Below are 72,089 nucleotides of genomic sequence, written 5' to 3' on the forward strand. Positions count from 1 at the left end.
TTGCTGAGGCACATAAAAGATACTCACTAATTGTTGGATTGTCGTTTCTCTCTGTGCTTTGGCTCTTGTAGCTCTTCCTTCCAATTCAACCGTTTGGCAAAATCAAATTCATCCCATCCTGACCTCATACCTGGATTATTCTACTCCCCTCCAATTTTTCACTCCTGCCAGACCATTCTTTCTAAAATACCACTTTTTTCACATTGTTTCCTTGCTGAAGAATTGATAGGTGTCCCCTATTGCCCATGAAGTCTATACTTCATTACTTAGTTTTGAAGGCATTCTCATTATTTCCCTCTGTCTCATCCATCTCTCTATATCCATCATTATCCTCAAAAGAAGCCCAGGGCTTCATTAAGGTCAATTTTCTTGGTTCCTGTCTACTATGATGTTCAATGTAGTCTCTGAGCATGTGGGCTTCCTACTCTGCTTACTGTGAGTAAGCCCTACTTTGCCTTTCTATGGTCTACCTATAGTCTACTCTGTGTCTTCCAACAAGCCTTCTTTCATTCATGAGTCAGTTAATCAACAAACTGGAAATAAAGATCAAGAAGATGTGATTCCAGCCCTGATCTCACATTAATCCAGCATACTCAGCCCTGTGCTCAGGGCAGTGTTCTGTAGATCTCAATTGAATTGAGTAATGATGCAGCCCCTCCACTGCATAGTCTTGAGTGAATTACCTGACCTTTCTCTGCTTCAAGTTCTTTATATATAAAACAAAAATAACAACAGTACCATACACACATATATGTAAAGTTTCTAGAATAGTGCCTTGTATGCTGTAAGCACTCGTTAAACTTTAGCTATTATTATTGGTATGTGGATTCTGCAACGCACAACACATAGTAAAAATAATATACAGTCTCACATTGTCTTATGATATGTATGTCTTTCATATGCTTAGCCTGTTCTCTCAACTGATCTGGAGGCTCTGTATGGAACAGGTCCTTGTCTTTACTCTGGTGGAGCCCTCATAGTACCTGTGCAAGGCTCGGGGTCTGTTCTTACAAGACTGTTATTGACCAAGTGTGAGTTTGCATAAGGTCTTTCACATCTATTGCCATGGCCAGCATGAAAGAACCCTGGGAAAGGATTGGTTCTCCCCAGAGACTGGCCAAATAGTGCAAGGAGGAGAGTGAGTGATTACGGAAAAGAGAAAAATAGGCACTTTTTGGGGGTATTCAAGTTCACATTAAAAGGGCTTTAGATAAAAAATTAATCCGGAGGCTGGGGGCCAAGATGAATGAAGAGCATTTGTTGAGCTCCTCCTGTGTGCCAGGAGGAGCTTGCTGCTTTTCCAGGACAATCTCATTTAATCTTCCCAACAGCCCTGGATGGTGGATATTGTTATTCCTAGTTTATGTACCTGGAGCCTGGGGTTCAGACTTGATGTTTGCCCAGCTGAACTCACCCAGATAGTCATTGGCTGGTTTTCCTGCTATACCAGGAAATGGTATATCATGTGTACTATTTTGCTGTGTGACAATTTGTAAGAAAGTCTGGCAAAGTCATGTCACTTAATTGAACTTAATGGGGCGCATACAGGCCATGTAATGTTAGCTCCCAACAGCCAGTTTTGTTGTGTTTCTGATTAGCTCATACTCTGCCTTACTTTAGGTCCTTAGCCCCATAGAATCTCAAAGGTGGGTTAGTAAATGAGTTTGGCCTTGGTGCATATGAAATGGGCAGGGATGTCCTATTGCTTGGGCATCCCTTATACAGTACAAGTGTATAAGGGATGATTTGAGAGACATTCTGGTTATGATTTGAGAGACATGAATAGACACTCTTCCCTCTCTCCTGTCAAACATATCATGCTGGGTTATAAGGAGTTTTCACATTACTTATTTCTTTAGGTAAAGATATTGGCAGTGACTTTTAAAAATAGACAGGTATCTTAGGAAGGGGAAACGAGACGAAGCAATTATCAGCCATCAGTGTCCTGGCTCAGTGAGTGGACCTGTCATCTAGGGCCTGGATGGAATAGGAAGAAGGATAATTTTTTATTGCAAAGAGGGGAATGGAAAGACATGGGCATCTGAATAAGGCTCCTCCTAGATAGCCAGGAAGAGTAGGTGGCTGTCACACACAAAGAGATGGGGATGGCATTGAGGATGGACAGGTAGCAGAGATAAACTTTACTTATGTTCTTTAACTGAGCAGGGAGCCTGACCATCAAAGACAGAACAGGTATCATGAGTGGGCTTCCCTGATTATTGGTTGTGGGTTGTGGCATCACCTGACTTTATTTTGTTAGAGGATTCTTTTCCTTGGGGTGATTTTTCATAAAGCTGCACTGTTCTGCATTTGCATCGGGTAAGAACATCATCGTTAGTCTAGAACAGCCTGCTGTGTTTGTCCTCTGGAAATGAGGCTCATTAACTGTCACAGTAAAGTGATTCTGGAGTGCTACTCTGGTAGGTCAGAAGGTCCTCTCAGGCTCAAGAGCTGATAATGGAGGGGAGGAAAGGTGAGAACAGTAAGTACATGATAATATTCTCTTAGTAGTATCTTATTCCTTTTCCTTCCACACTGGAAATTTACCTTCCATCACACTTTGGGATCACAATGATAATTAAACAAACTGTGCAATCATTAGGTTAAATCAAGCCAGGTAATTTTTATTTCCAATCTCTTAAAACCTGCATTGAAGTTCTCAGACAACATAAAATAAATCCACTGGAACCTACCAGCTGCAAGTCTGTTTACCTGGACATGATAACATGTACAATTATCAGCCTTGTTTCTACTCCCAATTATTCTTGTGACATAAACCCAGATTATGGGGCAGGAGCACAGGGAATAGAGCTGAACATGTTAGGTCTTACATAATCTTAAAGCCAATTATTTGAGAATCTGACTTTGTCAAGACCTGGAACTGAAAGAAACTGTAAATTATTATATAAAAAAATCTTTGCAACAGAGTTGAACACTGCATAAATCTTGCCCATCCTTCCTTCTAGAAGTGGAGGCAGAATGAGTATAATACTGGACTGCCTTTTTCAAATCTTGGCCATCAATTCGAATGTGCATTTTAGATGTGGGTCCAAGCGTTTTCTATGAAAGCGTGCCATGTAGTTCCTAGAGAGGATGAAGTTAGCCTTGTTGAGCTAGGTGAAGATAAAGGTTGAACCATGTGATTATTCCATAAGTCTAAGTAGATTAAAAATGGTAGGAAATTATTGTCAAAGGATGAGTCGGTCTTCATTATGGAAAAGACTTTTTAGCATGTGTATACTTACTATGCTTTTCATTTCATTTCACTGGATATGTAATTTATGGCAATGGGAGGTACTTTGTTTTATGCATTGCTTCATTCACATAAATTATCTCATTGCTTCATGAGGGTGAAATGTGATCCAATACGGCATCTTTGGAAATTTCCAGAGAGGAAATTTTGGGAAAGCTGATGAAGGCAACAGGTGTGGGGCAAAGCATAGATCATCCTTACCAAGAAAAGGGTCAGAAAGCAAGGAAAACCTTTGGCATCACTGATTTTTTTTTTACATTTTGAAGTCGTAGGATCATTTTATAGTTGCCAGTATAAAACGCCTTTTTTTAGTCTCTCAAAATTTTGTTATAGTTCCTTTATATAATATCAACCAGGTTTCTTTTTGTTTATATTTACAATTACTATAAGTTCTTTGGAGGCATATAAATAAGGCTTCCCAAGGTGAAAATATTAGGTTGTGGATTAGGTTTTCTAAATAAAAATTTCAGCCCAAATATAGTTCAATAACTTAAATGAATGGTAATCTGGCCTCCTGTTTTAGTCATGTAAACACACACACACACACACACACACACACACACACACACACACCCCTCTAGAAAACAGCCTATCCAACAGAATCTTCTTTGGTAATGAAAATGCTTTCCATCTGTCGTGTCCAATACTGCAGCCCCTGGGTCCTCAACCTCCAGGCCACAAACCAGCACCAGTCTTTGGCCTGTTAGGAACTGGGCTGCACAGCAGGAGGTGAGCAACGGACCATTGAGCATTACTGCCTGAGCTCTGCCTCCTGCCAGGTGAGTGGCAGCATTAGATTCTCATAGGAGTGCAAACCCTATAGTGAACTGTGCATGTGAGGGATCTATGTTGTGTGCTCCTTATGAGAATCTAATGCCTGATGATCTGAGGTGGAGCAGTTTCATCCAAAAACTATCCCCCACTCCAACCCTGTGGAAAAGTGTTCTTCCATGAAACTGGTCCTTGGTGCCAAAAAGGTTGGAGACCGCTGCTGTATCAGTAGTTATATATAGCCATTGAGTACTTGAAATATGTTTCTGGCAAATAAAGAATTGAATTTTAAGTTAAATTAAAATCAAAATTTAATAGCCACCTGTGGCTAATAGCTACTGTATTAGACATGCAGCACTGGAATCAGAGGTATGCATTGAATCTTAACTTCACTACCTTCTAGCTTTGCAACCTGAGGCCAGTTACTTTCCTCTCTTGGCTTCAGTTTAGCAGGCTTTCATTAAACCCCAAATTCCTAACCTAACTTTTAAAGAATTCTATGCTTCAAACCTAACCTGACTTTTCAGTCTTATCACTTATTATTCTCCTCCATGTTTCCTAATTCCACACAAATTAGACTGCTTTTTTTTTAAAAAAAAAAGGCTCATATTTTTCACCTATATTAATAAGGGCTCTTAATTGCACGTTAAAAAAATCCAACTTGAGTTTAAGAAAAAGGGGAATTTAATGTCCTTGGTATCAGGCATTCCTGGATCAAGAAAGCCATTTTATTCTATCTCTTTTTTTCTGATTTCCTTTGTATGACTATTATTTCTAGGTAGGCTCTTCCATGAAAGGTAATATGTAGGCACCAGGAGTTGCAAACATATCCCACCAGCTTAGCAACTGTTGGAACAAAGAAAAAAAAAACTCTCATATGTCTTCTTGATAACTTCTGTAAAAATCTTGGATGTGAATCTCATTGGCCTACATTCCTACCCACCCTTGAATCAAGCAAAGTGGTTGGAGGTGGAATGTACTGATTGGTCAAGCCTGGTTACCATACCTGTGCCTGGTATCAGTCCTATCAAATCACATGGACTGGGAAGAGTAAAGGTTATTTCCATAAAGGAAAATGAAAATCAAATACAGGCAAAACTTTAAATAGCAATGATGCCTCTCATTGCTCCCCAATCCTTGATCATCTAAAGTCTACTAGTTATTTAAAGCTGTGGCAGAAATTTTAGCTGTCCACATAATTTGGGCTCCTCTCTTAAAGGAAAGAATTCTTGCTAGGAAGGAGTTGTCTTACCAGGGACTAAATGTAGCAACAAGGCCTCTTTCTTCATCCCCCCACCCTCTAGGAGGATCTAAATGACTCATTTTTTTAATGATAGGATGTGAGTAAAAGTCTGTTCTATAAATCTCTCCCTTAAACATTCCTCTCTTTCCCCACCTATTAGCTAGATATTGATTCCCAGAGAAATATTGGAAGCCATATACTGAAGTTGCTGAAGGCTCCATCGGCTTGGATCCTTGAATGTTAATGATTGTGTGAAGCAAAGTCCACCCTGATCTCTCTTTCTTCCACCTGATTGGTTTTTCACACGAGTGAGATTTATGCTTCTGTTGTGTTAGCCCACCAAGACATCATCTACATTTGTTAGAGTATCTAGTTTTACCTTAATACAAAGACTCATTTCTAATTTGAACACCATTAAATTTTTTTCTGTCCATAAGCTCCATTATACCCTCTTCTCAACTCTCATCTCCACCTCAAAAAGCAATCTCTTCTTCCTTTGACTGTCTTAGTTCATGATACATTTTTGACTGAGTACATTGGCTTATATTTATGTATGCATTTATCTTATCTATTATGCTTGATTTCTTTGAAAAAAAAGGTAGAATCTAAAGGAAGCCAGGAAGGGAAAGATTTTTTTTTTTTTTTATGACTGCCACTTTGTACTAGTATTTTCTTTCTTTACCTTTGGTTTACTACTACTACTCACCTACTCTTACCCACTTTGGCTATTCAGTCGAGCCAACAAATGGCTGTTCCTTGCATAAAAGGACTAGAGGACATGAACTAACCTCTATATTTTGTCTACTTTGGCTGAGATGATTTAGCTTTGTTAGCAACTAAGCTGGAAACTAGAATCCAGTTCACTTGACCCATTTTTTTTCTAGTACTTTTACCATCTGTATGATGGTTGTATGTAAAATCATCAATAGATTTGGATCAGAATAAATAGCCAGGTGTGTACAGTGGGAGAAAATTGGGCAGGTGGAAACTGGCTAACTGCTAAATTACAGAGGAAATAACAAGGAAAAATACCTCATAGCCAAAATAATAATAAAAAACTAAAATATTTCTAATGATAATCAGAGCCTGTACTTTTATTTTCTTTTTTCCCCCAAATGAAGACATCTTAGTTTATTAACCTGTTCACCTGTAAAGCCTGACCTTGTGTTTCAGTCACATGTGAATTTAATATTAACTGTCATGTTTACAAGAAAAAAAATTATAAGGTTCTCATTCTCTCCATCCAAGCTTGATTAGCAAGAACAGTAGTTTTACCAGTATAGGGCTGGAACAATACTCATCATTTTTTTCTAACAGAGGGTTAGACTTGATTTGGACTAAGGGCAAAAACTTGAAGCTTTGTCAGTTAAAGGTGGCCAACTTAGTTGTAAGCAAATGGGGAAAACCTGTAGCTTTGCTAGCTTGAAGTTGTGGTCCTGATTGGGTGAGCAACAGGCTATCCATGTGTTTAACTGGAGAAACTTGGAAATGACACAGCATAGAAAAGTTAGGATAAGCTCTCCACAGATCCTAGCTAACTGGGAAACTACGCACATGCACAGGGAAGACCCAAGAAAGGCCAGAGGAAAATGAAGCCAATGAAGAATTGAAAACTTGTTGAACTTTGAATGCATTCCTCAACATACACACAGATTGGTGGAGTGTAGAAGTTTTACACACTTGAGGTGTTTGACCACAACCTCCAGCCAAATCATTGGCCCACCACTAAAGTATGCAGGTAAAAGGGTGGACGATCAGAAGTCAGGCTAACAAATAAAAATAAATGCTTAAAAACTGAGTTAAGAATTAACTTCTTCATACTACAGGGGAGAGAGAGAGTCCACAGTTTAAAAACAGGCAAGTTACTTTAAAAAGAAAGGCCTTTAGAAAAATATATCACAATCCAGAGTTGCCACAATATATAATCTGAAATTTCAGTTAAAACAAAATAATTATGAGTCAAGGAAAGCATATTGTGATGCATGCATACACCAGAGGAAAAAATTATTAATAGAAACGGACTCTGAATGGGTCCAGATGTTGGACTTATATAAGACTTCAAAGCTGCTATTATAAATATATTCAAAGCATTAAAAGAAAATATGAGAAAAATGATTCAACATATAGGGAATCTGAACAGAGAAACAGAAACTGTATTTTTAAAAGATGAACATTTTAGAGTTAAGTAAAATAACCAAAGTGTAAGATTCACTAAATAGTCCTAACAAACAGATTTGAGACGGCAGAAGAAAGAATCAGTGAACTTGAAGATAGAGCAATAGAAATTATTCAATCCAAAGAGCAGAGTTAAAAAATTTTGAGAAAAAAAGTGAAGAGGATCTGAGATCTGCGGGACATCAAAAATAATAATATAGACCAGGCATGGTGGCTCACACCTGTAATCCCAGCACTTTGGGAGGCTGAGGCAGGAGGATCACTTGAGGTTAGGAGTTCGAGACCAGCCTGACCAACATGGTGAAACCCCGTCTTTACTAAAAATACAAAAATTAGTCACATGTGGTGGTGTGCGCCTGTAATCCCAGCTACTTTGGAGGCTGAGGCAGGAGAATTGCTTGAACCCAGGAGGCGGAGGTTGCAGTGAGCTGAGATCTCACCACTGCACTCTAGCCTGGGTGACAGAGTCTCTGTCTCAAAAAACCAACCAACCAACCAACCAACCAACCAACCAACCAATCAACAAACAAACAATATACAGGTAGTGGAAGTCCCATAAAGGGAGTAATGAGGGAAAGTCTCAGAAAAAAATATTTGAAGAAATGATGGCCAAAAACTTCCTAACTTTGAAAAAAAAATTATAGATATGAGAAACACAACAAACTCCAAGAAGGAAAAATACAATGTGATTCACAGGTATATATGCCATAATTAAGCTACTGAAGGACAAAAAGGTAAAGGGAAAGTGTTAAAAACAGTAAAAAAGAAAAACAACAATGACTTATGTACAGGGAAACCATTATATGGTTAATGTGGTTGAGTTCTCATGAGAAACATGAGAGGTAAGAAAGCCATGGCGTGACATAGTCAAAATGCTAAAAGAAGAAAAACCTGTAAACAAAGAATTCTATAGTCAGTGAAACTAGTCTCTTCTGAATACTAGTCTCTTCTGAAATAAAGATAAAATAAAAAACATTTTTAGATAAACCAAAACTGAGAAAATTCATTGCTAGCAGACCTGTCCTACAACAAATACTAAAGGAAGACCTTCATGGAAAGAAATGACATAAGATGGTGACATAAATATACAGTAAGGAGTAAGAACATCAGAAATGGGAAATATGTGGGTAAATATAGGATGGATATATATATAATTGTTTTCTCTCTTATTCTTTTAACTTTAAGAAAATATTGTTTAAACCAATAACTATTACATTGTAGTTTTGGCTTTATAGCATATATGAAGTGTGATATGTCTGAGAATAATAGCACAAAGTAGGGAGGAGAAAATAAAACTCTACTGAAGCTAAGTTGATATATGTTACCAAAATTAAGTCGTATTAATCTGAAGTAGATTGGGGTAAGTCAAAGATGTATATGATAAACCATAGAATGACCACTAAGAAAATAACTCAAAATTATGCATGAAAATCTAACAGAAGAATTGTAACTATATACTAAAAAATCTTTCCACAGAAGAAAGCAGTACATGAAGAAACAGGAACAAAAATGATGAACCATGTTAAAAACAAATTAAACTATATCAATAATTACACTATAATTTAAAAAATCCATCTAAAAGCAAATCCATCCACCATATTAAATGGAAAAACAAATATATCCACCCATAACAATAATCCCATTAAATGTAAATTGAACAGACACTGAAATCAGAAGGCAAACATGATTAGATTATATAAAAATAGCAAGACCTGACTATATCCTGTCTTTAAGAGACATACTTTAGATTCGAAGACATAAATACGTTAAAAATAGAAGTATGAAGAAAGATATACCTTGCAAACAGTAACCATAAGAGAGTTTTAGAGGCTATATTTATATTGAAAGTTACCTAAATGACTCTGATGTGCAGTCAGAAATGAGAACACCTTGCTTTACCCACAATGGGACTGTAGAGCATCAGGGAAGGCTTCCAGGAAGTAATTGTTGAAAGATAAGTTGATATCAGTCAGGTCAAGAAGGTGATGAGTTGAAGGTCATTTTGCCAAAAGGGAAGGATGCAGTGTGAGTGAGCATTAGGTCGTCAGGGAACTACAGTCTGGCATTGTTGCAAGGTTGAAGTGATAGGTTAGCAAAGGTGGAAGGTGATGCAGGAATGGAGTTGACAGGCGCCTGAAATGAGTGGTTTTACAAGTCATATACATAAGGCAAAAATTCTTTTATGTTGGCATATGAGGTTTTGAGTATAATCACTATGAAACAGGAAAAAGTGGGGGGAGAAAAGCAGACATAATCACAGTGATAGAGGGATAAGAGTACTTCAGAGAGAACAGGAAGGAGAGGAAGACAGTGAGCCAGTTGCCTAAGGCCTAGGACCCTTCTTAGTTTTTGTACATGTGCCAGTTTGCTGATTTGTGATAAATGTGGATGAGTTAATCTTATTTACCACACTTCATGTCAACAATAACATGCACAAAACTCTTATTTTCCCATAGAAATAGTGTGTTTGCACAGAAAAAGTCCAGTCAGTTTTGCCTACGTACATTTCAAATCTAAGACCTCTGGAACTGGAAGTGGCACTCCTTGGAACTCTCAGGGTATAAAAACTTCCAAGGTTTGGGTCTTTACAATATAACTTATTTCACAGTGCATTGTTTATAGTGGTGATTCCTAAACTTTTGTGTTGAAAACGTAGGTAATAGGGTCCCATGTCCAGATCTGTATCTCTAGGGTGGGGTTCAAGATTCTGCATTGTAACCAGCTCCCAACATGATTTGGCAAAGGCGTTTGTTGGATTCCTCTCTGAGAAGTATATAGTTTCAGAACTTTCATCTTTGGCCTTTTTTTCTGTGTATAACATCATAGTCTTTTTACATATGGTGGAAACTCTTTTTTTATAATCATGACTCTGTTCTGAAATTCAATGACCTAAAATTGTCAGAAGGAAAGATGCAAAAACTAATTTAAATGTCAGCAGATCAACAAAATCTTCAATGTATTTAAATATTGGAAATGTTATCAAACAGAAATGAATGTTAGGCAACAAAATACAAAGCAGTTACTTGAGGAGCTGCCAAAACTATTTTCAGAGGTAAGAATTTGGATGACGCTATTCAATGCCAAATTCAATCTCCTCAGCTTGTGAGGAAATCTACATCTCACCAGCCTCCACGATGTTGTAGAAAGAGCAGGGGCTTTGGAATCTGACCTAAATTTGAATGCCAGACCAGTTTTTCACAAGTGTGTTCCTTTGCATAAGTGTGCTACTTGGCCTTTTTGAGTTTTGTTTCTCTCACATACAATAGATGGGTAAGAATACAACTACACGCAGGTGTAGAGGAGATTCAATAAGGAAATGAAAATAAAGCATCAGGTACAAGAATGTACTTAAACACTGATTCCCTTTTATACATATTCGTAAGTACCCACATATGAAACTAAACTTGTAGCTGATAATGGAAAAGACACATTCTACAGCCCAGAGAATTAATTAGTAGATGATAAAATAGTACTGGTAGTCTAAGGATGCAATCCAGGATACTGACCTCTTTTATCTGTTTCTCAGGGGACTAGTTCTCCTTCCTCAATAGTCAAGGAGAAGGACAACACTCAGATCCTCCAGGTGTGTTTGGCATAAGGGTGATGGGGCATTGTCCTGTCTATCTCAGGGGTTCTCCAGTCCTGAGGGCTGGCCCAGGGACCCCTCCTTTAGTCCTAACCTGGCCTAATCACAGATCTGCATCCCTCCTACCCCTCAAACCTCTTCATTTTAGGCACCCTCACCCTCCCCGCCAGCAGATTTTGTTAAGAAAGACTTTGTTAATGGGTGGGCACTGTGGATCATGCCTGTAATCCTTGGACTTTGGGAGGCTGAGGCAGGCAGATCACTTGAGGTTAGGAGTTTGAAGCCAGCCTGGGCAACATGGTGAAACCCTGTCCCTACTGAAAATAAAAAAAAAAAAAATTAGCCAGGCGTGGTGGTGGGTTCCTGTAATCCCAGCTACTCGGGAGGCTGAGGCAGGAAAATTGCTTGAATCCAGGAGGCAGAAGTTGCAGTGAGCCAAGATCAAACCACTGCACCCCAGCCTGGGCAACAGAGTGAGACTCCATCTAAAAATAAATAAATAAATAAATAAATAAGTAAATAAATAAATAAATAAATAAATAAGAAATAAGAAAGACTGTTAATTACATAGGAGAATTGTTAAAGCACATAGGAGAATTGACAAAAGAAAATGAATCATGAGGCTGACATTTTAAATACAGGCATAGTAGACATTCTAATAAATTTTCTCTCAGTAATAAAATATTTGGCCTACACGAGTTCTGAAAAGGTTCAACAGCCTAAGAAAATGCAATAAGCTGCAAATGTAATTATGTAGGTGTCCACTCTGAGACTAGTGTTTAGATTACATTTCAACTTTTCAGGGAAAAAGAGTTGGATAACAATGTTTAAAGTAGAAAGTTCTATATCTTTTAATAAATTCAGATTTCAAGGTGAAACTGAGCATATTCTTTGCTAAACAAAGACGCTAGTTTGGCTGTGGCTCTCGAGCAGCTCCGGAGGCACAGGAAGAGGAGAAAAGGTGATTCATAAGAGGAGATAGACTAACAGCAGGTGCTGTTAATTCATTTTGAGTCTCATAAACGTGTTTTTTTTGTTTGTTTTGAAATTGATATAAAATGTGAATTTACTACTTATTTTTGCATATTGCAAATCTAAAATTTGGATTTTTTATTGTAAAGAAAACAGCATGTATAGCCCTTTTAAATAACAACAGGCTAGGCAATATTGGCTAATTTATATATCTAAAGGCTCAATTCTGAAGTGTAACACAATTGTTTTCAGTAGGAAAGATTTCAAAAGAAAAGAGGCATATAAACCATCTTTTTTCCTTTTCATTTATTACTGGATTCTGAGAAATGGAGACAAATTTAGGCAAACAAATTTAGAAAAAGTTCTTTTTGGAGTAAAGAATATTACCAATCAAGACATACTAGACAGACAATGATTTTAGAAAATTTTAGTTTTAAAAATTTTACCTAGCTTGTGTGATGTCTTTATTATATGATTATTACAAGATTCTATGAGTGTATGAATTGGGGTGTCAGTGATGTATGTGTATAAATCTATCTGTGTATTGGGTCAGCACAAATATCTGTGATAGGAAGATACAATTCCTTGCAATGAGTATCTTTCAAATGTGATTTTGGTTGAAATAATATTGTTGGGGAAATTATCTTTTCGATATAAACTGCCTAAGATTATAAGAAGATTCTGTATATAGATGTGGTGTTTGAAATGCCTAAAATAGTAAAGATAGGTTGATAATAATATATTTTTTTCATTTAACAGAAAGACCTTAGAACAAAATTAAAGCTGCATGTCTGGTAGCCTATAGTTACCTGTATTTTTCTTAAAACAATTCTGATGACTTAGTATTCAAAAGACCTTTTTGCACGACAATTCTATCAGGAAAGATCTGGGAGGAAAAAAATTACCAAACAAAAACGGTGATGGAGCAAACGTAACTGTTTGTATCTTATGGCAGCGTCTTGAAGAATAAAAGCTATTTTACCTTGCTTTTTTGTAGAGGTATGAATTCCAGATACTTATTTTACATATAAGGATAGTATCAAATATACGAATTTTAAATTTAAATAAAAGAAATGTCCGTTTTACATCAAGGAATTATGTGTTGACTCTCCATCCTACCCCTAGAATGGAGAATATTGTATTTCTTTTCTAAAATAAAGAGCAGATACAGAGAGTAGGAATAGCTTTCATAGCTTGTTCCCTACAAAATTTGAAGCTGCGAACTTTGCCATTTTTTAGTGTTCAGCTCAAGTTAAGTATACCGTAGAAAAATTTGAAGATGCCGAATCATAAATAATAGACACAGTTACAAAGCTGCTGGAAATTTCATAAAATTGCCAGTTTGAGCTTCAGTGAGCCACCAGGTCAGAAGCAAGTTCCCACTGCTCCATTCTCTGAGGCAAGCAATTGCGTGCAGCCTTGCATGAACTCCAAAGCCTGTGTAAAATGTGTCTTTTCTCTATATTCATAACTAAGACCTTAGCACCAAACACTGGGTGAAATGTTTTTTTTTTCTCTGTCCTCATAATTAAGACAGAACCCCACTGGCGTCTTTCCAGGTTTAGAAAAATGAACTTGTCCATTTTTGTGATAAAATTAATATCACAGACATATAACCTTAAAATTAAGGCTAGGAATACACACCTTGTTCCCTTGTACGAATATCTCTTCATATTCCATTTCCACTTCATATACCTTCTCTAGAGTGGGCAAATCACTTCAACAATTGCAAAGTAGGCTTCAGGAAACCAAGCCATTCTATGAAATATACAGAAGGGTCACAGAAACAGATCTCCCACCTGTTTAATGTTTCCAAAGAAAGGAGGAATCAAGTCCCCTGTTAAATACTCTTCTTCTTTTTTACTTTCTTTCTTTATTTCCCTCCTTTCCTTCTTCTCTCCCTCCCTCCATAATCTGCTAATTTGCTCCACAACATTTAATTATAATTTAAAAAAGAAAAATAATGTCACCACAAGTATCAGAGAAATTTCCTATAAACTAAGAATTTTCTAGTTGTTACTTAGAGTTCCTCATGCAAGATATTTAAATTAGGACTCTAAAGGGAAAGAGCAGAGGCATTTTCTATACTCAGAGACTGAGGAGTTATAAGCATTTTAAATATATTTTGATCATATTTATTAAGGATCAGAAGGCTTTTGAGAGCTAGTTTTAAAAAACCCTCTAAGTTTTAGAATAACCACCAAAGACATTTTAATTTGAAAGAACAAACAGGATTATGAGAATAGGTAACTTTTTCCTCAAGGAGCTATAAATGCAAGTCATTAGTAAAGTTCATTCGCTCCATCGGAATTCATTTCTTATAAGGTCTGCTGGATAATTATTCTTTCTAAACACGACAACAAAAACTGAACAGATGTTTAGGTAGATAACAAGTTTGATGGATAAGATATAATGAATCTGTTCTTTTCATTGTTTTTAATAAAAAAGAAATATCTGATGGTAAGGTTTCTTCAAGGTTCTTAATAGAAATATGTTTCCTAGATTAAAGAAGAAGAAAAAAAGCTGGTATAGAACTTGATGTGATACTAGGATAATGAAAAATGTATCACTTAACAAGGTTTGCATTATTCAGAGTTATGCCCATGCAAGTGTGTGCTCTAATCCCCAGCCAATACGTTGCTTGGTAACCAGCTACCTGCACACCTGCTCTGTAGCTATAAGAGACAGTGCATGTATGGTTATTGGCCATATTTAGTACTGAAGAAAGAGATAAAAATCTAACAAATATTAATATTTTATACAAATATGTATCTTTTACCTTATTATTGTAGTCACTGTTTAGCCAAAGGTTTTTTATTTTCTAAAAAGAATTACTGTTTCCCATCACACCATCACCTCCTGAGTAGCAAGAGAAAATACTTAAATTCCTTTCAGAGCATCTGTAATCAACTCTGTTTGCCGCAGACAACAGATGCTACCATTAGGAGGGATTTTGCACTTAAGAGAGAGAGGGAAGGCTGAATGGAGAATTTCCGTTTATAAAAGATTCCCACAGTGGAGGCAGAATCATTCTAGAATTGGTCTGACCGTAAGAGTCTGTCTACTTGAAGGCTTGATTAATGCAGCCCTAGAAATATCAGTCATTGTGATTAGCCTATGGTGTAGCCAGATTGTTCCTGATTATCTCCCTCTCAAGTTATGGTAAAGAACAATTTTTCCATTGATTGTATGGCAGTGACATGGTGGGGCAGCCAGAATAGGCAAGCTTTGGGACCAACACATGAAGCCTTGTATTGTTTTTCTCCTATTAGAAGGCTGATTGCACACTATGCACTGGAGCCTCGGGGCTGCTAGAAAAGGGTGCCCCAAGGGCCTTGAAGTCATTTTCTCTAACTCCTGGTGGTATCACAGCATTTTTTAAAAAAAGAGTTAGAAAGTATCTTTAGAGATCATTTAGTTCATTGGTTCTTAGCTCTCCCTACACATTAAAATCACCCGGGGAGCTTTTAAAACATACTGGTGCCTGGACCCCAGCTCCAGAAGATTCTGATGCTAGGTCTAGGGTGAGATTCACGCTAAAAAAGTCAAGAGGTAGAACAAAGCCAGGTATGTTATTCTAATCGATGGTCCCTCACTTAAGGGGGAACATCAACAGTGAGGAAGAGTCATTCCTTTTCCATTAGTTACCATATTTTTATTCTATTAGTTTTAATGAACGATTTTGTTCATTAAGCTAGAGCGGGGCTCTCCCAGTGCTCAGAAGCAAAGCAGCAGCCTGTTGGATCAGCCTGCTCTCACCTCCCTGCTTCCCTTGCTTCTTGGGAAATCATCCTGGAGCCACAGGTGGGCAATGAAGATTTTGCTCTGAGAAGGCTCTAACATAGATCAGACAAGTTCCTTAGAATTAACTCCTAGGCCACTTGGTTTTCAAGGCCATCTATTCGCCCTTGGTCTATTTTCTATCACAGATGATGATGGCACATAGCCCATGTCCTGCTGTGGGATTAAAGGACAGCATTACCATACTTCAAAACCAAAATACCAAATTATAAAGATGCATCCAAAGTGAGTATCAATTCCCTATGAGATGTCTAGGGAGAAATGAAAATCTAAAGCCTTAATAAATCCAGATGAATTCAAGTCCAAAATCGTATTTTCTTGCTACAGTGATTTGAAAGTCCAAGGAAATTAAAATCAATATTTCATCCTCCTCAGTTTGTTATTTTGATTAGTTTTAGTGAGAGATGTTCTGGATTCTGAATAGATTGGGAATTTTCCAGAGACTGTAGTCCAGGTAGAATCTAAGTAGAACTGGGGAGTTCTTCTGTCCCTCAGCAGTTGTCTTGATACAATTCCAAGTCTCCATGAATACCTCTTGTAAAGAATCTTGAGTGAATAGGGCATTAAAGATCATTGGTTAGAAAATAAGCCATCCCCTGGCCTTTGAACTGTTACTTCCTATCCCTGGTAAAATTGTGTTCCCAGAACACAGTATTTTACTTAAGAGTTGTCACAAGCTAGAGATACAATGGTAACTGCGTGGAGTCCCAAAAGAGGAAGAGTTCAGTTGCACCAGGAAGCCAGTCAGTTGATATCAGTTGTCCAAAACATATGACCTGTGACCTTAAATGCAATTGCAATGAGAGCAATATTCCAGCAAGAAGTCATCTAATTTGGGCACTGGGAACTTAGCATACTTGAGAGAAAACATTTCCTATATACCCGTCTCCTTCCTTTGACATGGTATTTGAGACATTGGTGACCTCGGAGAAAGAATAAAAATGTGCAATGGAGACAGCTCCTATCATTGGGTCTTAATAGAGCTGTATTTTTTCTCTTTGTTATCCCATACATTTGAAACTCTTCAAATTTATTTTCCCCTTTTGTATTTTCCCCTTTTAAATGCAATTACAGTGGGAAAAATATTCTAGCTAGCAGTTGGCTAATCTGGGCACTAGAAACTTAGCATACCTGGAAAACATAACCCTATATACACCCAGACTTCCATGGGGCTCTTCTGTATATATGGAGCTTAGCTGCTTCGCAGTTTAAAAGGCGCAGTTAAAAAAAAATCATTCCTCTTTCTGCCCCACCCCTCTATGGTCTGTTCCTCTCTTGTGATGAGGCTGGGCCGTTGCAGGGTTCTGTATATGCCATTCTGCATCTTGTTTGTGGAATAAGCCACAAGAAGAAAAGATCAGCCAAGGGGAAAACTGCATATGGCCTCTTGTCCTGCTAGGCAGTTAAAAACCAACTGCCTAACTGTCAAAACCTGCCACATGGAACATCTAAGCTTCTCTACTCACCAGACGGCCTCAAATCATGGGGAGCACCAAAGGCTTGGGACTTATGTATCCTCAATTGTCAGCATTTTGTCTCATTTCTCAATATTCCTGGTTCATACATCAGTTGTGGGGACTGAGGGGGATGGCACTGAGTTTATTTTCTAAAATTGTAAGGCTCCTTGCTGTGTTGAAATGCAGAGTAGAAAATGTGCTTTCTGAGGTCAACTTGCCACCAAGAGAGAAGAAAGAGGAATGTCTTTTTTTTTTTTCCTGCCAAATTCACCATCATATAAAATGCTATACCTGGAAGGGTGTGGAAGTAGGAGGACAGAAATAAGCCAGAAAGTTTATATTAATTGATGTCCTTTCACATTTAGGGAAACATCTGGAGTGGGAAAGAGATGTTCCCTTCTTAATAGTTGATGCTTCGCACTCACCTGTCTTATACCTGTTCTATATCCAATATCCACGTCTTCCTTTTTTTCCACTTCCTAAAAATCTGTACATCTACCCCTTTTGCTCTACCCACAATGCTACTGCCCAAGTCAGGCCTGTGCTTTCTCTTTTACTAAGAATTGCATTCTCCTCATTATGGGGATTCTGGCCTTTGTGCTCTGCCTTCCTCCTGCTGCCCCTGCCGCAACACACAAACAAGTAAAACTGAAATCTTTATCTTTTAGAGCACCACAGTCATCATTTTATTGTATATATCAGATGGTGTTATTCAGTATCCATGCTCAGTATTCATCAGTAGCTTCCCATTGCCTAAAAGATATTTTTCAGCTCCTGTGTTTGGTCTGCAAGATCCTTCATAATTTGAAAGGTGGTTAAACGTGTGGATTCCAGAGATGAAGATGTTGCTTCAAAGCCATTGAGTAGCTATGAGACTTTGAACTAGTAACTTGACTTCTTTGTGCCTCACTTTCCTCATCTGTGAAATTGGGGTGATAATAATAGTACTTATTTTAAAAGGTTTTTTGGGAGATCAAATAATCTGAGTGAAATACCTCTCATTGTACCTGGTACATTAAAAGTGCTCAATGATGAATCATTATTTTAATGTGTCCTCTGCTCACTTATCGAGCCCCATGTTCCATGGAATCCCCCATATTGTAGGGTCTACTCCCAGCTAATTGCTCTTTGACCCTGACCCATTTTTTCAGGTCGTTGTATCTTTCATCCACACTAGTCTTTCTGTTGGAATGCCTTTGCCAATTTTGACTGCCTGGCAAACTCTTATTCATCCTTCAATTCTCAGGTAAACTGCTTGGTCCTTGGTGGACTTATGTGTTGATTCTCTTGGGCTCTCATTAATAAAGCTAATACCCCTGTTCTCCTAAGACTGTGCACTTCTGAGGCCAAGGATTGGGTCTTTCTGTCTATGTTGCTATGCCTCACACAGCAATAGCCACATGGAAGCTGCTCAGAAATGTTTATTGAAAGATTGGCCATCCAAATGCAAATGAGAAGGTTCTTTTCCAGGGGAAAATTTCAGGTTGTTAAAGCTTTGCAAATCTGGTATTTTATGGAGAGCTGGCCCTTCATCCTATCATCTGATGCAATTCAGTGGAAACTTTAAATGAAAAAAGAATCTTAGGATACAGAAAGGTAATTGCTATTTTTTACTTCAAACTGCTTTTTAAAGTCTAAATTCAGAATTAATAGAGAATTTTTTACCTGTACTAATATACGGTAGGGGTGCAAGGAAGGGGAGGATAATTCACATCTAACTTTTTGGCTACCTTCTTTGCTGAAATAACTTTTTTAAAACTAGCGACACAGCTGATGCAATCTCTTTTCAATGAAGTGCAGTGCTGCCCTAAGTAAGTTGGTTAGTCTCAAGGCAAACAATTCATGTATACTGATCATCAGAGATTTTTTTTAACTTCTTAAAAGGTCAATTGGTTTATTTTCATGTATTTAGCAATAGTTTACAAAGCAATCTTTTAGAGCTGTCATTGTATTAATTTTCATGGTTTTAGTAATTGTGAATTTTATATTTCCTTGGGAAGCAATTAATACATTTAGGAAACTCTCCTGGGTTTCATAAACACTTCCAATTAAAATGCATTGATTTTGCAGTGGTTTCTTCTTGGTTTTCATTTACAAAGACTTGAAAGCAATTTGGGTGGCTTTCTGTAACCTGAATGTTAGCAAAAATGGGACAACTGAAGATAGTACCTCTTATTGCCTTCGAAGTTAATTAGTTCCATAGGTATTATTAGCCTGTAAGCACCTGGAGGGCAAGGGTAATGTCTTATTCATTATAATCTCTCACCCAGGGTCTAGCTGAGTCCCTGCATATATAAAGGACACAGACTGGTGTCCCAGCAGGAAGTTTGCATAATTAGAGAAGCTTTGCCATGGCCAGTGTGGAGCCTAGGAGGTGAATCAGCAAAGGGCTTGGGGCAGGAGCCTAGAAAGTGTGGGAAACAGGGCAAAAGCAACCTCTCAGAGGCACCTGAGCTGAGTCAAAAATGGAAATATAGTAGAGGAGCCCTTCCTAGGAAGCCCAGGAAAGGGGAGGAGGATCCCATCAAGAGACTTCTGGATGTAGTGCAATTCCCTGAATACATTTGAGGTTGAGGTTGCCTGGAGAATAGGGCTGAATAGATGTTTGCAGAAACTTGGGAAAGATGCCAAAGTCTGGAGATAGGAGTTGTGGTGAAGAGTGTTTGTGATGCTTTCTCACTTTGGTGTGTGTGAGGGTGCACAATGTGTTGTTATGTGGGGTTGTATGCATGTGGCTCTTTATCAAGAACTAGGCCACTATTGGAGCAAGGGATTGGATTTTTCCCAGAGGCTAATTCTTAAGTGTAAGGATCAATAGATGTTTTGACATTGTGATGCTGACTGCCACTTTTTTGTTAAAGAGCACAAAAGACAAAAAGTGGGTAGGAAAAAATCTAGATTTTCTTTTGTGATACCATCATAAATCTCCTATTAAGGAATCTTCTAGCCCAACCTTATTTCAGAGCTGAAGCAGCTAAGGACAGTTAGATTGTATGACTTGCTCCATTAGTGACAGAGATGAGACTAGACATTGGCATCCTTTAGTCTAAGAATCAGTCACTCAACACAGATTTATTGAGAACCTCCTAGATGCCAGGTCCTCATGGAGCTTACATTCCATGTGAAGAAGACAGACAATAAAGATGAATGAGAAAATTATGCCGTGCATCATAAATATGTTGTATCATATCATATTACATACAATGTGGAAAATGCTATGAAGAAAAAGCAAGGCATTTAAAATGGGGTGATCAGGGAAGGTCTCAGTAAGAAGATGGTATTTGCACAAAAAAAGAGGTAAGGGAATGAACCATGATGATATATGGGGGAGAACATTCTAGGCTGAGGGAATAGGAAGTATAATGAAGGCCCTGGGATTGGGAGGCAATGCTTGGTGTGTTTGAGGAATGACCGGGAGCTGGTGTGGCCGGAGTGATGAGCAGAGTAGTAGAAGGTGAGATCAGATAATATGAAGGAGGGGGTGCAGATCAGAGAGAATGGTGTAGGCCAGGTAGGGCTTTCTCTTTGAGGTGGGAACCACAGGAAAGTTTTGAGCTACTTTATCTGTTTTAGATTTTAAGAGGATTATCCTGGCCGTTGGGCTGAAAATAAACTGAAAAGGGAAAAAGGAAAAGGGTAGAAGCACTGTGGCAGATGGGGAGGTCATAACACTAATCCAGGAGCAGAATGACAGAAGCTTGTGGCCTGGGGGGTAGCAGTGAAGGTGGAGAGGTGATAAGATAATGATGATTACAACATTGACCTTGGTCTAGTTTATTTCAATTATCAAATAATTTTAAGTATTTATTACAGGCTGAGTATCCCTAATCTGAAAATTTTAAATAAGAAATGCTTCAGTGAGCATTTCCTTTGAGCATCATGTCAGGGTTCAAAAAGTTTTGATTTTGGAGCATTTTGGATTTTCAGATATGGCATGCTGAACCAGTAAGTATATAATGCAAATATTCCAAAATCCTAAAAAAAGTGAAGTCCGAAACACTTCTGGTGCTAAGCATTTTGGATAAGGGATACTCAACCTGTATTTTCTAGGCATCTCGCTAAGGGCCGGGGATACAGAATTATATAAGAGCCAATTTCTACCCCTGAGGAACTCAATCTTATGTAAGAGACAACTATAAAAAATATTAGGAACATTACAATGTGTTTTGGCAAGCACAACAATAGAAATACATTCAAGGTGCAGATGCAGAACCAAAAAAGAAGGCAGGAAGGGCTTCTGTGAGAAGCTGTATTTTGAAAAAGAAATAAGCTTTCTGGAGTTTCCCTCCCAGTAGCAGGAAAAGCAAGATTTGTAGGGCAGTATAAGCGATTGAGTTGTTCATTTCTGTTTCATTCTTAGTGCTGCAGTAGGTTCAAAGTATTGAAACGAGGATCCTCAAATTCTTGCCCTGTGCCCCAAGAACAGTCTGGCAGGGCTTGTGGTTTAAGGTTTGTCTTGGAGAATGAGTTCTATGTGGCACGAACAGCTAAGTGTAAAGATCCTAAAATATAAACTTGCTTTGTATGTGAAGAAACAACAGGAGGTTAGAGGGATGGAATGCCAAGAAAGAAGAAGAGCAAGACAGCCAGTCAAATGCCCTGGAGCCATGGGAAGAGCTTGGGGGCCATCAAAGGATTAATCTGGAATTGCAGGATGAGGGAGAGGGAGAGCGATCTCGATACTTTGAATTGAAAAGGAAAGTGACCTGAGAGGGGTGTGGTAGCTTCTTAGAGTTTGATAGGGATTCAAACTTCTAAGAGTTTGATGGAGACTTCTTTAAGTACAGGATAGGAAGGCATCATACAATGGGAATGGTACACGGATGCTTGTGTGGAGGTGGTGGACAAGTCCAGCGGTCTTGGAGCAATGGCCAAGTTCCTCTGTGGACAACCCTACAACCAATGCAGAGTGACATCACTCACAAGGGGTTGTAGAGTGCAGTGATTAGAGCAGGGACTCTGGAGTCAGGCTGATGGGTCAAATCCCAGACTTACCAGCACCCTGGTGGTTACTTAATCTCTGTGCCTTGGCTTTCCCACATTCAAAAAGGGGCTGGTGGGAATAGTAGCAGAGAAGGAAAAACAATTTTCCCCTTATCCTTCTAAGTTCTCGACTGGGGTCTCTGTAACAAAAGATAGATTAGTAAGAGAAAAACAAACATGTTTATTAACATGTTGCATTGTGCATGTGACATATGAGAATGCCCAAAAATGAGTACTTCAAAGAGGTGATTTAGAACTTTGGCTAACACAGCATCTTCTGCACAGAACAAAACCTTTTTAGAGAAGTGACAAGACAAAGAAAAGGAAGCTTGAGTCTCTAAGGTAGCCAATTGAGGGAGGGCAAATACATGGGACACTAGTGGCGAGTCAAGGCTAATAGTGAAGTTCGTGACATAGATTCTTCTGGTGCCAGCTCCAGGATGATAAGGGTCTCAAGTCATGTCTGTCTGGTGATTAACTTTTTGTCCTCCTTGGACACAATTTATGTCCTGCTTTTAGGCCCTAGAAGGGAGACAGAGAAATTTTCTTACATCTGCTTGTTCTCTATTGTCTTTGGCTCAAAATAATCCTCATGCCAAAGTGGCATATTTTGAGGCAGAATATTCTGCTACCCTTCAAGTATCTATCTCATAGAATTGCTATGAGGAATATGTAAGCTAATATATGCAAATTGCTTAGAACAGGGGCTAGCATGTAGTAAGCGCTATATAAGTATATGCCATTGTTACTACTACGCTCTGGAAAAAGCATTTGCGCATGCCCTGCAGAGAGCTTTGACATAGGCTTTATGTAAGGAGAACAGTCACAATAAAGCTGACCACGTGGACTGGGGAGAAGGCCTCTTTCCTGTGTGAGCCCTTACAGAATTGGGATTCTTATGGCACTGAGAGGTGACTGGGATTGAATTTCTGAGCAACTCTGGCTAAAAAAAAAAAAAAAGGCTGAGGCAGTTTTAATTTGATCTAGAAAAATAAATATGATGTTTCTCAAGTGTCTCATGAAGAAAATTCTTACTGGTTACATGAGCTTAGGGAACTCTAAGCTGCTATAAATTGCGGAAAGATAGTTCTGAGGTGAGGATAGGTGGCAAGTAACGGTGAAAGGTGAGCAGGGATCAAATCTAGATGGACCTTAAGTGCCCTTCTAGTGACCTTGGCCTTTATTCTGCAGATGCTGGGGAGCCAGAGAAGGAATTTTAAGCAGGAACAACAGAATTCGATTTAGATCTTTAATAACATTGTTGGCAGCAGGAGCATAGACATAAAATTGTCAAGGCTAGAGAGAAAAAGTGATCAGTTAAAGGCTGTTGTGGCAGTTCTGCGGGGAAAGAACAGTGACCCAGATAAAGATATTGATGGCAGGGATAAAGAAGGCTCCATAGAGTGGAGACATATTTAGAAAACGTGGGGCTGGGCACGGTCGCTCGTGCCTGTAATCCCAGCACTTTGGGAGGCCAAGGCAGGCAGATCACCAAAGGTCAGGAGTTTGAGACCAGCCTGGCCAACATGATGAAACCCTGTCTCTACTAAAAATACATAAATTAGCTGGGTGCGGTGACGGGCACCTGTAATCCCAGCTACTCTGGGAGGCAGAGGTTGCAGTCAGCCAAGATTGTGCCACTGCACTCCAGCCTGAGCTGTAGAGTGAGACTCAGCCTCAAAAAAAAAAAAAAAAAAAAAAGAAAAGAAAAAAGAAAAAAGAAAACATGGATCTGATATTGCAGACAAAGAAGTCGGGCTTTGGATATGAGGACTCCAGGAGGAAGAACAGGTTTGAGGATGACAGTGAGTTCTGTTTGGCTCCTGTTAAGCTTGAGGTGCCTGTGTCTAATAGGAGGTGTCAAATTCTGGCTAAGGCAGAGGTTTGGGAGTCCTAAAGATTGAGGAGGTAGAGTTGTATACGGCAGAATGGTAAAGTGGGAAGAGAAAGGGCTGAGGCCCGAAGCTTGGAAGCCCCAAAGGCTTTCGTTGGGATCACTGAGAAGAAAGGTCAGACTGACAGAAAGATAACAGGGAGAGGAATGAGGGAAGATGTTGCTGGGATGCCTCCTGGTTAAATTCGGGGGTTTCAGGAACTGAGGACTTTGTTAGCACACTGCAGTAGACTGGCAGGGGAAGAGATCAGCTTTCAGTAAGTCAAGGCTCCCTGGAAAAACAGGAATGGAGCTTGAATTTTATTTTGGAGAAATGGTTGGCGCTCTGTGAGAGATATATTTGGAATCATTGTAAATATGGTTTTTCCTTGCATGAGTGAATCTTAGATAGTTAGGAATATTCAGAAACAATACAGCATTCAGTGGGAAAACACTCAGATGCCTCATTGGACTCAGTGGTGTCTTTTATTAACTGTAACACCTGCCATTTCACAGCCTGTGCTGCCATCTCCAGATACAAAGTGAAGGGGGCCCTACAACAAGTATTGGGCTAATTGAAGCCTCCAAATAACAAAATAACAATCAAACTCTGTATTGCAGACTCAGTCATTTGTACATTCATGCATAAGCAATTTTTTTTTTGATGGAGTGAAATGTATCTGATCTGAACTGTTCATTTAACAAATATTAATGAAGTTGCCTTAACGTGCCAGGCACTGTGCTAGGCTCTAGAATTATGGTGGTGACTCAAATGGACTAGGTCTTTGCCCTGAGGTCATTAATGGTTTCATGTAGAATGACAATACTAAAACAATAATTACATGTGTAAGGAAATAAATGAGGCCGGGTACAGAGGCTCATGCCTGTAATCCAGCAGTGAGCCATGATCGTACCACTGCATACTCCAGCCTGGATGACAGAGTAAAACTCTGTCTCAAAATAAATACATAAATAAAAAATAATAAAATACTTTAAAAAAAGAAATAAATGAATAAACACAGGGAGTACAGCAATATTCAGTGGTCAGGGGTGTGGACTCTATTCACCCCTTTACTTTCATGTGGTGTAGGTGAAAACACCATTTCTGATGTTTCCTCCATGTAGAGGGATATCTATCAGACATTCTACCTGGCGTCTGCTGCTCCATCATCACTGCATCCATCATCACCAGAGGAGTCTCCTCTCCTTCTGTGGGTGAGTTCTGGAGAAGACCTGGGCACACTGAGCTCAGCCACTTCCCCTTCCTGGTATGGGTCTTCCCTCATGACTTCACCACCACCTTAATCACCTCCTAAAGGCCTCACCTTTTAATTCTGTCACATGGGAGTTTAAGTTCCAACAAATACCTTTTGGAGGGGTACAAACATTCAAACCATAGCATGGTGATGGTGGGGTCATATGCCCAAGAGATGTATAGGATTCACTGTAAAGATGGCACATAAAAGAGGACATATATTAATGGAGAAACCAGCTTGGATGTAAATAGATGACCGAATCTTGCTTAGATGTTGGTCTGATAGGAACATATTGGTTGGTATTATTCCACTAAGGAAAGCAAAGATACAAAAAATAAGCAGTTTTTGTTGAATAAACAAACCCACTGGCAGACTCAGAACTCGTGCACTTGACAGCTCTCCCTCACTATGGGGAGACCCCACAAGACTTGTTAGAAGAGCTCGTTAGGAAAACAGATGCCTTGGCCAGAAAACAAAGGGACAGTACAAGGAAAGAGACATTCAGTTTCAGCAAATAATGCTAGCTTTATTAGGGACAAAAGGGGCCAATTGAAGAGATTAAGGCTGTTACAAACTCCACTTAGCCTTCTTGAATGGAATTAAAAGTCAGTGCAGGGAAATAAAACTCTAGAAGCACACCTTCCTACTACAGAAGATGTTGCATGTGGAACTGCTACATGGTCTGGAACATTCAAAGCTTAGAAAAGACTGTCTTGGAGAGCCTGTGGCAAAGGCATTGGGCATCACCAGGCTGCCAGGGGCTCAAACCTCAGCAGGTTCAGTTCAAGAATCTGCTGAGAGCGATTCTGTGGCTGAAGCAAATGTGGCATTAAGGAGGAAGCTCCCCAAAAGGCATCCTTTACAATTTCAGGGCAGCCCTGGGACTCAGGACAGAGCTATCTGCCCTGGGGAGATAGGGGAGGAGTGGAGGCCGTGTTGCCAGACAGAGCCCATTGAGACACATGGAACTAGAAAGGAAATGGGTTTTAGGATGTTTCAAATATATTGGGTGGGAAAGAGGGACATTTCTCAACTTAATTAGAAGTCAGCATTGTTTGTTTGAGAGAGGACACAATTTGTCTAGTGGGATTTTTCCAGTAGATATGGTCAACAAACTGCTGTGACTTCTCAACCGATGGGCAGTTTTTCCTAACCAAGTTGAAGGTCCCAGGCCACATGTTCTGGACACGTGGCATGCACTGGCTGACATCCTGCCAAGGCTAAGACCCAGGTATTCTTCGTCTACTCTTCTTCCCTCGGAAACTGCCACATCTTTGGCAACACTAAGCGTTTGGTTCTGGCCCTAGGGCTTTGAGAAAGTTATAAATACATTAGGAGTTGAGGATTCCCTTCTCTGCCACACTTGGCCTGTGTAGGGTCAGGGCTGGGATTCTACTGTAAATCCCATTAACTCTTTAGGCCCTTGATTAAAGTAAGGCAAATATGAAAGACATTTGTCTTTTGAGGTCCTGAAAAGTTCTAGCCTGGGCTGTGAGAGTTAAAGGAGTAATATATGCAGTGAAACTAATAATGAGAATAATTATTATGTCAATGGAATGCCTCTTCTATGCAAGGTAAATCGTTTAAAATTTAAAATTAATTTTTTTTTTTGGCATTTTTAAGTCTGCCGAAGTAGTGAGAGGTAGGACTGGAGAGCCTGGAGAGGGAAGACAGGCCAGATTGGGCGGGGCCTCACCTTGTGTGCTTCATCTTGAAGGACGCGTGCAGCTATCAGGCAGGAGTTTTGGGAAGGAGAGTTTGGTGATCAGATTTTGACTTGAAAAATCCATCTGATTGGAGTGTGGAGGTTGCGTATGGGAGGACGGGGGCATGCAGTTAGGGAGATCAGTAGAGGGGCTGTGGACATAGCACAGGTGAGAAATGACAGCGGCCTTTATCCAATGTAGTGGGAGTGGTAGAGATATGGGAAGAGGTGGAGAACAGATGGGCCTTGTTGAGTGGATGTGGAGTTTAAATGTTGTTATCTAGAACTATTTACATGCTTTTAGCTTAGACAACTGGTCAGATGGTGATGTCCTTCATGAGATAGGGCATAAAACAAAACAAAATGAGCGCAGCAGTGGCAGTAGTAGTAAGAGGTAAGAAGGCTTTTTGCGCTTAGTAAATTCCAGGCTGTGCATCGATTACCTCATTTAACACGGGCAACAATGCAATGTGCTAGTTATTATTAATATGTGGATTTTACAGAGGAGGAAACCCAGGCTCAGAAAGGTGAAAGAACTTGCTGGTGGTTACACTTCTAAGAATCAGGGAAAGAAAATTTGGAATCAGATGGATCTGGACTCAAATTCTGGATCCCCTAGTTGTGGGAACTTAGGCATGCATAGTAACTGGTCCTATCACGGAGATGACACTTACCATGTAAGATTCAGGAAGATGGCAATTAAGGAGACTTCAGCATGGTGCCTGGTGTGCAGTAAACACAGAGAACGTAACCATCACTGACAGCATGTTGTTCAATTATTACCATAAACCTAATAAGCTAAGAGTTAGAAATATTCTCATTTCATGAACTTGTAAAGTGAAACCCAAGAAGGGCAGTTGATTTATTTATTTGTGCAACATCAGGAAGCTAAATGAGGTTTTCTTATTTCTAAGCCATCTTCTTTTTACTACACCAGGCTGTCTTTCATTTGCTTGGGAGTAAAAGGATCAATAATTAGCTTTCTGAGGTCTTGAGAAGTTATTAGCCTCCAGTAAAGCTAGAAACTATGTGGGCTCCTGAGGTGATTTTTGCATTTGTGGCTGTGGCAAATTGCAGCTCGAGGGTTCTAAGCTCTTAATTTGTTATCATTAGCAGATGTGATAGATTAGCTTTCCAAGTGGTTCTAATATTGCCTCAGTGTTGAGAGCCACTGTCTCAGAGACATTCCACCACCTGAGTAGGAACGACTGCAACATGTCCAGGGAGTACTGTTTGTAATAGCAAAAAACTGGGGGCATGGGGGTGGGAAACTCCAAATGCTCGACAGGAGACAGGATAAAGAATTGTGCAGTGCATGCTCCTCAGTGGAATTTAAGCGCTAGGAGGGGAGAGATTGTGTCTCTTTTGTTCACTGCTGGATCCTAGCACCTAGAACCACGCCTGGTAAACATTCAAATAAGCACTCCGCTATTCTTTTAGCACTGAATATAGTATATTTACATAATCCCATTATATGGTCCATCTGACAGCAGCAAATAGCAAATGGATTACAGCTATATGCACCAACAGGGATGAATGTCAGAAACATGAGTGCGAACATAGAAGGCCAAAGAATACCTGCAGTATGATGCCACTTTTTAAAGTTCAAAATCAAGCGAAACTAAATAACAGAATAATTAGGTACATAGCCAGTGAGACAACTCTATAAATAAGTACAATAGAAGGATAAAAGATGAAGGTTCAGGATTGTAGTTGTGGCGGTACAGGGGTGGGGGCGTGAATATGACTTTGGAGAGGGACACATAGAAACTTGTTTTGGAAATGTTCTGTTTCTTAAGTTGGGTGGAAGGTTCATGGGAATTTGTTTTATTAGGCTTCCTATCTTAATATTCCTTGAATATACACATGCTGTTAAAAATAGAACTGATGAGGCCAAGGCAGGTGGATCACTTGAGGCCAGGAGTTCGAGACCAGCCTGGCCAACATGACAAAACCCTGTCTCTATTAAAAATACAAAAAATTAGCTGGGCATGGTGATGCATGCATGTAATTCCAGCTACTTAGGAGGCTGAGGCACGAGAATCGCTTGAACCCAGGAGGTGGAGGTTGCAGTGAGCTGAGATCACACCACTGTACTCCAGCCTGGGCAACAGAGCAAGACTCTGTATCAAAAAAATAAAAAATAAAAAGAAAAAAAAGAAAGAAAGAAAAGAAAATAGAACTGATGGTAGGTTGATCAAATGGAAGCAGGTAACAGAAGGATGGTGCACCAGAGATGAAATATGTGAGCTTTGCTTTCTTCTTGCTTTAGTGGGGGCTCCCTCTAGGAGGCTACAGGAAACCTCCTGGAGCCATCACTGAGGTAGCCTTCATGGGAAGGTAAGGGAATACAGTCCTCTTGGACTTGTTGAAGGGCAACCATGGGGTGATAGATCAGCCTCACCTTCTGCGAGGGGAGAATGCCTGGAGCCACCAGGAGGTGAGGGGCCCCTAGTCTAGTGTTGGAAGGAGCTGACCATGGGCCTTGTGCTGATGCTGATGATGGCAGCTACACACAGTCTGGGATTTTGTTCTGGATTCTATCCTTGACCCACCCACTAAATTCTGGGTGAACTTGGCAGACACCATTTTGGGCTCCAGTCCCCTCATCAGTAAAATTAAAAGATGAGACAGGAGCATTTGTCATCAGCCTGTGTCCATGTCACCTTTATAGTTCCCTGGCGATTCTGTTGAGTCATTCAGGGAGGGAGAGGGTTCAGTTGAAAATGGAGGTCCTGGCCCTGCCACCCCCCGGTTCAATCAGGGCGGCCACTCTTATGGATTTTGTATGTTTAGGTTCTGTGTATGATTTCATTTCAGAGGAGAGTTCTGCTGCTGAAATAAAAAGTAATGCAAACTCAAACAATTAAAGGTTTGGAAAACACTGATCTAGACTAGTGTTTCCCAAACCTACTTGTACATCAAATGATCCCAAAGAATTTAAAAAGAAAAGGAAAACAACTCAGATTCCCTGGACCTCACCCTTGACTTACGGAATCAGTATCTCCAAGAATAGGGTCTCCAGGGGCCTTTATAATAGCTCCCTACATGGACCTCACAGACGCAGCCCATCTCTGGTCTACAGACTGGTTTTTGGAAACTGCTCTTGTGAAGGAACTTTGTTGGCATTCTCTTCCCAGCACTAACATACCATGAGTCTGTGTTTATATTCCTCCTGTGTATAACACCTTCTGTTCCATTTGTTTATTTTTTTCCCATTCCTATAAAAACAACAGCGTCTAAGAACCAAAATATCAAAATGAAGCTGCCATCCTATTTTTATTATTTCCCTGTGCACAAAATTTAGGGTTGTTTTTCTGGTTTTTGTTTCTCGCCCCCTCCCCACCCCAACCTCTGAACGTTGTGTATAAAAATAGGCTCTTTGTTTTTCTACACTGCCTACTGCTGAAGCTCCCACATGCTTTAGAAATCATGCCATTCAAGTTGGAACAGATACTAAAGGAGCCCGGGGAGTAATTTCTCCTTGCATCATTTAGGCGACAAAATATTTCCAAACTGTGCTCTGACATTGACTTTGAAATATTTCTCCCTTCCTGTTTGCCCCCACCCACTGCAAACATATAAGCATGCTTGATTGAATAGCCCACTGGAGAGGGTTAAAGGCAAGACTGGGAACACCTGCTCTTGAAAGAGTGTGTGTGGTTAGTACCCTTTAACAAAGGAATATGATTCTTAGAAAGGCCAGTGAAGGGCAGATGGAAGAATAGAGGGAATATGTGGGCTAAAACATGAGGTCAAACTAAGAAGATTAAGACTTTCAGCCTACAGAGATGAAGGCTGCATGGGGAGATGATCAAAGACGACAAAGCCACAAAGGGCATCAATATGTTTGTGTTCACCAAATTCCAAAGTATGAGAAGGAGCAGGGAGGACTCTTTGAAGCCTGAAAGAAGAGAAATTTAGAAAAAAATAGAAAAAAAAAAACCACATTAGTTTACACAGTGAGTCATAAATGTTTGGAACGAATCACTCCCAAGACATGGTCTGGGTTGAAAAGAATAAAGGTTCAAAGAAGGTGTAATGTATTTATGCGTCGTAGAGGCACAGTGGTTTTTAGAGGGTGCATTACACCGTCCTGTGGTACCTCTCTGGAGTTTAATGTTTGGATCGGTACCATGTCAAAGACAGAATGCTAAGCTATGCTTACTCTGCAGGTGATCTAATATGACAAAACTTACATCCTTAAGAGGAAACACTTTATTCTGCCAAATGCCTCAAAAATTTTAAATAATGGACGCCATTTCCTCAATCTGTAAGGATGTCTTGCTTTAAGAAAACTCTCTACTCCTTCTGGAATGCCTGAGGCTTGTCAGTTGCTGGGAGCTGTTTTCATGAACGCAAGAAGGCTGGGGTGGGATTGAAGCAACTGCTATGGTGGATGCATTATGTAACCTCTAACCAGCTTACCATGATGCGGGAGGGGCGTGGAGGGGGGTGTTGGGGGTGGGAAAGACAGGAAGGGACTTCCACTGGTGCTATCGTGTACCCCATGGGGCCCACACTAGTGAGAAAGCCACATAATTATCCTTGGTGCCACCCATGGGAACTCCTTTCTGGGGCAGGTGTGGCCTTTCTACCTTCACATTCCTCCTCAGTTTTGCAAAGGGCTGACCGTTGAAGTAGACAGACAGTGGAACCTTGTATCTGGGGATGTGAAGTCAGACATAGAAAGAGATGAAGATGAGAAGGGATATAAAAGCAGCAGTTGTTAGATTCTTTTAAACCCTTTCTCAGATTCCAATGAAATATATCTAGAAATAAAGTGTTCTACGAATAGTTCACCAAACATTGGGACTAAGAGTTGATTCCTTCTCAGCCTATCAAAATTGTACTCTAGAAATGGCTGAGTTATATAAGAAATTTGATTAGAAGTTTGTTCTACGAATAGTTCACCAAACAGTGGGACTAAGAGTTGATTCCTTCTCAGCCTATCAAAATTGTACTATAGAAATGGTTGAGTTATATAAGAAATTTGATTAGAAGTTTGTTCTGGTTATCTACGGCAGTGCAACAAACTACTCCAAAACTTAGTGGCTTAAGGTAACAGGCAATGAATTATGCTTATAGAGTCTATAAGCCAGTAACTTGGATGGTTAATCCCTCCTCCACAATGAATGGGACCTCCAAATGGCTGAGGGCTGCAGTCCTCTGGAGGCTTTTCACTAGCATGTCTGGCTGGGATGACTTGAAGCCTTGGCTCAATGGAAAATGTCAGCCAGGGCACCTACACATGGCCTCTATGTGGCTTGGGATTTTCACAGCACAATGTTTGGGTTCCAAGAGGAAGCATCCAGACATGAAGCAGATGGATCCACATGGCCTAGTTTCAGAAATCACAAAGTGGTCACTTTTTCTGCCTTCTTTTGGCGTCAGTGAATCACTAAGGCCAGCCCATATTCAAGGGAAGGGCATTAGATTCTCCTTGAGGGAGAAATGGTGAGGTTTTGTGGCAGAGGAGCATGTAGGAGAGTGGATTTTGTCATGGCCATGTTGGAAAATGAAATACAATCTACCACAAGGATGTATATGTATGTGTCTATGTGTATAAATAATCACCTGTTTTCCCACGTTAGGATCTGAGAGAGGAATTCTATTGGCATCCAGGTGTCAGGGAATACAGGATTTGTTTATTAGGGGGTGTAACGTGGGCAGGGGATTAAGATCAATATTTATCCATTAGAAGAGAGGGCCTGAATAAAACTCTCTTTGGTAAAGCAAGCTAACAAATAAAAATCAACATGAGGCCTTTGCAAAGTTTCTGCAACTTGAGAGTAGGGGACCATCACCTTGGAGATAGAGATGGAATATATTTGAAAAGGAAACTAAAGGAAACAGAATAATGTCTTTGAAATCTTCTCTAGAAGGATGAAAGAACATAACAGAACTTGCAGAAAGTTGCTATCAGTTCCCATGAAGAGAAAGTTGAGAGGCTCCTTTACAATGCAGAAAAAGTCATTAAAGAGATGAGCATGATAACAGCAAAGTTAATCAATAAGGAAGCCAGAGAACAGACAGTGAAATCATGAGTATCAGGGGCTTCTGAAGATGAAGTCAGCACAAATGGTATCGAAGTAATAATAAAAGATATAAAGAAGAAAACATTCCCAAATGGAAGAAAGATTGAGTCAGCATTTGATAGCACTTTATAGCTCTCAGAGAAAATAAAGAGTTAAGACCTGCTCACAGACTCATCCTGGCAGAAAATGTTTGAACCTCATAGACACACAAAGGCACTGATGCAAAACCCTAAGTCCTCAACGTTTTTTAAAAAAATAACACCCAAGCTAAATTCAGACTTCATTTCTACATTATTAAACTCCAGATAATGATGAGGCAATCTCTATAATATGAAGTAGTAGATAGTAGTAGTCTTTGAGGAAAAAAAGTTGTGGCTGGGTGCAGTGGCTCACGCCTGTAATCCCAGCACTTTGGGAGGCCAAGGTGGGCAGCTCACGAGGTCAGGAGATTGAGAACATCCTGACTAACACAGTGAAACCCCTTCTCTACTAAAAATACAAAAAATTAGCTGGGTGTGGTGGCGGGCGCCTGCAGTCCCAGCTACTCGGGAGGCTGAGGCAGGAGAACAGTGTGAACCCAGGAGGCGGAGCTTGTGTGAGCCGAGATCGCGCCACTGCACTCCAGCCTGGGCGAGAGAGCAAGACTCTGCCTCAAATAAAATAAAATAAAATAAAAAGAAAAGAAAAAGTTGTGACCTAAGAAGTCATCCAAGTTTTATTAATGTGTGAAAGCAACAGAAGAACATTTTCATATATACAAGTGTTCAGAAAGACTGTCACATATGTATCATGTCTAGAAAAAAAATTGAAAAGTCTGCTGATGACTTCTGGAATGATAAAATACACACTACAAGAAATTTAATAATAATTATTGAATTTCATATTGGATTAACAATATGAAGACTGGCAAGTAGCTAAGGGAAAGACAATGCTCAGCTTACACAGGAAGAAGTGACAAATGGACTGTTTCCACTTCTAAAAGCAGATCGAAGATTGGTGGAGCTGAGTGGAGGATGCCCTGCTATAATATTTGCATGAAAGGTTGCAGCTGAGAAAGGAGGAAGCCCGTCTAGAATATTCCAAAATGTCTCCAGACTTCAGGCTCAGAGACAGCAGCTGAGAGAGGGGCAGTGAGAGTTTGCAGAAAGCAGAAAATCGAAGGTTATATTTAAAGACCGTTTTATGTAAGGACACATAGTCCACTTCCTCCTTCAGAAAGCCCAGCAAACCAGTATTTTCCTCCAGGCAAAAACAGCAATGGCAACAAAACAAAAGCCCAGAATGTTCTTTTTTAGAGAAATTGAACAAATATTTGGGAAGAACTTGGGCTGTTAGTGTGGGTGTTATCGCCCTGGAGTGAAGCCCTTCACATTCTATCATTTAGATAGCCTTCAGTAAAGCTGGCTCTTACTTCCTCACCCTGTTACCCTAAAGTGAAGCTTGCTAGTTGATAAGTTCTGCTCCTAGTCAGCCTTATATTTAAGGATGTTTACCTCCTGGAAGATAAAGTAGAAGATAATCACAAAAACTGACCTCTGAAGAAACAAAATTCAGGGAACTGAAGATAATTTTAAAATGATGACAACTCTAGTGTTCTCTGAAATTTAAGAAGATACTGAAAGCTATTGCCTCCATAAGGGGAGAACAAAATGCTATGAAAATGAAAAATACAAAGAATAAGGAAGATCCCTTGGAAATTAGAGAGATGATGACTCAACTAAAACAATTGCTGGGTGGCTGGGCACAGTGGCTCACGCCTGTAATCCCAGCACTTTGGGAGGCCGAGGCGGGTGGATCACCTGAGGTCAGGAGTTAGAGACCAGCCTGACTAACATGGCAAAACCCCGTCTCTACTAAAAATACAAAAATTAGCCGGGCATGGTGGTGTGTGCCTATAATTTCAGCTGCTTGGGAAGCTGAGGCAGGAGAATCGCTTGAACCTGGGAGGTGGAGGTTGCGGTGTGCCGAGATTGCGCCATTGCACTCCAGCCTGGGCAACAAGAGTGAAACTGCGTCTAAAAAAAAAAAAAAAAAGAAAAGAAAAAATTTGCTGGAATGATTGGGAGAAAAAGTTGAGGAACTCTCTCAAAAACAGCACAACAGGAGAGGGTAAGAGGAGATAAAACAGAGGTCAATTAAGATAACGACTTTATATGAAAAAGACACATACACACACAGATATGTTTATCTCAGCACAATTCAGTTACAAAACTATGGAACCAACGTAAATGCCCATCAACTAAAGAATGGATACACAAAATGTGGTATATATACACTATGGAATACTACTCAGTCATAAAACGGAATGAAATAATGGCTTTTGTAGCAACTTAGATGGACATGGAGGCCATTATTCTATGTGAAGTAACTCAGGAATAGCAAACCAAATATCCTATGTTCTCATGCCTTAGAGCATGCCTTATGCCTTAGAACATATGCTTATGTTCCTATGCCTAAGAATATAGGATATGTTCTTAGGCCTCATGACTAAGCTGTGAGGATGCAAAGGCGTAAGAATGATATAATGGGCTTTGGGGACTCAGAGGGAAGGGTGGGAGTGGGGTGAGGGATAAAGACTACCTACTGCGTACATTGTACACTGCCTGGGTGGTGGGTGCACCAAAATATCAGAAATCACCACTAAAGAACTTGTCCATGTAATCCAAAACCACCCGTACCCACAAAACTATTGATATAATAATAAAAAAAGATGAGGATTTCAGTGTCCAGTGGATGGATTTAGCAAAAATGATGCCATTGGCAGTGATCTTGCCAAAAATAATTTCACAGGCGCAATAGAATGGATACAACATAAATATCCAAATGATGTGGTTCTATTTGGTTGGTTTAAGAAGATTGGCTCAATGGTTTAAAGTTAGTAGAAAGAATCCTGTATTTCATTACCAGCATATAATCCCAACTCATCTATAGTTTAATGGATAGTGACTCTACAGCCTCTACCTTTTACTCAAAAACTACCTACTATGCATTAATTGTCCCTTCTGGTTCCAGAGGAGTGGCAGTGATGACCTCAGGCCAGAAACGAGCTGGGCCAAGGTTGTTCAGAAGATCAATTTATTTTCCAGGAATGTAGCTTACATATCATTGTGGATCTAAATGGTATAGATTGTATTTAGTTGTGAGTTGGCGATCTCTACTAGGAAGACATGTGTGTTATTTGATTATTTTATCCATTACCATACCATAAAATGGCCCATAATTTCTTCTATAAGCAGTTAGAGAATTTTTCTGGGGGGGCGGGGGTGGGTGTTTTGTTTCCTTCACATAAATAAGTAAACTCAGATAAATATTAGAAGAAACAAGGCAACAGGAAAAATGATCCTTAAACCACATGTTTCAAAGATTGCCATGAAGTATTCAGTGACACTAAAGTAGTATATTACCAGCCTCAGTACCCTAAGAAAAGTAGTAGCTTGTATATTGACATTATTATTAGATTTTGAGCGGGGAGAAAGGTCGCCTTCCAGGTAAGAACTGTCTTGGAGCTCATTGTTTAACTACAAATGAAGGGTTTCCAGCTCTGCAGTGCTCTTTAACTTTGTACCATTGGCAGGAGGCAAAATGATAATGGGTAATAGCAAAAAAGTCACTTTTTATATAGCAAGTGAGCTTGAGACTTTCAGTCCTGCAAATTAAGTTAAAATGAATGGCTTCTGAACAGCACATTGGGTGACAGGAAGTTTATAAATGTTATGTCTCCTGAGATGTTCCAGTAATGGTAAGTTTGGGCAGAATAAGATTTTTCTACAACAGCCTCCTTAGAAAGACCAGCCATCTCCAGAGAGATTGGTTAATAAGTCAGTTACCTGAGTGTTGAAAATGAAATAGAAAAGGTAGGGGAATCAAAAAGACTGAGAAGGAGAAAAATGTTAATTTAGCCAATTCAGTGCTTTTCCTACCAGATTGCTATTCAAGGCTGGCTGACCCGCTGCCTGTGGCTTCCCTCTCATTTCAATTTGCATGATGGCAGCCACAAACACAGGGTTTTGTGTTTTGGTTATGCAGAGCTGATACGGAGAAAATGGTGGATGTGAAGATCTAGGCTTGGTGCAGCAGAGGCTGGAGATGGTTTAGAGGGATGACCAGGTGGGCTGTTTGATTGGGCAGCCCAGTGTGTGGAATATAGTGGTGAGCTGTGGTCTAGCCTCATCCTGTCATTGCTTTTGCAGGTTTCAGTGGGAATCAAGGTAATGGTAAGTGGTAGATCTATATGTCATGATCTGAGAGTCATCCTAGCAAAAACATTTTTATTTTCTCATCTAAAAGTGCTCTCAGAGGAAACACAATTAATTGGCTTCTGAAATACCTTGACACTTTGCGGTCATTGGACAAATATGTAAGTTCAAGAATAGAATGTGCTTGGGTATATGAAGAAAGAGCATCTCCTTGAAAAGGCAGTGTTGCTTGCTAGAAGTTTTATTTTTTTCTCACCCTTGGAATAGGGTAAGTTTCTGAGGCAGCAGAAAGAGAGAGAGATGGAAGTCTCTTCAGAATTCACAGGCCTCCAGCCCCGCAAGTCTCATGGTTTCATTTTATACACGTAATCCTACATACGTTTACACACATAGTTTTTCCGATTTTCCGGTAGCTCTAGAAGTTAATAGTGTTGTTGTTAAATAAATGAATGTATAAATTTTAATGTGAAATGATTTTTTGAAAATGCAGTAACATTTCCTCAGGAAAGCTTCATGAAGTATTCATTTTTCTATCACCACACTGTAAATCTATTTGCTAGTTATAATCATTTTAAGGTTTAGTTTGTTTGCTCTTTGGTTATTATTTTGACCGTGAGGGCAAGGAGGAGAGCATAACATCATTTTCACATCTCTTTTCCACCTTCTGCCCTCCTTTCTCTGCTCCCAATGCCATTACCCCAGTTCAAGCTTGCATCCTTCCTTGCTTGGACCATTGCAGTAGCCTCTTCCCAAGTGGACTCCTTACTCCAAATTTGACCCTCTGCAGATACTCCATGTGAACATGGTATGTGTGAGGGATACAGCTGATCACAATTCCTTCCATGATTTTCTTTTTTTCCTTCTTTTTAAAAATGTGTATAAATTTAGGAGGTACAAGTACAGTTTGTTACATGAATATATTGCCTAGTGGTGAAGTCTGAACTTTTAGTATAACCATCACCCAAATAGTTACATTGTACACATTAAGTGATATCTCAACCCTCACCCATCTCCCACCATTCCACCATTCAGACTCTCCAAAATCTATTATCCCACACCCTACCCTCTATGATTTTCTTTGCTTAGAAGATAAAATCCAGACTCCATGCAAAGCCAGTCATAAATGGATCAATTTCTACCTCTCTAATCTAATGATTCTCAAGCAGGGTCAATTTTACTGTCCAGAAGACAGTAAACATTTGACAATGTCTGAAGATATTTTTGATGATCACTTTGGAATGTGTGTGTGTGTGTGTTACTAGCATCTAGTGGGTGGAGGCCAGGGATGCTCTGAAGCTTCTACAATGCACAGGACAAAATGTCAGTAGTGGTGAAGTTGAGAAGCCCTGCTTTTATGTGAGCTGCTCCTTTCTCCAGTGCAACCTGGACTCCAATCACAGGCAACTATTTGCCCCTCCATGAGCAGGCCATACTGCATTGCTTGCCCTTATCTTCACACATTCTGTTACCTTTCACTAGAATGCTTCTCTCCATTTTTACCATTTGGAGGTAAACTAATATCATCCCTGGGCTTTCATAGCACCTTGGGGCTCTATTTAATTTGTGGTATGTTGTATGGTAATTTTTTGTTTTGTCTTTTTCCCCTTCTTCCCTACAAGGCAGAGCTATTCATGGTCAGGCATCATGTCTGGCATCTTTCTGTTTCCACCATCTGGTACAAATCCTGGCACAGAGTAAATGTTTGGCATGCCTGTCTGTTGGATACTTGGATAGATGCATGGATGAATAGAGTCTGTATTTAGAGCAGATGATAGTCAGTTGTCTGATATTGTTTATGATCCAGACTACTAATATTCCAACTTGGAAATGAATTCCTCTTTTGGTCCATACCTTTCAATGTTACCTTCTTGATTATTTTCTTTTGATTCGGACTTTGATGGCTGGCACGTTGAATGTGGTAGGTGAACAGTAACTACTTGTTAAAGGATTGCTGTCTAGGTTTAAACAGATGGTAGCATTGGATAACCTTAGAGTACTTCTCTTTAGGAAGGCAAGAAAGAGATATTTCTTTCATTCAAAATTGACCTCCTGGAGCCACCTTTTTCCTTTTATCTCTACTCCAGTGGTACTTCCCTCCCTGCCACTTCACCCACTATAGCTCAGCAAATGCTGACAGCTTGGGTGCAGAACTGAAGGCTCCTGGAGTGAAAAGGCCTGGAAGCCTCCCACAGATACAGCTGTCTTAATTCAGTTCACCCCACTCAAGTCTGGAACATTAAATCCCATCCCTGCTGTGCCAGTAATGGCATAGATTTATCTCTTTTTCAGGCTTCAACCTCTTCTTTGGGTTCTGTGCCCTTCAATTATGAATGCTGGTTAGTACACCCAGCTTCTACCCTGAAATCCCAAGTTGAGCTATTTTCTATCTTTACCCTTTCTTTTTGTCAACTGGAAGAGAATGGTCTATCCAATTTCTTCGGAATCTCCTTCCTTCCTCTGGCCTGAGACCTGGATCATTAGGGGAAGTAACTCCCTCTGGATCTGTATTAGGGCTCTTTTCCATTCACTTGCCCATTCTCCCTGTTCTCACCCCTTTCCCTCGGTTGCCGGCTGCTGAGAATCCCCAGTTTTGGACCCTTCTCCTTGTTTCCTGGCTCTTTCATTTTATTATAGATTCCGGTCCTCTTCTATCTGAACGATAATTATTTTCTTTCTTATCAAGTCTTCGGTTATTCTCCTGGACTCTTTCTTGTTCTTTGCCCTCATTTCTCTATAGGCACCTATTAGCACTTCCATCTCTGCCCTCTGAGTTTACCATGTCCTTTTTAGGCAATGGCAGTTTTTCACAGGCCTTTAACTTGAGACTTCTACTTATTGTGCTTCCTGAGTAGCAGACGCTTGGTGGGCTTAATCTTCAAGTTTTATTGTGTCTAGGAAATGGGGTTGGATGAGGGGAGAAAGGGAGTATTTAAAGAAGAAAGAGGCAAGAGATCTTCATTTCACTCTTATCGGAAAAGGGCAAGGGTCACAGAGACAGGGATTTTTTTCTATTAAACTCCATTCTGAGTTTTGTAGAATTTCCTTTTCTTTCTTAGAGCCTTGATCTCTACTTCTACCCATAAGCAAAGCTTCAGTAATTTGTCTGTGGAATTTGAAAAGGCAAAACCAACCTCAGGAAGTTTGCTATTGGAACCTATTTGGTACTGGGCCTGGCATGATAAGAAGCATACACCTCCCCTCAGAGAGAGTCAGAGGGTAGAGTGAGTGTATTTCTGATCCGAGGCCAGCGTCCTTGGATCAGAAACAAACCAAGGCAGAAAAAAGTCAGCTTTAAGCAAGGACTCCAACCAGAAAGTTAACCTTCCTACAAATATAAAATAAAAACAAACAGCAACCAACCAACCAAAACCTTCTTTTTCCTTTGTCACAGGCAGACAGAAAATACAGATCACCGAGAGCTCAGAGAATAGGCAGGCAGGAAGTCCCCAGACGTCATGAACTGAGAGATAAACAATGTATTTTGGGACTTAGCACAGAAGGTAGGCAGCCAGCCTGTTACAGAGGATATTGGAAGAAAACAAAGTGCCCTCAGCAATATGATTGATAATTAAAGTGGAGAAAGTGAACTCTGAAGTACATTAAGACAGATGTAATAAAAAGGCACTGATTAGAAATGCAGCTACTCCACTGTGGACCAGAGGGGAATAAGAATAAGGTGGTCAAGATGGAGGAAAAGGAGCAATTCGGGTACTATCAGAAGGCCAGTCCCCCACCCCAATGGCTAAGGGTTTTCAGCAAGTACTGCATAAAAAAGAACAACGTGTTTCTTTTAGAAACTTACCTCTCTTTCCTTTATATTTGTGTGTGAGTAAAGTTTAGTTCATTCTCATGAACTAAACTTCATAATGCCTCAAATAACCTCATTTGGTTTTATTGCATTCAGGCAGCTGATCCTATTTCAGCCAAGATTCTGGCAACTAGAATTGCAAGCCTTACTTCTTACAGAATGTTGCCCTAACCAAACTTCCCCATCCTCTGCTCTAGGTTCTTTTGTATAAAAGGTAAACCCTCTCTAAGCAGAACCCAATTAACCAGGACATTTTAATAGTCCCAGTTTCCACCACCACTCCTTGTAGTTTTGAAGATTTTGTAAAATTTTATCAGAAGATGGTCAAATATAAAGAACATAGATGGTGGTAGTATTGTGTACATGAAAGATCCTGAAAACTATTTATGATCAATGAATTAATATTCTGGGATTAGTGTAGAGTCAGTTCTATCTACTTTACATGGTTTAAATCAGTAGCTATGGAGACTCCTACTTGAAGTTTATTATAATAAGCTTGAAATAAAGAGCTTGGTCATCAAAGAAAGACACAGCTGTGTTCAGGATGATGAATGTATATAGGCTGGAATAGGATCTAGTAACACATCTTAGAAGGATATAAAACAAGAGTTGAAACAAAGGGTTCCAGAACATTCTGAATACATTTTTTAAAAACTGTGTTTTTTTTACATGAAAAATTTCAAACATACACAAAAATAGAGAGGATGATATAATGATCTAGAGGTTCAATTAGACTCAAGTTCAATTTTTGAGGCAAGACTCTTTTCTGAGCAGAGTTTTGCAGTTCTCGTTGCTTTACGTCATGAGGCCAAAAGGTCTGGTTGTCCCATTTTAAGTGATGCTAAGATCAGTGAGTGGGTTCAGGTATGTCAGCCTTATCCCTGCATTATCAAGTTTCCATTCCTTTGATGATTGCTGCCTAGATCCATTATTTCCTTCTTTAGGGGCTTGCAAAAGGTGATTTTTCTAGTTCTATCACTCTGCATTTATTAGTGGAAATTTTTCCATAAAGAAGAATTTCCCTCTTCAATGATTTGATTACTGTAAAACACAGGAAGTGTCACCGTAAAGTACATGAAGGGCAGGATAAATGCCTGATCTACTCTCTTCATTTATCAGCCTTAAGAGTCCTCTGTTGGGGCCCCAGCCACTGGATTGGTGGCCACCTAACATGTAATGAGGGGTGTTGTTTTTAAACGATTTGCTAAGGTCACTGGTGAAATGCCTTTGTCCCCATCTAGAATTATATTAATTCCTTGACTATATGCAGCCCTCTTACTGCTTCACATACTTCCTGCGTCCGACTAGAAACTAGTAAAAATTTTTAAGCAGAAGTGACAGTAGAGGCATTGAGTTGAAGGAAGAGTTATGGCTTTTGTGTTCATTCTTCAAGTATTCTGTGATTTGTGTTTAATACAAGGACCTCCCAGACCTGACATTGCAAGGGTAGGTTTAAATATAAATTCTAGATGTTGAGAGGTGATATATGACCTCCTCCTTCCCTTGCGGCAAGGCTATTGCAAGGATGTGCACATGCTTGTGATCTATGGACGGGAAAATGCCATGGCAGTAGTGTGTCTTTGCATTGGCCCTCATGTATCCTGGCAAGGACATATTGGTGTTACCAGCATGTCCTATAAGGGATTTTAGGAAGTAAAAATGGAATGAATCTAGGATACGCTTAACCTAAGGAATCATTGGCAGCACAGTTAGTACTTTATTTTGGGGGTACAGTGACATAGGGGGTGGGAAGACATTATTTAAAAGCAAAAATAATTTTAATAATTTCCTGTTTTCCCTCCTTTTTTATTATCTTTTGGCTCTTCACTGGATTCAGTCTCATGACCAGAAAATGGAAGAAGTTAAAAGCTTATTGGATTGACAAAAAAAAAAATAAATAATAATAATAACAAAAAAACCATGGTGAAGATTAATTCTGAGAAGCTGTTTAAACGGCAAACTTTTTGGGAAAATAAGGAAAGGCAATATCAAAAAGACCTTGGGTGATCATGTTGCCAGATAAAATACAGGAGGTTCAGCTAAAGTTGAATTTCAGATAACAATTAAGTTTTAGTAAAGTGTGTCTCAAGTATTGCATGGGACATACTTCTCCTAAAAATTATTTGTTGTTTATCTGAAATTCAAATTTAACTGGATGTCTTGTACATTTATTTGCTAAACCTGGTAGATCTACTTGGAGGACTCAGAACAATCTGAGAGTTGTTTGCAGTGCTGTGTGCTGGGCCCGAGGACTTCACATTATTTCAGAAAATCTCAGGAGCGTGCTAGTGAGGACCATGAATATTCCTCTACAATGTGCTGATATTAATCAGAGCAAAGCCTGCTGTTCTCTAATACATATACATTTTAATGGCTCTCTTTACTCTATAAAAGTGAATTTCAATAGGCATAGAGTTTTGTAGGAGTCTGAAAACCCCTGACAATCAATGTTTCTCCCTATATGAGGTCATAGCCTGGGAACAATGAAATGCTAGGAGCTGGGGCAGTTGTCTTTACATTTAACCTGGTAAAATGGATGTTAAATAAAGTTTTGTTTAACTTGTTCAGATATCCAGAGAAGAGGCCAGTGTAAAACTTGCATTTTTCATGCCCTGGTTATAGAACTGGAGCAATTTAATAAGATGTATCTCTTTGTTTTAAATGTTGTTGCGTGAAATAGATCACACCAAAGCCTATGTTTCTGGTGATTCCTGAGAAATTTGTACCTGGAATTTCTCTGTACTTCTGGTATGAAGATTATCAGGAAAGCCTAGAGGTGTCCTTCTCCAACTGGTTTATAGAACGTGTTGTTCTGTTGCTTTTTATAGTGTATATAAGCCTCAAACAGAAAGAGAGAGATGGCTGCCAAACTATATTTATGCGATATTGAATAATCTTCAGGGAAGGGTCTTTCTTGCAGTATGAAGGACTAAAATTTTATGCAATTAAATGTGCAGAACTTTATGGCTTTATTCATTCCATATTCCCTTTCTCCTTTTGCAAACTATACTTCCTTTATTTCAATGTTGTGCATTCATAGGAGCTGCCAGTTTTATAAAATATGTCCATGCTCACAGCTTTATTTGATTGGTTCAGGGATGGTTATGTGATACAAACTGGGCCAATCATAATACAGCTGTGTGTGTAACCCCTTCTGAGATGTCTCCAGATTCTTCTTCCCAAATCAATGAACTCCTTTTTTTCCCCAAGCCAAAAAGTTCAAGTGTTATTTCTAAGATCTGCAACCAAGAATTCCAACAAATAAAACCCAGAACTAAATTTTTACAAACTATAATACATAAATTTTCAGATGGCTTTTTTAAAAAAACAACAAGTTAAAACCCAACAGGCTACTCTTGAAATGTTAGTATTTATTCTTAACACTGCCTCTACAACGCTTTTTAAAGTTATTCTTTTGAAATTCTTTTTTCTTTCAATGAATAATTATATTTCATTATTGATACCACTGTTGTCACACTTAATTTATATTGTTTTGTGTCACAATTATTTTTACTCACCTCTTTCTCCTGTTCTTGAAAGCAGGGACCAAACTTTACCTCATTTTAGTGGCCCTTGCAATATCTACATGGTAAGTAAAAAATAGTATTTCTGAAATAAGTAATTAAGTATTTTCTTGGTTCTTTGTTCTTAATGGAGTACGGCATAATAAAAGTTGGGGTTGTTATACATCAAAGAGAAGCTATTTACAATAAAAAAATTTATTTGATTACTTAGAGATATACACATATTTGTGCAAATGGTATATTACACACAAAATAGAAAAGCACAGCATTGAAGATCTAATTTAAATAATAGTGGAAAATAAGCGTGTGAGATAATATATATGTTAATTAGCTTGACTTAGCCATTCCACAATGTATACATATTTCAAAACATCATGTTGTATACCATACATATATGCAATCTGTATTTGTCAGTTAAAAAAATAAACAATTAAAAATGTAAAAAACAAAGCAGTGTGGGATGATGTGGCTGGCTTGGGGAGAAAGAGAGTTTTGTTGGTGGAGGTTCTCTGTGTGCTCTGAGAAGATCAGCTTCCATCAGTGTCAAATGTGGGAGAGGACTTCTAAATTGTCATGGACAATTGGAGACATTGAAAAGGATTCTCAGTCACATCCTTGAGTTACTTCTGGGAGGAACCAGATGCAGATCCATCCATGAAGTTATGTTGTGGAAGGGACTGGGATTCCTTGAGGGAACCACACTGAGGGAGGCACATGAGGGACTCAGAGTGAAATCACATCAGGGAGACATCTGGAGGTTGGCCAAAGTGCACTGACTAGGATCATTGCTCGGAGAGAGTGGTGGTTCTGGGTACAATACCTTGTACCTAACCCAAGCCTCTGGAGAGCCGTGTGTTCTTGAATCTAGGAAAGAATCATGTCACTGAGGACCCGTGAACTCTGCTGTGGGAAAGCCCTGAAGGCAGCTTTTTATAGGAAGTGAAAGGACCTATTTTCTTGGCCAGAGATGAACACCAGGTGGTGGCCCTCCTAAGGAGAGCAGCAGAGGCGGTGGCAGTCAAGGGAGAGGTGCTGTGGGGATAAGGACAGCTAGGTGATGAGAAGAGGAGCTGGGGAACTCAGTTCTATGGCCACCTTCCTGTTCACCCTCCTCTTCCCTCCACCCAGAATCAAAGAGGGGATCACTAGGGGAGGCATTCCTGGGAAGTCTAGTCTTACTGATAATCAAGCCAGCGAGAACTTATAGCTTAGTATTATGGTACACATGTGATAGTACAGTCATGTTGCTGCATCATATTTCAGTCAATGACAGACTGCATATACCGTAGTGGTCCCATAAGATTATAATGGAGCTGTATTAGGCTGTTCTTGCATTGCTATAAAGAAATACCTGAGACTGGGCAATTGATAAAGAAAAGAGGTTTAATTGGTTCTGCAGGCTGTACAAGCATGGCACCCACATCTGCTTGGCTTCTGCGGAAGCCTCAGGGAGCTTTTAATCATGGTGGAAGGTGAAGCAGGAGCAGGCATGTCACATGGTGAAAGCAGGAGAGACTTATGAACAACCAGATCTCTTGAGAACTTGTGAACAACCAGATCTCTTGAGAACACACTCACTATCACGAGGATAGCACCAGCCCATGAGAAATCTGCCCCCATGACCCAATCACCTCCCACCTGGCACCACCTCCACCACTGGGGATTACATTTCAACATGAGGTTTGGGTGGGGACAAATATCCAAACTATATTATGAGCTAAAAAATTCCTATTGTCTAGTTGCATAATAGCCATTGAAAGGTCATAGCACAATGCATTACTCATGTGCTTATGATGCTGCTGGTGTAAACAAACATATGGCACTGCCAGTTGTGCAAAAGTAGAGCGCACACTATTGTGTATAGTGCATGATACTTGGTAATGATAATAAACAATTATGTTACTAGTTTATGTATTTACTATGCTACAGTTTCAATCATTATTTTAGAGTGTACGCCTTCTACTTATAAAAAGGAAAAGTTAATCTGTAAAGCAGTTTCAGGCAGGTCCTTCAGGAGGTATTCCAGCTGCAGGCATTGTTGTCATAGGAGATAACAGCTCCATGTGTTTTATTGCCCCTGAAGATCTTCCAGAGGGACAAGATGTGGAGGTGGAAGACAGTGATATTGATGATCCTCTGTGTAGGCTTAGGCTAATGTGTGTGTTTGTGTCTTAGTTTTTAATAAAAAAGTTGAAAAAGTTAAAAAAAATTTCAAATAGTGACAAGCTTATAGAACAAGAAAGAAAATATTTTTGTACAGCTGTACAATGTGCTTATTTTAAGCTTGGGTTATTATGAGTCAAAAAGTTAAAAATTAAAAAGTTTATAAAGTAGAAGTTACAGTAAGCTAAGATTAATGTATTACTGAAGAAAGAATTTTTAAAAATAAATTTAGTGCAGCCGAAGTGTACAGTGTTTATAAACTCACCACTTATTCACCCAGAGCAACTGCCAGTCCTGCAAGCTCAATTCATGGTAAGTGTCCTATACAGGTGTACCATTTTTTATCTTTTATATTATGTTGTGTTTTACTATACCTTTTTTATGTTTGGATATGTTTAGATACACAAATACTTACCATCATGTTACAGCTGCCTACAGTATTGCTAACAGATTTGTAGCCTAGAAGCAATAGGCTATGCCGTATAGCCTATTGTGTAAGCACACTCTGTGATGTTCACACAGTGACAAAATTGCCTAACAACACATTTGAATCTCTATCATAAAGCAATATGTGACTGTATATATAACATATATAGTCTTAAAGTATACAATATTATAGCATATAGTATTACTGTATCTAGTGTTATAGTATTACAGTAAATATACATAGCATTATAAGAACATGACACATTTATATATACTTGGATGAGGTCAAAGGATATTAGGGTGGCATGCTTATGAACCATTTGTTTCAACATGTCTGATTATGTAACAGCTCATTCTAATTTTTCACTGTCATCAATAATAGGACTGTGAATTCCTTGCATATTAATCTGTGTCTATATCTCTGATTATGTCCTTAGGATAAATTCCTGGAAGTATAATTAAATCCAAGAGTATAAATAATATTACAGGTCTTGAGGCCCATTGCCAAATTGCCTTCTAGGAAGGGTGTACTAATTTATGTTCCAACCCATAGTGTATAACAATTCCTACCTCAGTGATAACATTATGAGCTTTGAGTGTTATAATGTATTAGTTCATTCTCACACTGCTATGAAGAAATACCTTAGACTGGGTAATTTATAAAAAAAGAGGTTTAATTCGTTCATGGTTCTGCAGGCTGTACAGGAAACATGGCTGGGGAGGCCTCAGGAGACTTTCCATCATGGCGGAAGGCGAAGGGGAAGCAGGCACATCTTACATGGCTAGAGCAGGAGGAAGAGAGAGATGGGGGCGGTGCTACACATTTTAAACAACCAGATCTCATGATAACTCACTCACTGTCACGAGAACAGCACCAAAGGAGAATTCCACCCCCATGATCAAGTCACTTCCCACCAGGCCCCACCGCCAACACCGGGATAACAATTTGACATGAGATTTGGGTGGGGACACAGACCCAAACCATATCATCACTAAGATGAAAATCTTAGTACAGGTGAAAAATGGGTATATTCTGGGTTTTCCAAATGCTTTTTACTCTATTAATATGATGTATCATATTAATATTTCTTTTATTGCACTCCTTTGATAAACACCATTTGTGCTAGAAGTGTTTTTAAAAATAACAAGTTGATTTCCTTTTTATAAAAGAAATACATTTAAGGTGGAAGGTACAAGCAAGCAAAGAGGAGAAAATAAAGATTACTTGTAATCCTACCTACTGGAGATAACCACCATAGAAGCTTATGTGTACATATGTTTAATCTTTTTTTTTTTTAATGAGTACATTTCAGCAGTTTTCAAGCTTGGCTGCACATTAGAATCACCTGTGGTGCTTAAAAAAATACAGATGACCAGACCTCATCTCTGGAGATTCATATTCAGTAGGTCTTTTCTTAAAATACTTTCTTCCAAAGTGTTTAATTGGGCTGCATTACACATATCTTAGGGTTTTGTTTATCTACTTGCCCTCCCTGGGTCATCTCATCTAGTGTCAAAGCTTCAATAAGCACGTTACAATTGAGGGACTTATGATTCCTACCCTAGCCCAGGTGACTATACTAAGTGTTAGAACCCTGTATCCCAGCAAGCATTCCTCAACTCTACATGGATGTACTCCTAGACCCCCAAACTCAATATCTCCAAAACTCATTACTTTCTGGTAAAAACTAATCCCTGTTTCAGTGTTCCCAATAATATGGCCAGCCACCCTTTTATTCATCCTAACCCACATAGCCATGCAGACTCAAAGATGGCCCTCAATGATTCCCGCCTTCTGGTATTTCTGCCCTTGTGGAATCCCTTCCCCTTGAGTGTAGGCCAGCCTAGCAACTTGCTTGTCACCAATAGATGCCATGGGCATATCACTTGCATAATTAGGTTACATAAGATTAAGACTTCTGCCTGGTTACTAGACTCTATACTTAGCTGGCTTTGCTAAAGCCAGCTGCCATGTTGGAGAGGAACATACAGCAAAGAACTGAAGCCCTCAATCTAACTACTGCAGGGAACTGAATCCTATTAAAAACCACTTGAACTTTGAAGCAGATATTTCTCCAGTTGTGCCTTCAGATGAGACCCCAGCCCTGACCATCCCTTTGATTGCAGTCTTGGGTGAAACCATGAAGCAGAGGACCCAGATAAGCCATGCTCAGATAAGCCTGACCAACAGAAACTGTGAGATAGAAAAAGTATTTGTGCCAAGTTAGTGGTAATTTGCTATGCAGCAATAAATAACTAATATAAAACTAATTATCAAGTTCTGTTATTTCAGCTTTTTTGATACCTCTGAAATCTGATATATTTTCCATGCCTACCATCAGATGGGTCAGGCATGATCATGCATTCCCTGCATTGTTACAACTGCCTTTAACCCATCACTCTGCCATTTGTCTTATGGCCTCCAACCCCAATTTATTCTTTGCAGAATCATCTTTCAAAATGAAAATTGGATCATATTCCACTATTTGAAACCTTTTAGCACTCTTACGTTGTTCATGAGGTAAAGTTCAAAGTTTTAAACATGACTCACAAAATTCTCTGTGACCTAGCCCCATGCTGCCTCTGTTTCAGGTTCTCTCCTCTTGGCTCTTGACCTTAACCCTTACTGCTCTCTTTACTTGAAGTCTTCTATTATGTACTTACCCACTTGCTCTAACTGCAAACCTTTCTCTCACTACAACTTGTTTTTCACATACAAATAACAATTTCCTTTAACAAATCTTTCCCGGATGCCCAAGCCTGAGCTGGATGCCTCTATGGACAGTCTGCTATCTCCACTTACTTCACCTACGATTGGGCATATTATGGCCTTTACCTATTTATTTGTCTCATGTCTTCTATAGACAGAGCACAAAGATCATGCCTATTTCATTAACTACCTTGTTGACACTCAAGTAAATATTTATTGAATGGACAAATACATAAATGGCAGTGGAAGATTTTTTTTTCCTCTGTTTGGTGAAACCTCTGAACCACAGACTGGTTTTCTGTATGCACCATGTCTGGATCAAGCTGTGACTTGGTACTTGCATTTAGTATCTGGTCTCCTTCTGCAACACAGCCCAGCATATTCCCAACATCATGCCAGCTTTTTGCTTTAAGTGGCTGCCCAGTGGATCCTAGGGCCACCCTTTTTCTGATGTCAGTGATAATCATCAGGGGTGAAACAGAGTACAAGTGGTGTCCGGTTGCCCTAAATCTAGCCCAAGACTGCAGCTTAGAAATATCAAGGAGATGGAGCCAGGACTCCCTTCATTTCATCCTGGATTTAATGCTCCTTCTTAGGAAGGGGCCGTGTAAATGGAACACATCTAAGTCATCTCTTAATCTGGCTTTATCTTCAGTGATGAGAAAGTTTTTAGCGTTTTGCCACATGGATGCTATCCTTCCCTTCCAGGGCATACTGCTAAAAGATTCCTCTTCTATTCATTGGGAAAATGGGAGGGAAGAAATTAAATGGCTGGGCTTAATGCATTTGGCCTGAAAGAAACACTTGCAATGATTTTAGCTTACCTTTTAACTCATGCTGATGCTCATCTCCATCCTCTTAGACGTGACTTCTTGATTTCTTAGCTCCTTCTAAAAATTCATCTTTGTTCATGGGAATGTATTTTCAAGTATAGTTTTAGATTCATTACATATGTGAGAATGTCTTTATCTTCACTTCGTACATGAATAACAAATTGTGAAGTATAAAATATTTAGATAGTAATCTCTTCCTTTCAAACCCTGTAGCTGTTGATCTGTTGTCCTCTAGTCTTTACTATAAAGAGAAGTCTGAGACTAGCCTGATTTATTTTTCCTTTGTGGATCACAATCTTTATCTGAAGTCTAATGTGATTTTTTCCCTTTATCATTGTAATTCACTTTTTTCCCCCTAGCATGTAATCTTAGTTCTTAATTTTGCTTAGACCAAAGTAAGCCCATTTTGTCTGCACACTCGAGTCATTTTTTTCCAGCTTTGGAATGTGATTTTCAGTCTTGTTGACAAATCACTTGTTGACAAGTGAAACAGAAGTTTCACTTGTACAGAGTTTTAAAATATTTAAAATTCTTAGATGGAATCTCCATGTCAATTGTGAGGATTGCTTTTGTGTGGAGAAAAAAAATCTATGCTGTTATCCAAGGTTTTAATTTAATATGCACTTATTAAAGGTATTTACTTATTAAAGGTACATTAAAAAAAAACTCCAGCATTTTTCAAGCCCTTAAGTTCACCTTACATATTTTATTACTTGATTTATGAATCTAGCAAAATTTAGCAATTGCTTTCAAGGGAGATTTTGAATAAGGCTTGATCAATTTAAGTTGAACACATTGAACTCCCAAGCAGGTCCCTTTACAACTTGGTTAATAAAATTCCTCTACATATTTAAACTCCATTTATAAATTTAAAACATTCAGTTTTCTTTTTAAGCTTTTCAAATGTCTGACCTACAGCCAAACCTTAACGACTCCAGTAAATCTAATAAATTAAGAAACGAATCACATGTTCTCTTAACCATTCCGATACTTTTAAACTTGATTAAATTCTCTAAATCTTTCCACTTAAAGGTAACTGTCTAAAATCTATTACTCAATACGCCATTAAATTGAATTCCCAAGGCTAATCTGTCATATTCACTGATATGCCATATGCTGTTAGACATTAAACCTTTTTATATTGCTCCATGATTAGAACCTTATTCCCAAACTTAACACAAAAGTATTAGTTGGTGGATTTTATTTACTTTATCATGTCTATATTTAATACAAATATTTTTATAGTGCAAACACATATAGCCACTAAATTTTATTCTCAAAAAATTGGGGTAGCTATTCTGCCAAAATTGGAGCTACAATTCTGGAGTATGGAACTACCATTCAGGGAGAACGGTACCATTCAGTGTTTCATCAATTGGCTGAGAATGGATATTGCCTAGAGATTTTTGACCAGAGTACATAGGTTCTAGGTTGGCAGCATAGTATTGCTGTTATGACAATAGGGAATTCCTAATCTGTTACCTGTGGATAAGATTGGTGCCTGTTGGTTCAAATTATGCAGCCTACTAAATATTGCAACTAATTCCAAAACTGCTTTTTTGGAATTTGCATTTCTTTAACGTCTTTATTTTACTGTATTTCTCTTCATCTCTAGAGCCATGTATGTAAATTCTTTCCTCTGGTTGGAATAAAAACAATAAGAATAACACACAACAACTGATTTACTGTGCATTTGCTATGTGCCAGATTAAGTGCTTTGTATAACTCTTAATTATCATAGTTCTATGATAAAGAAACTATGATTTTTCCTCTTATGATTGCATTAGAATTTTAAGTTTTTAGGCAAAAAAGAAATAAAGGGTCACATAGTGATGTATCCAGGATTACAACCCTAACATTGTCTTTATGCTTACTCACTGCAAAATATTATTTCTCTGCTGTAGCTAAGATCAAAAGAGACCGGAGTCCAAGCCTTTAGAAGGCAGTGACATCTCCTAAGTTCAAGTTATGTTTTAGTTTTGTAATCTCCTACTAAGGTTGCAGCTAACTCTCTTCTTAACCTCTTTGCTGCCTGGTTGGACTCTTGATTCATCTGCAGAATCTTCATGAAGAGCCACCCTTCATAAGAGGTAATTTGCTGATCTTCTCTCATGCCTTTGTCTGCATCTGTTATCACAACCAAGGCCATACTGAGCACATTCTGTTATTTGTCTTGCCTTCTTACCTGGCATTCACAAATGACTGAGTTCTCATGTTCTCTCCCACCCTATTTCTGATTTGATTTTTTGCAATATGAATTCCACTGTTATGAGCTTCAATGTGTTTTAATTCTGTTATTGCAATTTTCACGTTCTTGAAATTCTTCCTTGTTTTGTTTCACTCAGCAACTTTTGTATTCAGTTTACTGTTTCCAAAACTCATCCTGTTTCTTTTATTCTTGACTCTTTTCTTTCCTAATGGCTTTCTCTTTGAGTATCATGAAAGATACATCCTCTTGCACAGTACTCAATTGAGGCTGCCAAGCTAATTCTTAGAATTCCTTCTGATTCCTCTAAGTACAGAGCTTTCCCTTGGGGAAGTAAAAAGGTTTTCTTACAGTGTCCAGCACTAGAAGAGCAAGTAATGCATCATTCACTGTTTAGTTCTTGCCTTGCTATTTTCTGGGAGTTTTAGTCTAAAGAGAGAAAGATGAGTGGGTTCGGGGCGGGTAGAGGGGAGAGTGAGGAGGGTGAGTAAACAGCCTCTGGCTGCTCAGGTTTATGGTCTTCCAGATCAGGGTCTCTGAGGCTCTGCAAGCATAAGTTTAATCCATGTTTGTGAGCCATATATTTAGTTGAAATACTTCTTAGAGTCTAGTAATAAGTTGTCTGTAATTCTTATTATTTTACTGGTGGTGTGAGTTTCATATTTTTCTATGACTTTATAGGTATTTTAGTGAGGAATTGGGAAAGGCCATTTCAAGGGTTGCCAGCCCGGCTCTATTTAAATCAGAAGTATTTAGCTATAATTCCAAAAGATCTCTATGGAATAGATTTTATATCCCAGGTGACTTATTCCTTGGATTTTATAGTGGACTTGGATTTATCTCATCTTTCTTCTTTTTATCTGAAAGATAATCTTGAAAATCTTATATTTCTATATAACCAGAACTGAGAATTTTCTTTTGGGAGCAGAAATGTTGGTAACTCATGCACAAAAACCAAAGCAACGTATGTGACTTAAAAAAGAGAAGTATAAAATACTTAGTTTACTTACATTCATAATAGATAATAGAATAAAGAATCCAGCATTTTGTTTTGTGAATGTGACAAATAGCAACAGGAGAGCTGGCAGAATGAGAGAAAGAGGACGGGAGAATTCTCAAAGGTAAATCTTTAAATAAGTCCCATCAGGTAAACACTATTTACTATTCATGGTAGATAGTACACTCTAAATTCCTTTGCTGGCATTCAAAGTCACCTACAATTTGGGTCCCATCTGCTTTTGCATTCTGATCACTTACCACCTCCCTATGTGAACCCTGCACTAAGGACAAAATAGTCCACTGTACTGACCTTAGCAGCAAACATTGTCCTTACTATCCTATGTCTTTGCTCACAATGTCCCTCTCTGGAACATTCTTCAGGCCCATCTTCTAAAGCCCAGCTCTGATGATGTCTCCTCTGAACCCAGCAGCCAATAGTCATCTCTGCACCCTCTAAAACACCTTGGCATTTCTGGTCAGACACTACCTTGGATGGCAGCTATCTGGGATCTTGTCTTCTCTCTTCAACTCCATTGCACTTTTCAGGTTAACAAAGACCCCACCTTGTATTCACATTTGTCCTAAAGCCCAGCAAATTGACTTGCACAGAGTAGGGCAACAAAGAGTAGGTTAGCTGACTGAAAAGGGAGTTACAGCAAGAAGGAAAATGAAAGGGGGAAAAAGAAGAGATGGACAGAGATGACAGAAGAAAAAAAAGTAAAGACAGGTAGATAGGGAAGAGAAACAGACAGACATCGCTTTCTTTAATTTAGAGAGATACACATTTAAAAAAAATAACTGAAATGCTTGTTACTATGTCAGTGACTTCAGCATTGGGAAAAAGAGCCTGTCTGCTTTTATTTATAAATTTCAAGGCTTATATTTGAAATAAACACTTATTTTCCCACGATATGCCCACGGATTTTGTATTGTGTCAAAGAATGTGTTCAGGTTTTTAAGAAGCATTTTTGAAAACTCAGGGTATCTATCAATTTTCTAGTTATTCCTGTGAGTCTCTTTGACATTCACATTCTGTCATTTTTGCCTAATCTTTGTTATTTGAGAGATTAGGGCTGTCTCATTTCACAATACCTGAAAGATTATGTTTGAGAACAGAATTTATTTCATTATGTGTACGCTTTTTTCATATCAAATCTATCATTTTCTTAAATCCAGTCCTTTTTGTTTTTGTCCTAATTGTTTCATGGTGAGGATTATTATATTATGTATAGAAGAAACTAAAAGTAACAGTGTAAAAACTCATAGGGAATAAATGAATTGCTCCCTGTTCACAGCTTTTAATCTGTTCTTATTAGACCTCCAGAGGCTTAATTCTGAGCTCAGTCATCTCAAATGCTCACTGAAGCCAACTTAGGCTGTGGGTTGTCATGTTGCTACTGGTTCAACAGAACCTTGTGACAGCTTTTCTCAGGCCAAATGAAATGAAAGCTAAATGTGATTTCTTGGCTATTTTCCACTTTTGTTTATGCTAAGGTTCTAGTCAGTAAGAGGTTTAAACAATCCCAATTCCTTTGTGATGCGTGCCCTTGCTTAAATAGGGTAGAATTGACTTGGCAGCTTCTTGAATGTACATCATTCTTTTGTGGGAATGAGTTTCCACACTTTGCATCTGAGTCCAGTACAGGGCAACATATATTAAGGTGGCTGATTCAGGAATGTGGCTTGTAGCCATGTTTCTTCCCTCACTACCATTGGAGGGCACTTCTAGTGGAGAAGAATGTGTGTCTGGAAGCTCTAGGGAAAACCACTGAGAATGAAGTACTGTTGAAGAAGTTTCCAGAATTATAGTCAGTTCAGGAAGAAAGAATACAAAAATCTCTGGCATTGCTGATAATTTTGGCATTAGAAAACCAAATTAGAAAGTGAGAATGCATCAATGGAGATGGAAGGTGGGAAGGGAAGAAAGATGTTTCAGGTAGAGGCAACAGCATATGCAAAGACCCAGAGGCAGAAAAGAACACAGTGTGTGATTTGCGGGGGTGGAAGGAGATGAGACAGACAGGAGAGATGAGCCAAGGGCCTTGTATGCCAAGATAGACCGAGCTTCAGAGAATAAGGAGAACTGGCTTCATGAAATGAGATAATGATAGTGTATGCCTGAGGGTTCAATTCAGCAACAACAACCTGGCACAGAGTAAGACAGGGCTGCTGCTAGCCTACAGAGCCTCATTGTGAGTTAGAAATAGGTCCTGGGTGGATGATGTTTTAGTTATCTATTGCTGCATAACCAACCACTCCAAAGCATAATGGCATAAAGAAGCCTCTTTTTTTAATGCTCATGGACTCTGTAGATCAGGAATTCAGACAGGCCCCAACAGGGATGGCTTGTCTCAGTTCTACAATGTCTGGGGCATCAAGTGGAGAGGCTAGAAGACTGTAACAGTCAGCCAGCAGCTACATATCAGTTGGAGGTGTCTTCACATGCATGTTCGCTGGTTGATGCTGTTGGACAGCCCCTTAGCTGGGACTGTCGGCAGAACACCTGGGTGCAGCCTCTCTTTGTTGCCTGGGCTTCCTCACAGCATGGTGCTTAGCTTCCAAAGGTGAATGTCCCAAAGGGCAGGAAAGGAAAGCTGCCATATTATCACTTTCACTATTTTCTATTGATTAACCAGTAAAAAACTCAGATTCAAAGTAGGTAGACCCTAGGCCTTATTGCTTAGTGGAAGGAGTAATGACAAGTTTGGGAGCCATTTAAAAAAAATTGCCACATGCTAGTTAGAAAAAGATGTCCCCTCTAGGTGGACACATCCCTTTAGTGAAGAAAAAGCTAAACTTTTCTCCAAACAAATGTAGCCCCACACCACGAAACACAGGTTGGGTTCAGCCCCATTCAACATTTTTGTTGAGAGCCTTTGCAGAGTTAACAACTGGCACAACTACACCCAGAGAGGCCCCGGGCTCAGTAAATCCCAGGTAGTTACCTTCTCTCCACTGCTCCTCAAAACAAAGAGGAAAATGGCCCTTCATTATGAACTTCTAGCCTTTCTCTCTACATGTATTTTTTCCTTGTGATTAACTTCATTTAATTAATTTTTTTTTTTTTTTTTGTCATGTGGTTTGTCTTGGCCTTGGGCTTTCTTTGGCTGGTCATGAAAAAAGGACTTCACATTATTGGTCACTGAATATTCTCTTGTCTACTTGTTAACTTCCTCTCTCCCAATCTCTTCTTGGACTATACTTCAAACAGTACAAGTAGTAAGGATGATTTCTTTTCTTTTCTTTTTGAGATGAAGTCTTGCTCTTATCCTCCAGGCTGAAGTGCAATGGCGTGATCTCGGCTCACTGCAACCTCTGGCTCCCGGGTTCAAGCGATTCTCCTGCCCCAGCCTCCCAAGTAGCTGGGATTACAGGCACCTGCCACCATGCCCAGCTAATTTTTGTATTTTTAGTAGAGACAGGGTTTCACTATGTTGGCCAGGCTGATCTCGAACTCCTGACCTCAGGTGATCCGCCTGCCTCGGCCTCCCAAAGTGCTGGGATTACAGATGTGAGCCACTGCGCCTGGTCTGCAATTTCCACTTTAGATCTCTCTTTTTATTTTGGGCAAATATTTTGAAAATATAAATCCTCTTTTCTCTTAAAAACTTCCAAATTTTAAATGTTTAACATTCAGAGCAGGTTTTTAAAAATTATTTTTATCTAATCACATGATATGTGTGAACTTTTCCCTAGGAACTTTCCTGAAGCAATTGACATTAGAAAAAAGTAGGCAAGAAAACGAGTTGTAGATAATATGTATTGGTGAGAAATGCTTCCAGAGATAAAATTAACTGAGCTACAAATAGATGAAGAGTGAGAAAATGGACCAGTATATCATATTCATGATCCTACTGAGGAGGGGACAGGACAGTGATGAGGAGAATTTGGGGCAGAACAATATCTTGTACCAGCCACTAGCAGACCCTATTAGCCAAGGGCAGATTGTATGTTTCACAGATGGACAAGAAAGCCTGGGAAAGAAGGAATGGGGACATCATTTGGGGGGAAAAAGGACATTCATACAAATGCTATATTTGCAAATAGCATACAGGGAGGGATTAATTGGTGATACTACTTTCTATAAATTATTCTCATATTTACTTCCTGATTTTCAGTTCTAGAATTGGGTCAGATATTTATTTTATATATTCCACTACCCAGCCAATGCCAGACTGTACTAAGATTGTAATGGACTTTATGGGTCCCCCAGAATTTCTGTGTTGACACCCTGATCCCAATTTGATGGTATTTGGAGGGTGAAGCCCTCATTGATGGGATTAGTGTCCTCATAGAAAGCCAGGAAGCTAGCCAACTCTTTCTATCATGTGAGGATACAAGGAGAAGTTGCAGTAACAACCCAACTGTGCTGCCACCCTGATCTGCAACTTCTGGCCCCTGGAACTATGAGAAATAAGCGTTTGTTGGCTTAGCTACCCAGCCTGTGGTAATATGTTATAGAAGCCCAAACTTAATAAGACAAAGACCATTAAATATGAAGTAAAGCCTGGGTGCAGTGACTCATCGCTATAATTCCAACACTTTGGGAGGTGGAGGTGAGAGGATCCTTTGGGTTTAGGAGTTTGAGACTAGCCTGGGCAACATAGCAAAATCCAGTCTCTACAAATAATACAAAAAAATAGCCAGGTATAATGGTGTGTGCCTGTGATCCGGCTACTTGGTTGGCTGAGGTGGGAGGACTGCTCGAGCCTAGGACTGGTTGACAGAAAGAGACTCTATCTCAAAAAAAAAAAAAAAAAAAAAGTGAAATCAAACAGTAATTTTTAGCCAGCAGCCTTTGGAACCAAAGTGTTTGAGTTTATTCTTTTGTGGGCCTCTTCTCTTTCCTTTCTGGATTAGGAGATCTTGATCAATGCAGTGGGATGACATTAGGAGAAGGAAAAATGACTTCAGGAGTCATAAGTATAAAAACCGGCTTCAGATTGAGAATCAGCTGAATATTCAAATCGTAAAAGAGTAGAAGTGCTTCGGATAGTGTCTACAAAATACAAAAATTAGCCAGGCCTGGTGGCTCATGCCTGTAATCCCAGCTACTTTGGAGGCTGAGGCAGAGAATCACTTGAATCCAGGAGGTGGAGGTTGCAGTGAGCAGTGAGCAGGTTGGAGTGCCACTGCACTCTAGCCTGGGTGACAGAGTGAGACTGTCTCAAAAAAAAAACAAAACAAAAAACAAAACAAAAAAAAACCCAAAATATTCTGTTCATTGCATATTAATTTTAAAGGACTATTTTTAAAGCAAATGGAAAATATGCACAGATAACAGTTCGTGTTGCTAAATGCAGACTTTTGGAAAACCCTTAATGAAATCAGATAGAACTAAATGGGCATACTGGGATTCAAACTAAGGGTTCCACTTTAGTGAGCACTGTGGCCAAATTTCAGTTTCCTCTGGGTATTCAGTTACATCATAGCCCAGAGAAACACTGCCTTTCTTGTCCGCTATTCCCTGTAGGAACAGCAGGAAGAAGATTGGGGTGATCAGGGCTTGAGGTGGCAATCCAGGCTAGAAGAATCCTTTGTTGTCTTGCTTTGGTTGCCAAAGGGACAAGGAAATACTCTTATTTTAAACCTCCCTCCTATGTGGATTTCAATGCATGGCCTCTCTTCCTTTAATCCACTTATAAGAGTATAATACACTGTTCGATTATTTGGCTACTAGATGAATCTTTCCCAATAGGTAAAGGTTTTCTTATCCTTCCACACTTAAAAAAAGTCTACTTCAAGAAATGTGAAAAAGACTGTTTTTTAAAGCTCTACTTTACTGTTTAATTGAATGCACCATTATCAGCTTGGGTTAAAAGCTCTTTTTGAGGGGTATGATGTTAGTATAATACCATATCTGATCCACTCAAAGGATCATTATTTTGTGCATCATTATAAAGCAAAACAAAAAAACAAAAAAAAAACCCAAAAAACCCTGCTACTTTATTGTGAAGGATGAGATGCCATAAATTGTAAGATTCATTCTGATTTCAGAGATATTAAAAGGCAGAAAAGTATATCTTAGAATCAATAAAATATGATATATATTTGAAATTTTACCACTATGTACACATATACTTTTATAAAAATATAATAATTTTAGTATAGTCTATTATCCCTCTTTTTTCCCCATCATCATTGCCAACTATTATTTATCTCATATAAATAAATTATATTTTTATATCACATAATTAGGCATATAACATAATATATAAAAATGTATATTATATATGAAGGGGCTCCACAAAGTTCGCGGAAAAATAGAAGTAAAATATAAAAATAAAAAATATAAACTTTATTTCTCAACATACACTCCATCAGGTTCAAGATACGTTCATAAGTGATAATACCAGCCATTTAGCCCATCTCTAAGGAACTGAGCATCCTGGGAATTTAACCTTGTCAATGCAATCTTTTTTACATTATTCATTGAAGAGAAATGAGTACCCTTACAGGTTTTTTAATATTATGAAACAAAGGAGTCAGAAGAAGCCAAATCAGGACTGTAAGGTGGACGTCTAATGATTTCCCACTGAAACTCTTACAAAGTTGCCCTTTTTGATGATGAGAGGAGGGAGTAGGAGCACTGTCGTGGTGGACAAAAACTCTCTGGTGAAGCTTTCCTGGATATTTTTCTGTCAAAGCTTTGGCTGACTTTCTCAAAACACTCTCATCATAAACAGATGTTATAGTTCTTCAACCCTCCAGGAAGTCAACAAGCATATTTGCACATCTCAAAAAAATTTTGCCATGACCTTTGCTCTTGACCAGTCCACTTTTGCTTGGACTGGGCCACTTCCACCTCTTGGTAGTCATTGCTTTGATTGTGCTTTGTATTCAGGATTGTACTGGTAAAGCCAGGTTTCATCTATTGTTACAATGCTTCAGAGAAACACTTCGGGATCTTGATCCCACTTATTTAAAATTACCATAGAATCCTCTGCTCTTGTCTGCAGTTGACCTGGGTTTTAGCACCCACCAAGCGGAAAGTTTGTTCAACTTTAATTTTTCAGCCAGAATTGTGTAAGCTGAACCAATTGAGATATCTATAGTGTTAGCTGTTGTTTCTGCTGTTTATTGTTGGTCCATTAAATTATGGCATGAACAATACGAATTTTTTCCTTTCAAATTGATGTAGATCTACCACTGTGGGCTTCATCTTCCACATCTTCTTGTCCCTTCTTAAAATGAGTTACCCATTTATAAACTGCCGAATGCTTTGGGGCACATTCCCATAAACTTTTCATAAAGCATCAGTGATTTTGCCACTCTTCCACTCAAGCTTCACCATAAATTTGCAGTTTATTCTTATTTCAATTTTAGCAGGATTCATGTTGCTCTGATAGGGACTCTTTTCAAACTGATATTTTATCCTTAATGCCTCAAACTAGATCCTGTTTAGACATGTTATAACAAGTTAGTATGAGTGCATTTGGTACAAAAAATTTTTTGAAATCCATGCATAGCTTTCTCATAATACACATTTTCATGAAGTTTTTGAAGTCCTCATATAATCCATATTTATCTCCATGATGATGTAATCATACGCACACATATACATATATGTACATAAGTGCAAAATTTTAAGAAGTTTCATTATTGTTTTATAATAATGTGTTTTTTAGAAGCATTTTTTTCTATATTGAGATTTTCTTATTTGAAATACCTTGTGGAAAACCCTTTTATCCCAACTGACAGAGCTCTAATTCATTCTTTTTTGATGACTGTATAATGTTCTTTGGTGGATCCAGTTGATGATCACTCCCATTGTTTCCATTCGTTGTTGTCATTGTTCTTGGTTTTTGCAGGCAGTAAATATCCTGTACCATATTCTTATGTATTTGAGCTTTCATTTATTTTGCTAGATTCCCAGAAAGGGAATTTGAGTGAAGACAAGTGTATTTTCGTTTTTAATGAATGTGGACACATTGTTTATCAACAAGGCTTTTACAATACACATTTCCTCTTAAACACATTTCTACGCTTGTACACATTTTCATCCTCTTTAAGAAATGTGAAATGGACATGTTAACAGCAAGAACAGTGATTATTACTCTTTCATACTTTGCCAATCTAATGGGCATTTTACATTTACATTTTACTTTTACATTTTCTGCACCACCAGTGCAGTTGAACATCTTTGAGTATTTTCTGGCCATTTATATCCAGTCTTCTGTGAATTTTTCCTCCTATTCTTTTCCTATGGGGAAAAACTGTCTTCTTGTTAATTTGTAGAAACTTTTTGTGCATACATCATATATTAACCGTTTTTCCAGTTTTGCAATTTTTTTAAAAAAAATCTATTGTTTATTTATTGGGTTTGTTTAGGGTAACATTTGCCATCAAAAGTATCTAGTTTTTACTTAGCCAAATATGCCTATCTTACCTTTCATAGTATGTGAGTTTTCAGTTTGAATGATACACATAGCCTTCTATAATTTTTTGAAATATATTTGTTTAATATTTTTATGTTTATATTTTTAATGCATTTAAAATTTGTTTTGTTATATGGTGTAAGATGGTAGTTCAAACAATTTTTTTCCACGTAGATATCCAAGATACTTTATTAAATATTCTTTTTTTACTTGATGAAATGAAATGCTACCCTTGTTATGTGTTAAATCCTCATATGCTAGTATAGTTGTTCCTAGGTATCCGTAAAAGATTGGTTCCAGAACCCCTGATGGATATCAAAATCTGCAATGATCAAATCTCTTTTATAAAATGTGTAGTATTTGCATATAACCTACTCACAGTCTGCAGTATACTTTAAATCATCTCTAGATTACTTATAATACCTAATGCAATGTAAGTGCTATGTAAATAGTTGTTATACTGTATAGTTTTTCTATTTGTATTTTTTATTGTATTGTTATTTTGAGGTTTTCTTGCAAATATTTTTAATGTGTGGTTGGTTAAATCCACAGAGGTGGAACCTGTGGATACTGAGGGCCAGCTGTATCTGATTCTTGATTTTGATTTTTTATTATGTTCCAATGATCTAATTTTCCATTTTAAGTTAATATTATTTTCTCTTTATATGATATTCTGATATCTGGTAGAGCAGACTCTTCTTCTACTCTTTCAAAAAATTCCTTTCTCCACAGTCTGCAAGTATTTATCCTCTCATAAAAAAATATACAATCATTGTAGCAAAAATCTAAAAAAAAATCATATTGGAACTCTAATTGAAGTTGCATTAGAAATTGTATTGATACATAAATAGATATTAATATAAATGATTTCTTGGTATTAAGTCTCCCTATCTGATAATATGGGTAATTTTTAAATGAGATTGTACTAATGTTTTCTCTACTATCTTATCATGATTTAGTGTAACGGTAAGCTGGATTCAATTAAGTGATAGTTTCTTCATTTTCTCTGGCCTAAAGTAGTTTAAATAACACTGGGAGTATCTGTTTACCAGAACATTTTTATACATGCTGGTGTATTGGTCATCTCAGTTCTGGTAAGATGCTAAAGTTGTTTTGTACCTTGTAGCTAGGAATGGGTTAACATTCAACAATGCACAAGACAGCCCTGCACAACAGAATATTATTCCATCGAAATTGCCAATACTGCTCCAGTTGAAAAACACTGGGTTTGAAAAACTAACCTGAGAACCTATAAGATCTCAGTGCTTTTTTTCTAATGGTAGAGTTTTTGTTTTTTCAACCTTTCAAATCTCTCTACTAATGGATCTCCTTCCCTTAGGAGAAGTATTCTTTTCGTTGCTTTCCAAATAGTTTATCATTTCTCTTTTGATTTCTATTTTGGTCCAAAAATTTTTTCTATTTTGGTCCAAAAATTTTCTAAGTGTTCAAATTTCCTAATAGTTATAATGTTTTGGGGGCAACTTTTTATTTCTAATTGTATCAGTTTATAATTGGAGAATGTAGCATGTGTTTTTAAAGTATATTACAGATTTTCTCTATGGTTAACTATGTGATTAGTTTTATAAATGAACCATGGGCCATTTCCCTGTCTCACTGAGGGCAAGCAAGCATGTGTGCACACACACACACACACACACACACACACACACGCATGTATATTTTCTATTTGAGAATTAAAATGTTCAATATAGATGGTATTTGCTTGCTAGAGCTGCCATAGCAAAACACCACAGACCGGGTGATTTTAACAACAGAAATTTATTTTCACAGTTATGAAAACTGGGAGTCCAAGATCAAGATGTCAACAGGTTTGATTTCTTCTGAGGCCTCTCTCTCTTTGGCTTGCAGATGTCTGCCTTCTCAAGGCGTCTTCACATGGTCTTTCCTCTCTGCCCATACATTCTTTGTGCCTCTTTTTGCATCCAAATTTCCTCTTAAGGACACAAGTCAGATTGGATTGGGGCCCACACTAATGTCCTCATTTTAACTTAACCACATCTTTAAAAGCACTCGAATTACTTGGGGTTAGAGCATCAGCATATGAATTGGGTTGGGGGTCACAATTCAGCCAATAACAGATTTATCAAGTGAATTTTACCAATTGCACTCTTTAATTTCTCTTTGATCTTACTTATTTCTTGTAAACTAGAGTTATATAATGTTCAAAAGATACACTGATGTTTCAAACTAAAATTATGTTTTTATTAAGGTCTTGCATTTATAATAATTTTGCTATATATAGAATTATATATAGTTATTTTAGAGAGAGGGAGAGAGAGTTATTATATCTTTTTTTTTTTTTTTGAGACTGAGTCTCGCTCTGTCGCCCAGACTGGAGTGCAGTGGTGCGATCTCTGCTCACTGCAAGCTCCGCCTCCCGGGTTCACACCATTCTCCCGCCTCAGCCTCCCAAGTAGCTGAGACTTTATATCTTCTTAAATTATGACTTTTGTTAAAACCTAATGATCATCTATTTCCTGGTTAAGGCTTTTAACATTATATTCCACCTTATCTAATATTAATATTATCTTGTCTTTGCCAACACATTGTTTTCAACTTTCTTAATCACTGTGTTGTACAATATTTTTTAACTGCATAATTCAAAGTTTTGTCTTTTTGTTCAATTTGACAGTCTCTTTCATTTAATGGAGAATTTAGTCTATTTGTTGTTACTTTAATGAAAATTTTATTTCTCTCCTTTTACTTTATTATTTATGTTGTCATTCTGCTTCTCCCTTATTCTATTTTTTTTTAGAGATGGGATCTCACTATGTTGCCCAGGTTAAAATACAGTGGCTATTTACAGGCCCAATCATAGTGCACTGCAGCCTCCAACTCCTGGGCTCAAGTTATCCTCCTGCCTCAGTCTCCTGAGTAGCTGGGACTACAGGTGTGCACCACTGCACCTGGCTCCTTATCTCCTTACCCTGATTTTAATTGGTTTGCTTATTCTATTCTTCTGCTTATGTATTTGGAAGACCCACTATACCATTTCTGTCCATTAATGGTTACTTTTCCATTCCCTGTAGTTATAATTTTATATGTATTTCTCTAATATTATTTGAAAAATGAGTTGCTAGTTTTCAATTTTTTTATTTTTTACCAAGAGGCACTGCTTCCCTCCATTTTCCCCACGCCAATAAAGTGATTCTCAGAACACTGACATGTATCCTCTTTCCACCCTTTATCCCACCTTCCCCTGTCAAGATTCTTACAGTGCTTTCCTTTCCCTGGTCCAGTAGAGGTCATTTCATCATCCTCAAGCCACAAGTGTTAAAGATGAAAAGTCTGATGCCTGCCTTATTCTTTTTCCTTTGTGGTAACTCATCTTGTTTTGTTTCTGTCAGGAAGTTTGCTGAATTTTCTTTTTATCCTTAGAATTCATAAATTTTATTAGGATAGTCTCAGGTCTATGTCTTTTCTAATTAGTCTATGACTGAACTTTGTCCTTTCATTCTGCAGACTCGTTTCTTCAGTTCAGAGAAAATTTTCTCTATTATGTATTTATGTATACATTGTGCCTTTGTCATCTCTTCCTGCCTTCTTTAGGAAAAGAAAAAGACACTAAGTTCTTGGCTTTGTCCTACAAGTCTTTTTTTCTTTTCTCTTAATATTTGTCACTTTCTATATTTTTATCTGCTCATATTTATCTCTTTCTCTATATATATACATATACATACATAATACATATATACACACATATATGTATATACATATATAACACATATGTACACACATATATGTATACACATATTATACATATATATATGTATTCCATCTATTTCTACTTTGGCTTTGTGTTTTGAGATGTTTCTTTTTTTTTTTTTTTTTTTTTGAGACGGAGTCTCGCTCTGTCGCCCAGGCTGGAGTGCAGTGGCATGATCTCGGCTCACTGCAAGCTCCGCCTCCCGGGTTCACGCCATTCTCCTGCCTCAGCCTCCCGAGCAGCTGGGACTACAGGCGCCCGCCACCACGCCCGGCTAATTTTTTGCATTTTTAGTAGAGACGGGGTTTCACCGTGTTAGCCAGGATGGTCTCGATCTCCTGACCTCGTGATCCCCCCGCCTCGGCCTCCCAAAGTGCTGGGATTACAGGCGCGAGCCACCGCGCCCGGCCGAGATGTTTCTTATACTTGCTTTTCCAAGTCACTAATTTGGGTCTTAACAGTAACCACTCACTCTCTAAATGCATCTATTAATACTAATATTTGCTTATTTGAGAAATCATTTTGATTCATTTTGATTTTCCTACAGTAAGTGCGTTTTGTCATTTGCTTTGTGATTGCTCTTATTGTAATATACATCTTTTATATCATCATCACTTATTTTCCTAACGTTTTATTTTTCTAGACATGTGTTTCTGTTTGCTTTTAATGACCTTACTCTCTCTGGCTTTATTATAATTTTTAAGAATATTTTATTCATTTATTCACTAATTTTTTTTTATCTTTCCCGGGGCTCAGTTGTGATCATTGAAGACATGGATTGGTAGCAGTTCAGGAAGGGATAGAAGGAGTGGTCTCTGCATTGTGGGTGAATGGCGTAGGCATAGGCAGGCTGCCAGCCTCCCAGGAAGGCTGCCTTCCCAGGAAAAAGCCTTCAGTCCCAGTTTTCCTTATACTCAACAGGGCTGAGGACAGGGAGAACTAGACCCACCTTCTTAGCTGCTTTTTATTCACTCATCTACCACTTCTTGCTTAAGCAGCCCAGGCATCCTTATGGGGCTTAGAATCCACTGTGTTCTGGGGCCCAAGCTCTTTCCAGCATCTCAGGAGTTGTGATCTTTGTGATGAGATCCTCTCTGAGGTTGATCTCCTGTAGTCTCTTGCTCATCTAGCCCCTATGGGGAAAACTTGAACCATTTCTTCTTTTGGAGACTTGCTCAGAGGGGAGGCCTCACTTCCACTCAGCAGTCATATGAGCCAATAAAAGCAGATAGACTGGAGTTGAGAGTGCAGCTGTTATAAACTACAGGAGGGTAGCCATGTTTTCAGAATCCCCAGAGGCCTATTTTAAAACGGTTACATTATAAATCAGCAAAATCTTAGCAAAATCCAGAGTTTCCTAGCCTTTTAAACAAGAGAAATAATCAGTCTAGCCTTGTTCTTTGCCTTAATGCACCTTGGCAATAAGAGCTTAAATGCCAAACAATGTTTTTTCTTTCACATGTGTGAGACCGAGGAACACTTATTGTAAAAGTTAAACAGAGTGACAGCTTGCTTTGGCTGATGTGTAAGAGTTCTTGACTGGGCTGCTTTCCTTTCTTCCATAATAAGTAGTTAATAGAAATTCACTGACCTGCAGTGCAGACTTAATTTATCGCGTATATCAAGTTGATTTAACAGGAATGGAATGTGGTGGAACAATAGCTTCCCTCTCTCCCCACCTCTTGGTGATCCTCCGACATTCGTTTGGAAAGAAAATCAGATTTAAAAACATGTAGAACCTTTGTGATTTTGAATAATTGGACTATGTTTGAAAAAAGTATTTAATCAATGACAATCATCTGTTTATTTGAAAAATGGTTGGGTTCAGGGAGGTGGTATTTATCTTTAAAATTTTCACTTGTAGGAAAGACTGAAGTGGCTGAGTACGCTATGTGCTTTGCACTGTATAAAGGGAAAACTGAAAATCCTGAATTGCTTCATTCTTTCATGGCATGTTCTTTATTTAGAAAATCCTTAATTAATTTTGTGTGAAAGCAGACGGTCAAAGGATTTAAAGAAGCAGAAAAACATCTTGAATTTCTTACTGCTTGCAAAGTGGGGAAAGTGAAAATGGTAAACTGATTAAAAGAAGTCATCTTGAAGCCTACCATTATAATGAGTTGTAAATAACAACAGTGACAAATCTGAATCATTTAAGAAAGTTTGCGCAGGATTTTTCCATTTGAAATGCATTTTTTTTCCAATTTTGGTCTCTTGAGACATCAGCCATTTAAAAGCATGATATTGGAACTAACCCAGCATCACTTTTAATTAGCACAGAAATGCTAATTATACTTTTTCTATGTGACGCTTAATGCGAGCTGTCAGGACACTGCATTTTTTACATCAGTTGTGGTGAGATACACAAGATCACCAGACCCACTTTAAAACGATAAAGACCAATACATCTAAACTGATGAGTATTTTTAAACTATAGGGAAGTGCTACAAGATGCATAAAAATAATGGCATCAAAGTGAAAAATTTGGGCTTTTTATTCACACCAAGTACAAGCATAATTTCACAAATTTTTCAATATTTGTGGTCTGTGAAACCAAATTTCTTACCATTGAATCATTGAAAATACACATAAAGCTTGATTTTGGAAGAAAACTACTTTTTCACTAAAGAATCTTTTCGAAAATCAAATAGCCACCCTCTCTTCATTTTTTAGGGCTTCGCATTTCAGATTTTCTTTTAGGGCTTTGCATTGCATTTTAGCTTTTAGCTTTTCGTAAAGGAAAGTCTACTTGTGTTCTTGGCTTTTTTTTTTTTTTTTAACAGCTCTAGGGCCGGGCACAGTAGCTCACACCTCAATCCTAGCATTTTGGGAGGCCGAGGCCGATGGATCACTTGAGGTCAAGAGTTGGAGACCAGCAGCCTGGCCAACATGACGAAACCCTGTCTGTACTAAAAATACAAAAATTAGCTGGGCGTGATGGCTCATGCTTGTAATCCCAGCTACTCGGGTGGCTGAAGCAGGAGAATCACTTGAAACCAGGAAGTGGAGGCTATGTTTAGCCAAGACGGTGCCACTGCGCTCCAGCCTGGGTGACAGAGCGAGACTCCACCTCAAAAAAAAAAAAAAAAAAAAAAAAAAAGAAGATGACAGCTCTAGGAATGCAATGGTTGCTGTCCCTCAATAAAATCTGTTGCCAAGTATAAATTTAATTAACTTGATTTTAGTTACTGAAGACAATTAGACTTAAATCCTCTCAATATTCAAACCTTCCATTTTGACGAATATTTGTATCAGAATGAGGGTGAGATTCTAAATAGCTTTTGAAGTTTATATTCATCATATAATTCTGGGATTCTATATAACAAAAGGGATTAAATCTATATTAAATTACTTTTTAAAAATGGTATTGATGTAATGAGTACTAGAGTTGGCCAGCAACCTGGAAGGAAAAATTCAACAAAATTATTTTGGGGGCACAAATTTTTCCTCAACTATAGTAAATCCTGTGAAATTTTGTCTCACTTGGATAAAGTGATGAATTTTTTAAAAGTCTGAATTGCGAAATATTGTAAAAGAAATTGAATTTGATTTTGTTTGGTACTGTGGCTTGCTATATAATAATAATAACAACACAGCAGTGATCACTGTTTTATTTATTGACCGTCCGCTCTAGTCCTGGCACTGTGCTGTGTGCTTTATATAATGGCCATACCAAGGAAGAGCCATCACTGTTTCTATTTTATAATCAAGTACAAGGCTCCGGACATTATGGAGCTTGCCCAAGGCTTTGCAGCTAGCAAGGCGCAAGAGTGGTTTACACCCAAAGCTGTCTGGTACTAAAGCCTTCTGTTAACCATTGCACTGTATGATAAAATGTATGCATTTTTAGTGATAGGGTAAAAAAAATCCTGAAGGGAATTTTTCTCCCTCTAAAACGAGGTTTAGTATGACCACTTAATCACGTGTTCACTGTTCTTGGGAAACCATTTCTTCTTTTTTTTGAGATGAAGTCTTGCTCTTGTCGTCCAGGATGGAGTGCAATGGTGTGATCTCGGCTCACAGCAACCTCCGCCTCCCAGGTTCAAGCCATTCTCCTGCCTCAGCCTCCTGAGTAGCTGGGATTACAGGCACCCACCACCATACCTGGCTAATTTTTTTGTATTTTTAGTAGAGACAGGTTTTCGCCATGTTGACCAGGCTAGTCTCAAACCCCTGACCCTAGGTGATCCACCTGCATAGGCCTCCCAAAGTGCCAAGATTAAAGGCATAAGCCACCATGCCCGGCCCCATTTCTTCTTATCTATGGCAAAAACAGATCTCAGTCCAGCAGGATTGACAGCTGACCAAGCACAAATGAATGCAAGACAGATAAATGGTCAATTTAGGAAGTGAGTTGACATCTACTTAAGTACAACAACAGTAAACATTTATGAGTCCTTAGTATGTGCCAGACACCGATTTGAGTGCCTCATATGTGTAACTTAATTGATCTTCACAGTTATTCCTTGTGGTAGCTACTGTTGTTATCACCTCCTCATTTTACAGTTAAAAATACTGAGGGACAGGGAAGCTGAACAGCTTATCCAAGGGCTCCAGGTAGAGCCAAAATAGAGCTAGAATTCAAACTCATGTCATCTAGCTCTAGAACTCATAGCAATTCCTTCCTTTTCTCCCAGAGGTTTTTTGTCAGTTTTTGTATCTGGAACATGGGGAAATGGCTGTCTTATTTACAGGACAAGGAGAAATAAGAGAAATAAGTGAGATCATGAATGTGACACTGCTAAAAACAATGCAAAATAATATAAGGTATTGATATTTATTAACACAAGTTTTCAAGTTTGATAATTATTTAGTGAATTTATTGGTACCCTAACTCTCTCAAAAAATAATTTGAGACATGCTACCAAAAAGGGACGTACAAATAAGGTTAACAGGAAAATCAAGTTTAAGCAAAGGAGGGAGACACGACAATAAATAATAGTAAGACTTGTAATACCGAAGACAAAAGGTAAAACACAGCTTCATAGTTTTGTCAATAAAAAGAAAATAGAATCTTTTCTTAGGAGAGAGAAAGTTTTTTTCCCTGCCATTTTATTTTAAAAGAAATTTCTCATGTTAGAACTTCCAGAGTGAACATAATGATCAATGGTTCCAGAGAGTAAGCAATTTGATTGATTACAATATCATCACTTTTGCTTTCTCTCTTCTTGTCATGGTAGAGATATTAAGGAGCCATGAAACCTTCACATTTGGTCAGCAGGAGGGAGATGTTGTAGAATATAAGGATATGGTTAATTTAAGACTAGATAATCAGCCCTTAAATTGTCAAAAATTGACTGTATTTCAAAAGAGAACCTCCTAAGTATACCAGATAGATCTGCCATGGCTGTAGCGATGCTAACCAGCAGGTCATTTAACACTGATGCCATGTGGGCTGTGATGCGGGATGCATAATTAGATAATTAGATGCGGTTTCTGCTCCTGGGGCCCAAAGTTTAAATTAGACACAGCATATTAGTGCATAGAATGATCAGAATATAGATAAAGGAAACACATATGCATTGCAGAATATTTAGAAAATATAGAAAAATATGAAGAAAGTCAATATCAATCAAATTACAACCATTGTTATCTTTTGGTATATGTTCCCTTCCAGTCTCTTATTGTCATCTTGTCTCTTTCTATATAGGTAGAAATATAGCTGTAGATATGACATAGATATAGGCTAGACATGTTATAGATATACACGTCTCCACACACACATTTTCAGAGGTTCAGAGGGATTATGTACCTTTCCCAAAGGCCCCAGATCTAGTGACACAGATGGAGCTTAGACCCATTTTGGTCTGATACTAAAGCCCATTTTCTTAATCACTGTGTTTTGAATACATCAATTTTTGGACACAGATTATTTTATGAAGGTAGAAGCATACATTATTTAGCACCTTGTACACTACTCTTCCCTCTCCAATCACCTTGTATTGATTGGGACCAGTGTTTCAGGTCACTAATATTTTTCTAAAACATGATTTGTTTTAATATTGA

At 38.7% G+C, this 72,089-nt stretch overlaps 2 long non-coding RNA genes across 4 annotated transcripts, besides 1 other annotated feature; one reads left to right on the forward strand and one right to left on the reverse strand.

Moving 5' to 3' along the window:
* Positions 1–11,474: 11,474 nt before the first annotated feature.
* LOC124902992 (uncharacterized) lies at positions 11,475–17,217 on the reverse strand. Of its 3 annotated transcripts, none has more exons than XR_007063415.1 (4): positions 14,780–17,217; positions 13,645–13,758; positions 12,810–12,886; positions 11,480–11,513 (listed from the first exon to the last, which is right to left on the reverse strand). It is a non-coding gene; the product is annotated as an uncharacterized LOC124902992 (long non-coding RNA). The 3 variants fall into 3 exon arrangements; XR_007063417.1 differs by having other exon boundaries at positions 16,933–17,007; XR_007063416.1 differs by lacking the exon at positions 12,810–12,886 and having other exon boundaries at positions 11,475–11,513.
* LOC124902993 (uncharacterized) lies at positions 17,211–28,801 on the forward strand. The gene is made up of 3 exons (XR_007063418.1): positions 17,211–17,312; positions 18,410–18,504; positions 25,240–28,801. It is a non-coding gene; the product is annotated as an uncharacterized LOC124902993 (long non-coding RNA).
* Positions 66,831–69,217: an enhancer, noted in NCBI's record as "VISTA enhancer hs1341". NCBI's record gives its function as "enhancer in: forebrain[9/9]" and the evidence as "EXISTENCE:transgenic organism evidence [ECO:0001131][PMID:17130149]".

This window comes from Homo sapiens, chromosome 12 (assembly GCF_000001405.40).
Source record: "Homo sapiens chromosome 12, GRCh38.p14 Primary Assembly".
Taxonomy (NCBI): domain Eukaryota; kingdom Metazoa; phylum Chordata; class Mammalia; order Primates; family Hominidae; genus Homo; species Homo sapiens.